The sequence below is a fragment of the Varroa destructor genome, unplaced genomic scaffold (genome assembly GCF_002443255.2).
Source record: "Varroa destructor unplaced genomic scaffold, Vdes_3.0 BEIS01000002.1, whole genome shotgun sequence".
In the NCBI taxonomy this organism is placed as follows: domain Eukaryota; kingdom Metazoa; phylum Arthropoda; class Arachnida; order Mesostigmata; family Varroidae; genus Varroa; species Varroa destructor.
The window spans coordinates 30,804,090-30,876,178 of NW_019211455.1; the positions used below are offsets into that span (position 1 = coordinate 30,804,090).

The 72,089-nt window shown below is 39.0% G+C and overlaps 2 protein-coding genes and 2 long non-coding RNA genes across 6 annotated transcripts; 2 read left to right on the top strand and 2 right to left on the bottom strand.

Moving 5' to 3' along the window:
• Positions 1–7,749: 7,749 nt before the first annotated feature.
• On the bottom strand, positions 7,750–11,838 carry LOC111245605 (uncharacterized). Its single transcript, XM_022794182.2, has 4 exons — positions 11,208–11,838; positions 10,362–10,429; positions 9,668–9,820; positions 7,750–9,137 (listed from the first exon to the last, which is right to left on the bottom strand). The coding sequence occupies exons 1-4, from the start codon at positions 11,338–11,340 to the stop codon at positions 8,958–8,960; spliced, it is 534 nt and encodes a 177-aa protein (XP_022649917.1). The 5' UTR covers positions 11,341–11,838; the 3' UTR covers positions 7,750–8,957.
• Positions 11,839–23,560: 11,722 nt separating this feature from the next.
• Positions 23,561–32,023, top strand: LOC111244569 (EH domain-containing protein 1-like). 3 transcript variants are annotated; one of them, XM_022791797.2, is made up of 9 exons: positions 23,561–23,646; positions 26,831–27,038; positions 28,203–28,325; positions 28,449–28,638; positions 29,009–29,201; positions 29,484–29,765; positions 30,097–30,375; positions 31,104–31,347; positions 31,448–32,023. In XM_022791797.2, exons 1-9 carry the CDS (start codon positions 23,563–23,565, stop codon positions 31,576–31,578), a joined length of 1,734 nt encoding a protein of 577 aa, XP_022647532.2. In that variant the 5' UTR covers positions 23,561–23,562; the 3' UTR covers positions 31,579–32,023. The 3 variants fall into 3 exon arrangements, with proteins under 3 accessions (XP_022647532.2, XP_022647534.1, XP_022647533.1); XM_022791799.2 differs by lacking the exon at positions 23,561–23,646 and having other exon boundaries at positions 26,956–27,066; XM_022791798.2 differs by lacking the exons at positions 23,561–23,646; positions 26,831–27,038 and adding an exon at positions 27,954–28,053.
• A 6,635-nt stretch (positions 32,024–38,658) lies between these two features.
• On the top strand, positions 38,659–46,451 carry LOC111245080 (uncharacterized). The gene is made up of 3 exons (XR_002671211.2): positions 38,659–39,834; positions 44,639–44,749; positions 45,591–46,451. It is a non-coding gene; the product is annotated as an uncharacterized LOC111245080 (long non-coding RNA).
• A 9,749-nt stretch (positions 46,452–56,200) lies between these two features.
• LOC111245232 (uncharacterized) lies at positions 56,201–59,360 on the bottom strand. The gene is made up of 3 exons (XR_002671255.2): positions 59,176–59,360; positions 57,433–57,510; positions 56,201–56,765 (listed from the first exon to the last, which is right to left on the bottom strand). It is a non-coding gene; the product is annotated as an uncharacterized LOC111245232 (long non-coding RNA).
• Between the last annotated feature and the right edge of the window lie 12,729 nt (positions 59,361–72,089).

Consider the following 72,089-nt stretch of genomic DNA (forward strand, 5'->3'; position numbering starts at 1 on the left):
ATAAAACATCGAAACCCTGTTTGGGTGGATTTCTGATGACAACTGAGCTTCTCGAAATGATGAAGCTTTTTCTATGGCAGACAGAGATCTCTACTTTCACTGAGATCAAAAAAAAAAATACGACCTAGTCACTCTGCGGCCCTCATTAACGTGCGCAATGCAAGCGAGAGAAAGCAATTTTCAACTTAACGACATCTAAGTAATAATAATAATAGTCAGTTAACCTCTAGGCTAACCCTAATGCAAAAACAAAAATACATAAAGAATACTCTAATAACGATGCATAATAACAACAACATAGAAAATATGTTAAAACAAATCGGCATCCACAGGTTGTACAAAACGGATTTGAGTATTCTCCGCTCTAGTAAACCAGACTGCTAGAATTGTGGTGTCTCAAGAAAGGGTACGCTGAAGATCCGAAGGACGATCGGTGCGGTCGCTTCATCTTCGTAAAATTATGTCACGACTTTCACCTAACTACCTTACATTGCTGTAAGAAATACTGTGCATACGAAGACGTCACTTGCTTAAGGATTTAAATAGACACTCTACGACAGTACTAATTATATTATTTTTTATTAATTAAGTATTTACAGATTTTTAATGTTTAAACAATCATTGATGCATGTCATGTATTAATAAGGCAGGATTATTCATATTAATTGAATTCAACATTCTTAATATAATGTCAGTTAAGTGTCTCTTAGGTAACTTAGAGCTTTACTTTATCAAAAAATACTCGCATGAATTAACATGCCGAGTGAATCCCTCAATCTACGTATCTTTTACCTACCACGGTTGCTACTGGCGTTGTGCTTAAATATATAATTTATGGTACTCGATAAAACTTTCAAAGCTGTACTATTAGCGTAGGGAAATAGTGCCATTTTTCAGTCGGCTGGACGCTGCAATACATCAACAACCTTCGGACCGCCAATTAACATGAAATGTTAAATCAGCTAAATCTGCCCAAACCAAAGTACCGGCAAAATGCACTCGCAAGCTCTTGATAGGCCATGTTCCTTTGTACGCACTGGCGCAGTTGGCCCGACTGGTCGACGACGACGATACTTACTAGTATTGATCGCTTTTTTCTCTACTCTATCGCCAGGCGCTCCGTGGAGCCTACCCATGTTCAGGTCTGGCACTTGGAATAGCGGATGGCTAAAGTATTTCGGCTGTCTCTCCATTTAGCCGTTACGGTATTTCCGTAATCTGGTTTGCTATAACCAATGCGGCCAGTATGAACACGCTGTGCATTACACGTCCCAACGCGCGTGCCAGACATCAGCCACGACAAGAATATGGACTTTTTGTACGTCAACGTCTATCTGTTTGCTATTGACAGCGGTGCCCTTGTCCCTGCTCGTGTTACTCTCGTTGCAGTTGCAATTCTTACATCTGCTGCCCATTGTGTGGCTTTTTTTTTTCTGCAGATGGATAGATATTTTGTGTTTATCTTTTCTTCTGTGGTCCACTCGGTGCGGTGCTAGGTTGGTCTATGAGTGTCTACAACGAATAGAAACTGGCCACCTGCTGCGTCAGCCGTTCCCTGGGGCTGAGTTGGTCCGACGATCTTTGACCTTATCTTTGGGATTTTTTTTTGTCGTCTCCCAACCACCGTGAAGACAGTCGGTCATTAAAACGTTTGACGAAGAAAGCAGGGGTGAGAAGGGGACCCAGCAAACAATAGTGTTGTTCGTGTATTATCACAAAGCAACCAGAGACGTCATAAACAGTTCGTAAGGTTAACTTCGTGACGTTAACAATGACAAAACTTAGTATGCTGGGCAAAGTAAAAATGAAAAGACATCAACCTCGTAGGCAACAAACTCTGCAGGACAATGGGCAAGCCTATGCCATACCTGAACAGAACATATTTAGCAAAACAGCTGTTCAGTGTGAAGGATAGCTAAGTGTTTATAATCGAAAACAAAAAAAAAGACACTCCGTTGAATCGAATAAGGTTTTTAGTCTGAAGATATTTTTGATTTATCGAGGAAAGAATGTTCGAAAAATGCAAAAAAAAATATTTTACAGTAGATATAAGGGTTTGAAAGCTTTTAGGGTTTAAATTTATACAAATATATTAACGAACGAAAGGAACCTTTTTTTACCTTACTATCTTTTTACCACCATTAAAAGGTATCTAAAGCTTAGTACTCGGCGTTTTGCTTCGACTTAATTTGCCACTTGCCATGATAGGGCAAGAGAGTAACGAATAACAATAGCACTAAATTATTAATCGCTTCAACTACTCAATTGGATAATTGTCAACCTTGCTAATGATTTACATTAACAACTACGGTAGCCATTCTTGAAGACTGCTGCTCGCCCCTGTCTCCTCTCGGCGTGTTTTTCTTGCAAAAGAAAGCGTATTGTTTGAATCGTTCAGGAGTTACCTTAAGGTTACTGAGTGCCTGTTGTTAACGAAGTGGGTTATCCAGTGCAGTCGACGCACTCTTTGTTTTCAGCTGGAACAAAGACCGAACAAGCGACCGACTCTATTTAGGGGAAAAGGAAAACGCTCCAAAGCCGAAGACTTCTGCAATGCGCTCGCAGCTACTCAGCCAAGTTAGGGCAGGAACGTAAACCGTTAGTTACTTCGGCTGTAGGACAGTTCAGCCGCTATTCTTTAAAGATGCAAGTCTCTTTTAGAGGCTGCTCTTTATCTTAGTTTAATTACCTACTAGGCCGGTCAAGGACCTTGAATTGAGAAGGCTTTGTTTACGAGAAAGGCTTCAACAATGTTTTGATTCAAAATATGGCAATCTGTTTTGTTAAAATGAAACTATCATTGCACGTGTACGAATATTCCGCCAGCTAAACGTTATAATTATATCCCATTAAGCAATAAATCAGTTTGTCAAAAGACAGTCGCAGTATGTTTATAGCTATTGTCGTTTCATTTTCTGCTAGAGGAAACAAACAAGTAGAGAGCGGTTAGCAGACATTTTTGAAATTTGAGTGTGTATAGTAGTAGTTTAGCCTAGGTAACGCTGTCTCTAATTCGAGTTTTCCGATGCATATGGATGCACTTGTGTTTCAATATTCGACCGATGTGAAAGAGCGCGATATCTCTCTCTCAATTTACGAAGGACTTCTAAAAACGAAAAATAGTTTTCTTTTTTTTGGAGAGTGAAATAGCTTTGGGTATTTTTTGTTTGAATGATCACGAAATATAGTATTAGGATATACTTTGTGAAGTTTTGCAACCACGAATTTAGCATATTTGTCTATGAACTTACTTTTGCGAAACAGCGAATGAACGCGAAGCTTGACTACTCTAGTAGTTAGTAGATAATTTTTAAAAACCAATAGGAACAAACGACCGGCTGTAGGTGCAGGCTACCCCTGCGATAGTGCAGTGGTATCTTCATATCTACTAACCTGAGAAGCATGAACGAAGCTTTTTAAGTACAAGTCTCGGAGCAGGCTCTATCGTACCAAACCGTATTATAGGAAAAGCCATTAATATATAATAGTAACTTTCCGTCTTACTTGGTCTTTGGTACTTACAATTGTGTTAAGCCCCTTTTCAGATAAGTATTTGAAGCAGCTCTGTGCAGAAATACCGGGTCTGAGCTCGTAGCAAGAGAACTAAGGGCCGATTATAAACAATTTCTTGTAAATTCAAGCTTTCGAGCTTTTAGGGTGCGATCAACGTCACCGCACCCAGAAAGTCGTAGTGTTCATCAATAGTATTGACTTTATAAATTAAAACCTCTACAGATATTTCTTTCCTTTGAGTGTATACGCTAGGGCTCTTATGAAAAAATGTACATAAACTGAAGTATTGACATTAGAAGTAAACGAGTTCATACAGAGGTAATTTTTCGGAAATTTCTGAAATGGTTACGCTTTCGGAGCCTGTTTTTAACTTCCAAATTTTCATTTTTTTTTTTTAACGAAGTACAGCTGAAGATTTTTGGTGTTCTAATCAAATAGACAATCCGGAATGACATGAAATAAACCAAATAGACAGGCCTGGACCGTACGTTTGTTCCATATCATGCAGAAGGGTACAGATCAGAATACCACATTTATCGAAAATCTAGGTAAATTTGATGCGTGTGAGCAAATAGTAGTCGTTCATTAATGTTTCTGTCACTATCGCATTTATCACGCTGTTACAAGCGAATCCGGTGGACTTTAAAATGTTGTAATTTTTAAGCTACGAAGTTTGGCTGAAAAATACTGGTCTTTTAAAAATCGGTTGAATTTACTACAGGACAAATAAGGTTCGTGAGAAAAAACATTTTTTAGTTTTAAGAATCAACGTTTAGTGGTCAAGTTTTTATTCCTCGAAGGCCACAGCGCTGTGGTCGTTCGTCGAAGATTAATGGACATTAGGCAAGAACGTCTTAAGCAAAAGCGTCGTACATGAATAGTGCAAACTTTTCAAAACGAAAATTGGAGTGTCGAGGTCTAGCGACGCTGTGACTAGATGTTGAGACTCGATGTATTTTTTTTACTTTAATTAAGAGGGCTTTTTACAAAAGTAGGACTTGGAGTCTTAGGGCCCTGTGGATCAAAGCTGGCTTTTTACGTGTAACACACATACTTCAATCATAATTTAGATACTAAAAATACGAAAATTGGGTAAAAAACGGATAGCCCGTGAATCGACTTTAGGCCAGTTGGAAATTTGTACAATGTATCGCACGTGCAACTTTCGAAACCTTAGTCGACAAAAAACCCGTAAGAGTAAACGGTCGCTATCAATAAGGCCTAATTCAGGCCCTACCGCCAACCGAAAAGGAACCAGGCAAGTGAATCACATGCGACCATACTGCACAAAGAGAAGATAATTCCACTCTTTATGACGAAGTCTAGACTAACGCGATGATACTATGTGTTTAATGGGATTGGAGGGGAATAATGCATGATGAATTGTTGCCCCTTAGTAAAACAACTTATCCGAACCTCCCCTAATCAACAAGATTACAACAAGCCATTGAACCATATCGATCGGAACAGAAGCGACGTTGTCTCCCATTATAACAATGACAGATTACAAACATTTTTAGCAACTTTGAAAAATTAGAGCAACATGTATAACAATTTTAGCGTATACGCCGTACAGCCCGAGTACTCTTTTAATCGTGTCCATTTAGCTTAACTGAAAAGAATGCAAAAATCACTTGTCACGATATTTCGTTGAAAAATTATGAAAACAAAAGAAGGAAGTGATGGATTCTAGTGTTGTCAGAAACACAGTAGAAGGCCGTCAGTCAGACTGGCGCCTATTTAGTCCAGTAATATTGCTTAAAAACATAACAAAATCTTTCCTTCAATTTTCGTTTACAGACCGTCAACATTTTCTCAGCAACCCAACATGTACCGAACGGAATATATAAGCCCGGATCTTCTAAAAGTATATTTAAGCAAACACGATTCTTTTAACAATATCTTTTTACATGCGCCAGAAGTGCCTCCCTATCCTCCTTCTGTTACATCTTCGATTTGGAGCCCAAACCGTTGTATGCTATTTCTTCTAATAAGCTTTCCTTTACCCCGCAAATAAGTTTCCATTAGCAACCATGTGTCAAGTAATATTAATAGTTATAAATTTGTTTAAATGCCATTCAAATAGTGTACGCGCAAAAATTTCCATCGATTTTGAATCCATCGAGTCTGGGCTGACAGTAAGTTGGAGGTGCCAACAATGCTGGGGCTCAAATCGGCCAATAATTGCAAAAAAAAATTCTATCTAGGAAAATCCAGGTTATCACAAATAATTTTGATTAATTTTCGAGTCCTCGAATCTAAATTTTATGGAGGCTCCTCTGGTTTGCGTTATAGAAACTTTTTTTTCGATATTTTAGAAGCCACATAAAAAGTGGCAATAACGAAAACTGTCGATTTTGGCTAGAAAAGAAAGCTCATAGAAAATCCGGCGTAAATACACTAGGTAATAAAAACAAGTTGACTCCCGAGAATAACGTACTATCAGGAATAGTTAATGAGCTTAAGTCCGCTAGAACAAGTTGTTCTCCTAAGTAAGCCGCCTAATGTTCGATTTTTATATCCTGCACTATATGTATGTATATATATATATATATATATAATGTCGTACATATATACCCTGTATATAAGTTGTGTGAAGATATTGCTCTCTGCTTGTTCTGTGTTTGCGATTAAGATTTACGAAAAATTTCTCCTGTTGTTCCGGCTCGCTAGAAACTGTTTGTATACTAATACAAGGGCCAGTCTTGTTTAACAAATGAATGCTGCTAATTATTAAATGTTGATTTTATTATGAGCTTTGTCGAATCATAACTGAAGCAACATAAGCACAGCTGCTGTAGTCCTTTTTTCTATTTTCACCTACCATCAGTATGCTTCAGTAGGACATTGATTTGATAGACAAACTACTAGCAGAGTAGGGTATCTGATTGCGGTTCCAAGAGTCGTTCATTGGTGCCGTGTTAAAAAATTTTAATACTTTGAATGTTTATAGGTGTCAGCAAATATTGAAGATTTGCGTGCGCTATTCTCAAACTTAGTAGTTAGTATAGTTATGGCAGCGAAAACATCCGATTTCCGTTTAGAGTCATAAGGTAGTCGTATGCGCTTCTCAAGATTAGAATTGTCAGAGATGGCACCGACTGTGAAGAAGATGAGGTGCAGTACGAACACGTTAATAGTCTGCTAGTGAATCTGCGACTACTAAAAGTTGGGATCTAGGGTGGAAGTGAATCACCACGAACGTGAAAGCAGCATCAGAAACCTAGGGTAGCGCTCAGCTTTGTCTTCTCTTACTTTCTGCAAGCGTTCGGTTCCTGTATGTTTTCACAACGACTACAATTGGCGCTAGGGCCACCGCTACCCTCCTTTGTACTCGGGGGAACAAATAACAACACGAACGAGGCGAGCGAACTGCTGAGGCCTTGCGTTTTGCACCCCCACCCTACGTCCCCACGGGTTGTGTGTTGTAGCTTTAGTTAGCGGAGTTGCCGTTACTGGCAATGGCGACCTTGCCAGCTTTGTCTCTGAATGGAGTAAGCTGTCTTTGGTCAGAACCGGTTCACTCCCGGCTAACAAATTGGCCTCGGCAAAACAAGAATAAACACAGAAGGACTCGCCGAGGGCGAAAGAGATCCAACCGTGATAAAGCCTTTGTTGCGCAGGATTGCGGACAGGTAACGGAGAACACATGCGCCTTACTTTTCCGACCACCACAGCCTTCAGAACCCTTCCGCTGATCGGAAAAAGCTACTTAATTGTTAGCCAGCCTTTTTCATACCAACAGTGAAAGAAGTGGCTTAGACACTTAAAACAGAGTGGCTTACTATTGTCTTGTATGTTCTTTTTATGTTAGGACATAGCGCAGAAGGCTTTCGACGCAGTCACACACATTAAATGGTCTTCGTGCAGAACCGTCGAACCGGTACTGCTATTTAGTCGAACGAATATATAATCCATAACAATCATTCCGTTGAACCGGTCGGTGGCGCGCAAGTCTGTCAGTGTGACGTCTTGTATTCCGAGGTACTATAATCTGAGCAACTATACTGAAAGCGCAATCCGCTTTGACTTGCTCAATTTAACGAGCTTTGGCATTTGATAGGCTTATATTACATGATTTAAGTGCTTATATATTGGCAATCCATCCTCAAAGATTTGGCCTCTTTTGAAGAATACTCCGGCCGTATCCAAATACTAAGGGGCTTGGCTGTCGCTTTGTCGTCGTAACGGAAATTCGCCAAAGCTAACAAGTGTTAGGAAATAGTTGAAGAAACGTCGAGTGAAACATTCTCTCTTCAAACTTTATTTCTTTGATACACAAGAAACAACATATATGCACCGCATTAAATAGACGTAATACGTTCTCATGAAATGATTTGGTAATAAAGGAGAAATAGAAATGGATAGCACTCTTGGTTTTGGAAGTGCTTATTAAAGTGCATTAAACGGGCAATCTATCTATAACAATGACAGGCATTGACTGTTCAACACTTTCCATCATCACTCCACAACAGCCAAGGCACGATGCGATCCTTTACAAACTGAAGAAAGCACTTTTAAAGATGGTGTTATGATAAAGCTAAAATAGCCATACATTTATTGCTTAACTAGTAACTACGCTACTCAATACCGTAACTGTGACTAGATACAACTGTGATTCGGAATCATTGTACTAATATGCACATACACAGAAAAAGAAACAATGGGCCGAAAGTACGACAGTTCTAATGACGATAGCGTGAAACTGACTGCTGATTCCATGGGTATCCTTTACCCTGTCTACGCCAAGCTGATTGAAAGCGTTCCGCACGTTTTCAATGATAAAAGTCAGAGCCAACCTCAGTCAATCTTACTCTTTACGTTTCGAATTTTTATTTCTGGTATTGTCATTCCATCTGGCCATTACATTAACCAGCTGGCTCGCAGTCGTCACGAAACGACCCGTTTGTCTACCTCCGGATTCGTACCTAGACCACAATATGACCCTAAGATACGTTATCCACTAAGCTATCACGGACACTTGACGTTACTCAAATAGGGCTAACTCGCTTACGAGAATGTATGGTGTCAATGCAGAAGCCGGTTTCTCTATTTAGTCAACAAATCGAGATTTTCTTGACTTATCATCTAAACAAAAAACATAATTTAAAATTTTCATGTTGTACAAAGATTTTCCAATACTGATGCTCACAAGATGATACATACGTTACTAATAATAGCAGACAAAATAAAAAACTTACAGCCGGCTGTTAATAACGTTGACTGCTCATATTAAGGCCCACGACTGCTTCTAAATCTATATAGGTGTACAGGTTAAGGTTTTCTAGTATGATTTGCTTTCCGTGCCAGCACGGATATGCTCATTTAGGGATTCACCTGATAAAGCTATGTCTAGCCAATCAATGGAATCCTTCAAAGGATTGTAAAGACATGTTCTCACCGGCTGCGCTTACTTTCTACACTCGTTTGCCACTTAGCGTTTCTTAGAACAGATTGGTTGGGAAATGCCACTGGCCTTCCTTCATGCCGCAGAGTGCTACTAGGGTTGGGTCAAGCGGAGTACTAAAGCGAGTTTTCCGTCTAGACTGGCTCCTATCTGACGATGCAGGACGGACTTCATTGAACACCTCGTTGCTGCCATGAGTCAGGGTTGCGAGGCAAGCCTGAAAATTAGCAGAGAAACATGCTTTAGTACGTTCCTACCTAATCCTTAATCTCCAGTGTCGCGTAGCCTCTTTCTTTGAAATATACGATGCGTGGGTCAGGCCTCGTAGCCATCCGCAAAAACGACACATGATATAGAGCACCTAACGATAAGATGTGCTATGTTATTATTGACAAGCCTAAGCTGACTCGAATGTATAAATAATACCTAAACTTAATATTAATTATAGGATTAGAAACGAATTGGTCGCTTAAATCAGATAAGCTCTTCGTTAATTAATATAAATACGCTATAATAACTAACTAATCACAATTGAAAGCAGCACGACTCTGCCAATAACGTCATCAAATAACTTAATATCAGCGTTACCGTATCAAGATTTATGTTGCGATGCCTTTGAGTATGACGAGGCCCAGAGGTATTTCGTTTTTAGAGATACTCAGTCATTAAAGAGATAAGTGATCAATGAGACAGGTATTGTTCATCACAGTAAAAAGATGGAATCTATGTTTAAGACGATGCACGTACGAAGAATTCGGAGTTTGCCTCACGAACTTCGCCAAAATCTATGGGATCGATCTCATGCCGGGCCTTCATGTAAAGGTCGATATGCGAAAAATAGTAGGCGCACGCGAACGTATTGGAGACAAAATTTGGTTCAATGCCAAATTTGATCAGCATCTGCAATTGGAAACAGCCGGAGTAAAAAGCGGACAATCAGAGATAGGATGGTGCGATCAGTGCTCGACTTTGTCTATAATAATTTCCCTCAAGATACGGGCCTGCAAAAGTGTTAGGCTGGCGGCCGGCCTTACTACTTAATTTTCACTGTCTTCTATGTAAATTGGGATAGCACAGCATATTTACATGAAATGCTAAGTGAAAACGATTTCATGTGTTCGGCAAAAGTTTCTATACGTTAAGGACAATTCGTGTTAGTCCAGCATCGAGTGAGAAATGGCCGATAAAGGTCGAGTGCCGGGCGAACGCGGTCGTGACAACCGCAGTCGCGAAAGCGTATCTATGACAAACGTATGAGAGTTTATGAAGTACTTGAATTCCACTAGGGCCCCTTCATCGAGTCTAGATTTCGGTTGATGATGACGTAAAGAAGCATGTCGAACGAACAATCATACGACTACTACATAATATCGAACGAATATTTTTAATCCTTCAAACGTTATTTTACGTATACCTTACACTGTTATTATTATTCTCGTACCTCTCCGATGATACCATTTGCTTGTTTTTTCGAAACGGTACTGTTGAATAATGGATTCTCGCATATCTCTGTAATCGTACATAATGAATTTTATTATTGGTAAAAGCGGTAACAATCAGTCGGCGATTTCTTATCTTGACCTATGCAAAATGTACTAAGTTAATAAGTTCGGTGTGGTAATATTGCACCGATCCGGCTCGAGTGACGAGAATAGATCTAAATAGATTGAAGCGTTTCTTGTAGTAACAGTGTTAATTTTCTAATCATTTTGCAAAAGACACACTTTATTTCATCTTCTCCTGTTAGGCATCCAAGTCAATATAGCTGATACATCATATTGAAACTGTGAAAGAGCAATCAGACCTGAGCCCATGTAAATTTCGATCTTGCTACCATCAAATTATACACGATCTCGGTCGCACCGCTCACTAAACTGTTTTCGTCTTAAAATATGACAATAGCCTCCATTTTGCGGTTAATGATAATAGCTTTATACATAGTCATTACTTCTAACTTTACCGCTACATTCACTTTCGTAAAATGTGATTTTAACTTATGTTATTAGCTAAATTTGCAGAGGGTTCGGTTGAGCTTTGTTTTGAAGTTACATTTTCGGCGCTTAATATATACGTAATTTGCTAACAGCTTATGAATGACACGTCAGAAGATACACAGCCTCGTGTATCATTTGGTGCTAACTTAACTTAGCTAACTCAACATAGTGTTACTTATGGAATAATTGATTCTTTCCCATGTGCTGTATTACCTAGATTACCTCAAAGGAAACGGCTCCGCAATTAGAAAATAAGTGTCCTCTTCAGCAGATACAGTCGTCTAACAACTTACCTTCCACCGAAGGTGGCGTTACGGCTGAAGTGAAGTCAACCAAAGCTATAGCAACCCACAGAATCATAATGTTTCGCAAGTGGCAGGTCAATAACTTAGTACACACATAATCGCGATCATATCCAAGTGGCATGTTGTACTTATTTGAGTTTGCAATATGTCACGTTGGATCTGACTAAAACTAGGCAGGATATTATTGAAACATGAATGCTCCAAGCAGGCGCATACGACGGACGATTCTTTCGTGTTCACTTCTACCGCTTCGACACAAGCCGCTTATCGTAAGGCAATTGGGCCTGCCTTTACTATGGTGTGCTCGCTGCTACATGTATTAGAACTATTGTTCCTGCAATCTTGTAAACACGGGCACAGCTAACCACTACAAGCGCCACTCCGATCAATGAGATCTAATCCCGACCTGGCTGTACAACTGTAGATTTAAGCGATGTCCCATGCACCTGCGGTGACGCTGCTGGACGAAGCTCGCAATAGACCGAAAAATGGGAAAGGAGCAACAAACACCCGCTTACTACTATACTTGATTGGATTTGCTATTATTCCTGCGTGAGGCAACAGTTGCCGACACCGTTACCCGCTTCATTGCCTCCGGTTGTTTGGCAACAACTATAATGCAATCGAATGGCAACTATCACGGCGTCGACTGTGACGAAGTACGAAACGACGGCACTTCACGTTTTCATACTGCCACTGCAACTGATAATGGCGTTGATGGAAGAACGAGGCGCTAGGACAGGCTTTACCCTTCTACAATTATTACATATTTTAATATGTTTCGGCTGGTAAAATTACTATTACGTAATAATGTTATAATTATTCTGACGGATATAAGGAGATGTTACCTACTGTCATGTAGCATGAAACAAGAAACTGAAGCTGAGGCAAATAGTTTGCTTGAAATGACGCCATAGTCACATATCAATGTCTATATACAAAGTTGGAATTTTTCGAAATTCAACACATCTATGTTCAGCTATTGCTGACGAACGTTGTTTCTATATAGGCTTTATTCATCTAGCTACCTTAAGAAAGATTATAATTGATACGGATTGTCTATATTCGTCGTATGGCGGAGCTAGAACAGACGGCGCGCAAATGCATAGATATCTCAATTGCTCTTGTTATTGTCTGAGTCACCCGAACAGACGTCGTTCTATTTTACTGCCGTAAACCCGTATTTTGTTTCTTTTATGAAAGTGTGCCTCGAGCGTCGACGGCGAAGGCAACGAGCTTCCAAACAACTCTGTACGCTCATTAAAATATGCGCGGACGCTTGCAGTTAGACCACGTCGTAATCAGCGTTGCCTATCCAAGGACGCTTTAGGGAATAGCCTGATCTTTTCAGCGTTGAAGCCGCAGATCCAGACTTATACTTGCATCTTAGCAGTGCATCCGCCGATGCAATTACGTTACAGCAGTCGAGTGCAATGTGTCGCCCTATGGAATCACTACGATGTCCTACCCTGCAAAGTCTTCCATCTATTTCGACAAACTAAAAATATATAACTCTGTACAAAACGCATTTATGGATAGCATCTATATACGTTATTTCGTTTTATCGAAATAGTCCGTCTTTGAAGTTTTTTGCCGCAGGTTCATACATTTTACCTGCAGCAGTTTGCTCCTCGTGAATATTTCAACACCCGGTTCAAATATCCATATACCTGTCTGAATTTTTGTGTAGCAAACGCCTTACGACGAAGATAATGCTTTTCGAAAAAAAAAATTTATATTTCATAGGAGTTAACAATATAAAGTCAATTCAGTATTCCAAAATTAGCGTTGCCTTCCTGTCAATTTATTCTCAATTCGATAAAAACTGGAACATGTGCGGTTAAATATTCGGTATTTTTAGGATACGTGAGTTATTTTGTCGCAAAAATAGATATTGGGCCACGCGTCTGACAACAATACGAACGCCGATCCAATGGGAGCATCGTCCGCTCTATTGAAAAGTTTATCTAATCGGCAATCGCGCTTATATAAAAAAAGAAAAAAGGAAAACGTAAAAATAGCGAGCAAGCCTTGAATGACAACACACAACACTATATATATATATAGTTTTCTAGTAGTTATATATGTATAGTTCTCGATCGTAGCCGCTGCTTTTTGGTTTTCCACATTTACTTAAGAAAAAAAATGCTAGTCAAATAATGTTAGCCATGATGATTGATATTCCCAGAGCACTTGCCTTCGATTTGTACTTACTTCGAAACCTTCGTCTAGCACTGCCGAAAGTTGAAGCGGCCGGCCTTCTACTTCGGTAGTGTATCAAGCTTCTGCTTGTCTTAAATTGCTGAATAATTAACCGCAGCAACAGGAAGGCTTGCCTTATATTGGACGCAACAATTTGCTTTCGATCGCGATATTGATGGCTCAAAGCCTTTGCCTTGTCTTTTGCCCTTTCCCATGCAATTTGGTTTGTATACCACGCTAAACAAGAAAAACCAAGGGTAAGTGCGACAACTAGCTAACATATGTATGTACTATATTTCTGTATAGATATTCCAGAAAATAGAGTACGCAAATGTTAGCATCGATTTTTTGTCAATAGCGGGTATTTTGATACACATTAAAAACATAATAAACGCATAGGGAAAAATGTTTTCGTCTAGTTGAACGAAATCATTCATATGTATAGTCGTATTGTGTAAGGATTGCTTTAGCAAAAATAAAGCTTTCATTTTAATCAACCGGTTGCTATTTTACCGTTCAGGCAAACATGGCTGAAATAACGATAATAGTCGCAAACCGTTGCAAGACATCGTCTATATACAGGGTAAGCTATTTGGCGAGTCTTTGTCATAGTATGCATTGATTAGCTATTCTTGGTGTTAGTGGACAGCCAAATTTTTCTAGAACAAACAACAAATATATCGCGGCGGAAAGCAGTGCGTCATTTTCGCAAAGATCAGGACAAAATACATCTTTTTTTGGGTTACCATGAATTAACAAATAACGTATCGCCAGTACATCTAGGGCTGTGTGATGAATGGCACAGTGGAACATCCATAACCGAGAAAAAACCGGTGAGAGTTAAACGATGCCGCCCAAAACATCGATACGTCTAGCATTTCGTCTATTTTTGTTGTAACAAGAAAGAAAATACCATTTTAGGTGGGTCACCGTATATACACACATAAGATGTATGTATACATATATTTACACTAACTATTTTATCTACATGAGTAAATAGAGCGTTAGATAGATGTTTGTATTGTAAATAGACAAATCTAACTTTAATTCGATGAATTTTTAATACTGCAACTCAGTCTTCCTATAAAAAAACATTAGAATTGAAAAGCGTCTACCGCAAACAGTCAAACGAAAATATCGCTGATGACAAAAAGCAAGAAAAACATCAATTTCGCGAATATTATGGATTCAAGTAGGTAAATATTAACTTGTGTTCAGTTCTGCGATATGCGGAAATGTTGGTAACGCTGAGTCCAGCTGGCAATAACGAATGAATAAATTATGAACTTAGAATAATCTAATAACATATGTCTCAAGTTTTTTCAATTGATTTTACGGAGCGCTCCGTAACTTGACAGTCCATTGTACTTGTGTGAATAAAAAAAAGTAGACAAGCTCGTTGATAGACTCCAGCAGATATGTTATATACGACAGGTAAGTAACGATTGCAGAAGTATCATCTATACACGAAAGCTTCAAAGAACCGTGTTCACGAGGTACTTCATAGGCTTCGTTCTACGTACTGTCTTACCGTCCCACCATGACCTCTATCGGCTTTTATCAGTAAAGCTATCAATGCAATTCCTGACAATTCACACAATTTGGAAACCGCAGAGAAGCCTATCATCCGATTAGACTGTGTACCTTTTCTGGTATAGAGGTCATAGCGTTATCTACATATTGTTGCATATCACTCTGCCCTCATTAGCCTTCTGCGAATGAAATAGCGTCTTAAGGTCCCACTGGTTTAAGCCTTGTACTTACGAAAGTGTGTGAACAAGAAAAACAATGATTCTCATAATCAAGGTAATAACTTTTTCAAGGATCGGTGATTTGACACGTTAGTCATAGATGTACAAGGCATTCTATTGGAATATTTTTTTGTACAACTGTAAAAAATTAATGTTAACCTTAATAAAAGTAGCTCTAGCAGCACCTGAACTATCAAAACGAGTCATATTCCTAGTAAAAGCGTCTCGGCAGGATATTTACAAAATTTATCTATATGCATCACTAGTTAATCGGACTTCCAGTCACCGTAGGTCGTTAATTTTATAGCTACGAGAGATATTGGCTTGAAATATAGTAAAGTATGCTCTTGGCTTGAACAACTGTATGCCGGGATAATAACTACCTGTATAAAATGCTCCGTACTTTTGATAATTGTAATAAATGCGAGTGTGCATTACATTAACGTAAAAACCATGTTGTGACATTCGTAACAAATATTAAAAAGGAAAAAAAAGCTTTTTTTAGTATCGTTTGAACTGTTTTAACACTAAAACAGCTGTGCCCATTTATTTCGCCAACAATGTCGTTCTTTTTTATTAGGAACTGAGCATCGAAGCAAATTTCCAAAGGCAGTACTAGCGGCGATATTTTTGTTCGTCTCGGCGAGATGCGGGCCGCAGTAGAACAGCTGTCATGTTCTTGTGGACAGGCACCTATCGACGCTGGCCGGTGTTCTACGAGCCTATAAAGGCTCAAACTGTCAAGTCACCCACGACGCGTTCAGTCCTGGCCTCTGTTTTGAAACCCTCTAGCTCTAGCGTCTTCTAAAGACCTACCTCCACTGAAGTTGGCAAAGAGTCTCAACGAGATCAAGATAGACTTTACCCATGGGATCGACCCAGCGCCTTGGACTCGTTCGAGTCAGAGCGGCGAAAGGAGCCTCGGTGCGGGAACGATTAACGCCAAGCCCCAAACGGTTCTCCTTTAGCTTGTCCTCGTTCAATCTGTCCAACGAAGTCGTCGTGTATGGATTTAAATTACTTAGGTAGAGGACCAGCTACTGATAACATTCGATAGCCTGAGAAGTAGCTTTTCTACAGTTTATTGCAAAAATTATTGGCGTAATATTCTCTATACGTAAGGTGAAGAACATTCACTTTGTGAATACTTTATCTAGTCGGCGTATGCCCGTGCAGTGACCTTCCTACAGAATCACTTTAAAGCAAAGTCTACAATTGTTTATTTGAAACGACGTCATTCGTAGGTTGATAGTTCCTAATAGAAATATATTCGTTTTTAAAAAATCGTGTTGTTCTTCTCAGTGTTCGTGAACAAATCACCAAATCAAAGGTGAAGGTAGCTTCACATCGATATGTGCCACTTTGATCTCTGAAAATACAAGTCTACATTGTTATAGATTTGGCCATGTTAATCGGCAAGTACTAACTCATCATTCAGTTAATACCAACAGCTGTACAAAGTAGAGTTGGGGACGAATTTTCGTAACAGACTTTAGTAATAGATTAATGGGTACGATAACCACATCGGCCCATTCCATACGGCCAAGCTCCTGTCGCTGTCTGTGGCCATTTTGCTGGAAACTAGTAAAGGCTAAATCGTATAGCCCGAAATATTGTTACGGTACATTACAACTTCTCGTTCTTTTGCCAGTTCTCTATGAGGCATAAACATCGTCAAAGGAAGTGTCTAATAGCTCCTTGTTAAGCTAGTTAGGGTTTCGCAGCGTTGTATGGATGTATCGAACCGATAAAAAATACTTCATCACATAATGATGTTGTTTCAGCCTTGACGAATGAATTTAGGTTTTTTAATTGAGAAATGGCGACGTGTCTGTTGTTGATATCCGTTTATCTCTTAGGTATATCCTTGCGTTTAACGAACAAAGAACATTTGGATTGAAACATTTGCTTCTATTGTGGAAATATTACTTGGTTAGTTACTATATAACGGCCATTACATTGGTGAGCTTAGAATTGAACAAAACACGGAAAACTCTGCTGCAGGGCGAAGCGAAAAGGGGAGCTTCTTATCTTTACCAGCCATGGAGTCGCGGCAGATTTGTTCCACTTCAGTGGACATTAACTCACAAAAGGGACAAGACTCGGGCAAACATCTTTATCTCAAAGGAGAATACGGCTACGTAACTTTAAATTGCTCATAACTTCCGTAAGAACACTCACTTTACTCATAATAGTGTACATACGGTAAACATGTGTTCTTCTAATATTGGCTTCGATTAATCTATATCATCCTCTTAAGCCAATCTTCGTTAGGTAGTACGTGCTTCTGAACGGTTGCGAGACATGTGCAATTACCTATCTGCGACCTACCCCATTTCCTCCTTCACTCGAGGTTGGTCTTGCCTATATATAACTAGCTAGGTGGCTTTACCATTTCTTCAGTGGAGATATTAGGCATCAAACGACCAGGTCGAGCTGGGCGTACGAGTTTTCACTTACAGCCTCAGTCACCGTCGCCTGGCCGAGAGCACTGAGCAAAAGTCCACTTTAGACCTGTAAAAATCTTTAAGGAAAAGAAAGCCTTAGAGAGTACAACAAAAGTCTGAAGAAAAGGAAGAACACACGGACAACGGGATGAAACGAGCAGATAAATTAGAATCTTTCGCCTCCTGTGCAGACCATGTCTTACCCTATTTCTTTGTTTGGCTTAGCTGAAAAATTTACAAATATTCCTGCCTGCCGCTGTAAAATGAACAAATTGCAAAAAGCAGCACAAATACATGATAGCGTCAAGTGATTTCAGCCTCCCTACCTCATTACAGATGCCGAAGTTACTTTTTATTGACAGAAGTTCACTATTATTATTTTCAACGACAAGCTTGCCACTGGTTGAACTATCATTACTTCATAGCCAACGAACTGCTGTTAATAAACTTCCAACAGAATCACTAACAATGCCAGACTCTACGATACTGCTCTTCAATGAGTGTGTGTATTTCACGTTATGCTTTCGGCATCTGCGGTATATGACAACGCATCAAAATTTTAGTACATTACATTTACATAGAGTAGACACCCTGTAGAACGTGCCTTTGCTACTGATAGATTTGATCATTGCAGGTTAAGTGAAGTCAAATACTTCATATTGGCACTGCCCTTTTTCACTTTAGAGTTGGCATAGTGCTTGATTTGAGACCCTAAAAAAAAGTCCTTCAATTGCAAACAACCTATTTCATTGTTAACAACTGGATTCTAGCTCTATGGACAGACCAATGATGCAGTAACGTCGAAATTCGTTAATTTTTGTCATTTTTTTATAGCTTCTCATGAGAACTTCAGTGCAATATCTCGTGTGATTATGACTTACCGCATGATATCCTATTCCTTCATCTTCACATTAATAGCTTTCAATCAATAGTACGTTTGTAAGAAAAACATAAACATACAACGGAGCAGACGAAATGGCTTTGTTCCCTTTAGTTTTTTTTCGATAATCTTTGCTTTGAGGACGATATGGTCAAAGTCGCCCCACTGCCTAACTTTATCATCAACAATATTTGATAACCATATATTCCTGCCTGGACGGGCAACCTAAATGCGTACATAGGCTGAACTTCTCAAAAAATGTTTATAGTTAGAATTATTACAGTCATTCTATATAATATTATTATATTAAGTTCAAGTAGTGAAAGATCACAAAATGACTGAGGGTAAGGCACTCTTATATCTGCAAAGTGGGGTTAAGGAGTCTACTCAAATAACAAAAACTTTTCTAGCCCATCATACTTACGCATATTTTCTTTTTGTGATTCGGAAGGCTCGTTGAAGTAATCTAGCCATGCTGTTATGCTGTTCATTCGGACCAGTCCAACGAACAGAACCCTCCTTAGCAATGGGGTTCATTTCCAATCCTGTAGCAGACTTCCATCTTCATAAACTCCACCCGTAGCGGAGCCACTGTCGAAATAATCAGCAACCTCAACAAGCGGAGAAATGAGCGTCTCTGTCATTGCCTTTCTGAAAAATATCTCAGTTTTTTCCGAGAGGCTTGCGTACGGATCACCACAAATCTCATACAAACGAACTGGCCCTCTGCCCGATGTTGAACTAAAAAAAAAACTACGAATAGTTGAAAAACATGGCACTAGAGTTTAATGTTAGTTACCACGTACGTAAATATCCTCTGGCTTGACAAATGAGACATTTCAAAAAATTGATAACATCAAGGAACCAAAATGTATTCAAATCCTGGGATGACTGCGTGCAACAATCCGTAAGAAATTACTAGCCCAAATTGATTAAAGTATCGAAATTTTTCGACATGGAATTTGAAAGCCTTAAGGCATATCAATTAATAAACGTGTAAGACTAATTTAATGGTTCTACTATGCATCTCTTCCTTCTTGATAAGCAACAGTTCGTTAATCTTCTCTCCGATCAAAGAAGAATATCAAATCGCATAATTTATGCCTGCTGGTATACCCTTGTCTTTCTGGTTTCACCATTACTATTTTTATCAAACATGATTAGCACCTTTGCTTGGTTGTGATTAGCGGATGGAAAATTCCCTTGCTACAAAAATCTTTATATTTTAAAGTAACGAATATTATTATTATTCAAGTGTTTAATATCTTAATATAGTATGTAAACGAAGCATGGACATCACCTAGCTTCTTTGTGTTAGCCAGCCTCCTTTACCCCACCCCGGTATATATATATATTAGGCTATTACAAAACAATCTAGTAGACTTCGAAATTGAACTAGCTATTTTTAACGCGTTTATTCCAGTGCTGTGGCAGCTTCTGGGCAGTCAAGTACCTATCATTCGCGTTCTCATACAATGATTTCTTTATCTGTGGCTTTTCGACGTAAATCGATAGTGGGGCATGCTTGTCCGCTAGCTATCCTTTTTAGAGCATGGAAAGCCTCGTAATCACACGACCCTAAATCGGGAAAATAAACTGAATATTAATCTATCCAATTCAAACGTAATTGAAGCATGGCAATGAGATCTAGCGTTTTTGTCAGGTAACAATACTGCTTGTTTCTGATTTCCGTCCATGAGTCCTTTAAAAAAATAACGCGGGTTGCATACAGCGTTTCATTTTCGGCGAGTATCTCATAGTAGCAGGTGCCCCTGATGTCTACCGTGAGTGGTACCATCACCTTACATTCAAACTTACTTAGTACTATTTCTCTCCCTGTTCTCTTGCCTGGCCCTTCGCCAGTTGGTGATGAAGATTGAACTACCCCTGTCTATGTCGTGACCGTATGCTACAAACGGGTTTTTTTGTTAGTTCAAATTCTACAAATTGCACGTGGAATACATACAACTAACTAACTTGGAATCAATTTACGGCAAATTTTTGTATTCAGACATTCTGTATTCAGTTTTCAGTATTTCGGTCACGATTCTATAACACGTTATACGTTATGTTGCGTCAGTTTTGACTGACAGAGCTCTTAGACTTCAAGTTCTCGTTCTGCGAAAAGCCTCCATGATTGCTAATTTAACTTCAGGTCCCTTAGATTTCGTCGTGTGGTCACCTCCTGGCTGGTCTTCAACACTTTAATCTCCGTTCTTGATACCTGTGCATCATTCATTTACTGTGCTTTCGTTTAGAACCTCCTTGCCTAATATCTTTACCCATCCTCGATGAATTTCGAGTGCGGTGAGGCCTCTGAGGAACAAAAGATTCCCCATTGAGCCTTCATTGTTGAGACTAAAAGACATTTTCCTTCTGAGCTCATCCCCTTGAAGTCAACTTGCAAGTTTCTAAATGACGCAACTATATACCAGCCACATTTCATCTGTCAGAGGCACATAATTCAAAATCATTTAATTTTAAAGTCTGCCGGATTTGCTTGTAGCAGCATAATTATCTATATACAAAATTTGTATGTAACGAACCGCAGAAGGAGTTTACAAACGCGTTTGTACAGCATTTCGTATTTCTGATCAGTATAAAAGCCTCAAAGTCACGATAAAGCATTAAGCATATAAAACTTTAGTACATAGAAAATTTGGAATAAATAGCATATAATTCACGTCAGTCCGATTACCTTGTAGATATATAAGTTATTGATTTAGTTGATCTAACATGAAAATCTAAGTTATAGTTACTTTTATTAATTGATAGAAGGCATGCATGGATGTAAAGTTCAGGTGAAATGTATACTATCTTTTGAGATCAGATAACTTACGTATAATTCTAATAAGCAATTACGAATTACGCATGACTAGGATTCGCTTAAGAACGGGAAGCACAGATAAATTTTTAACAAAAAGTGTAATGCTACTTTTTTCCTTCTGTTTTTGTTTGGTTCGGTTTTACAACAATCGGCTCAGGGGCAAAATGACGTCAAGGAATCAAACAAACAAACAATAACGTACATAGTAAAGCTGTCACGTAGCTTTGAAGTATTACTTTCTACTCTTCTTAGACATTGTTGTGCAGAAGCAGCCTATAGGGCAGGTGTACGCAAAACCACTATGGGTGAGCCCGATTGTCTTCATTTATGCTTTTCTGGGTCGAACAGTCACTCCCCAGAACGTAAGCCCTATTTTCCTCCGTCATACCTCCGCTCAATATCCAAATAATTGCTGCGATTATTATAATAAGCAAAATCACGTACCGCTTCTTTGGCCAGCTGTTAATAGCGAGTTGGCGGTCAATCCTACCACCCGACAACTGTGAAAGGTTCATCAGGATGGATCATGACATCATCGAGAAACCCCGCCGAGAATCTGTCTTTCTCGTCTTGGATAAAGAATAACAGCTATCGAATGAACCTGAAACGCCTTTGTCAGAAATTGGACATTCGTTGGATGCTATACTTAAATGTCAGGCAAAGCACGAGTCGAAATATGCTCCTGCCGAACGCATTATATGGGGCAAATTGACTAATGGATATAACTTGGAGGAATGTGTTGATGGAGAAGATGAAATTGCGTTTACCGAAAAGCAGGCTTTTGATATTTATAAGACAATAATATAGTTGTAGTATTTTACGTAAGGATAAAGTTATAAGCCTACTCAAAAAATGATGTTCCTAAAAATTAAAAACAGCGCTAACGATATGAAGGTATGAAACATTTTAATAGCACACGATATACTTTTCAGTTTACTTTCAGATGCAGTCAAGCAAAAATCAAATGATGAACTTTCCATAAGGCGACGAAATCCACCGAATTATCATGAGTAATATTTAAAGCGGATACTAGTAATACTTCCGCTTGCTCATTTATTGAGATATGTTTTTTCTTGGGAAGTGTGACCTTGATATTAGTTGTGTGGCTTTCTGTTCCTAGGCTTCTTCGGTAATAAGTGTCAAGTCAGTCTAACGTTGTACAGTATAAGAACGGACATTTTTATGAGAATTTATTTAATTTCCATGAATCAAGCCGTTTAAACTGGAAAAACTCATGTTATTGAATCATATTTGAGGACCAACTTCATTACGCCTGTTTTGAACATTCGTTTTATAACAGTAATTAGAGTATGCCTACATAATATATAAATAACACACTGAACATAACCCTATAAGTTACACGGTGCGATGTATGGGATCAGCATCTAATGGTATACAAGGCGCGCGTAGGCCCACTTCAAAATCGACGATGCATCCTTTGGCAATGATTAAACACATTTTCGCGAAGAACATAATTTCATAATAATAATAATAATAACGCAATAATTTTTCGATAAATGCTATGCATCGCTTTCCGTCTAAAGAAATTTTAATAGCTTCGTTGCTTTCTAGGGTGTGCTTCATTGACGTTTTTATCGTAAATTAAGTTATGCTGTCGCTAGAAAAGCTTCCTCCGTGTCCTTCCGTTACTTTGCATACTCAGAAAGCCCTCAGTTTCTTAAGCGCATTAAAATGCGGTATGACCGTCCAGTGCTTTAAATTTAAGGGTAAAAAGTACTTTCATATCCTATGTAGGTATGCACGCACGCAGATGGACAGCGATAGTGAACCGAGCAGATGCGATTTTGGGTTAGATAATATCTTTGTAGTCTATGATGTACCGATGCAAAGCATGCAAGATCACCTCAAAGCAGTTGTTTGAGGTATGTTTTTGTTACATTAAGCAAAGCCTAGGTTTATTTCGACTGATGGAATCTTTATTTACATATACATTGAGGCGGTGATACGAACTGTGAGATTCTGGATCCAACTCCCTACTACTGCTTCTACGAGCTCCGGAGTTGTCTACAGAAAATTATTAGCGATTTGCTTAAAAATACTCGACAACTGGAACATAAGCTATCATACGTTAGTACGCAAATTAACGTTGACCCTGTACTACGCACTGATCCAATCTAGATCTCATAATCGTTGTTAGTTACCTAATGCAATTATTCAGAAATCTTTATAAAGATATATTTACGTACATATAACTCGTGTGTTCATTTAGGTAAAGATGACGAAGCGGATGGATCAAGCAATGAGCGCGGCAAAGGCCCAATTAAGGAAAGCTAATATTTCACTTCATGCTCTCCTAAAGGTACGGTACTAAAATTCTAATTCGTGTTGTCCTTTTTACCCTGACACAAAATTCACCCGTGAAAATTAGTCATCTAAGCAACAAGTTTGATTCTTGTCGACAAAAGAAACCGGCCATCTTCTAGACATAGGCATACTACATACAGATAGATTAGCATTTATATGTAGTTCTTCTACTATAAACAAGTTCTCTAATGAAAGGAAGGGGGTAATTAGAATAAATGCGGCACACACTGATTTTCGACCTCTGGTTGGATTATAGACCTGTGTAAATACTGTGCGAACAGCGTAGCGTGTCAGCACTGCGCTTCCTTTACATATGGGCCCACATAGCAATATGGTCAACGGCGCCAGTTCTAAAACTAAGTTCTAAAAGAAGAACGTTCGCTCGGGTCACAGTAGCAGTATTTTTGGAAAAACGAAACTACTCGCATCGTGAGGCCGATGTTTGCCCCCTTGGTGTTTCTAGCGTGTCTATTAGTATTCTATTACCCTTTCACAGCCTTCCTCGTATGTTCGGATCCCACTAAGGATGGTCGTATTAGGGATTAGTAAGATTCTAGAGACGTAGCGGGCATACTGCGTGAAGAGATCCACTGCCGCGGTGGAATAAGGTGTATCTGCTCTCTATCTTGTAGTGTATTAAGAGCTTTTCGAAATTTAACGAAAGACATTTAACAAAAACCACTTCGATTTCATAGAATAGAAATCAATGTCTACTCACAATTAGAGCGGACATTGATTGATTGAGACAATTGAGAGAGTGTCAGTCATACAACGAAGCTAGGGGTAATCGCCTCTTTCTGTCATTAGATAAATGCAAACTTTTTGTCTGCATTCATCTATCTAATGTCTCTTCAGATGGATTTCTCTCTCTCTCTCTCTCTCTCTCTCTCTCTCTCGAGAGAGAGAGAGAGAGAGAGAGAGAGAGAGAGATTTTAGCCGAATGAGATTTAATTCACATGGGATTAAACGCTTCTGAGATTGAGTAGTATTCAAATTCAGACGTCTGTTCGTATTTTCGAAAAAGCTTATAAAAATAAGTCATAAAATGACTTCACCGTACGCTTCGTTCGAGTCTTTTATACGGGATTTGCACGACAATGACCAGCAGATTCATTATTAATATCTACCATATGCACACCTTGTTTGGCGCATCCGACCATTCGCACGAGTTTAAGACGCCCCAAGGTATCCCTAACCGATATCGACCCTGATCCAACTGATTCAAAAGGGTTTAAATGACCTCTTCGTCACCAAATATTATTAGAGTTTGTCTGGGCTACATCAATGAGCTACTATGAATACACTAACGATCATGTCTATCCAATATAAGCATTAACTAGCTTGGACCTTGGACCGTTCAGTAGTTGATTTAACAATTAATCCTTTATAATCCGCAAATAACCTGTTTTTTGTGTATTTTTGGTGTTGATCTGTTGCAAATGTACGAGTGTATTCCAGTATTACATTTTGGCATGATGCCAGATTAAAAAATAAAAATATGGGAGCTAAAACGTTCGAGGAGCCCGAAAGGGACGAACGCTGGAGCTTAACTGAATGATCAAATGGGCAATTTGATTTCTCCTGTCCAAAACGGCTTGAAACGTAATTTCGTTTCAGAGATTAAGCCATATTGAGTACTTCCGGCATGCCTTATAAAAATCTTTCTCGGATCTTCTAAAGACCACAGGAAACCGGCAACGGCAAGGACCAAAAGTGATTAATATATACCTGATCCTGGGTAAAATTGTGAAAACGACGGTGTCTCTCTACCATGATCAGTTCATCTTCTTTTGGTTTTCTGATACTGAGAATGGCAATTGGTCCTATTCCTGCTATGACGAACAACCCCTTAAAGTCTGCCTGACCATATATATACTCTAGATCGGATGGTAAAAATACAGGATGATTATTTTATCATTTTATCATGTGAACGTCAGATGGAAATCTGGTGTTCAATTGGAAAATGTGAAGCTCGACAGATTTAGTTTAGCAGAACCTTCAGTAAGGACTTGCCAAACGAAGGAATTGTCCTATGTATACCCATCTATATAGGCGCTGACCGACCCCTTTAGGTAGTAAAATTTTTCGGTACGTCTGCGTGGCGGTAAACATGACAATCGACTCTGGCTAAAATCACGTCTAAGTGTTTCGCGAACCCTGCGCCGCCGCCGCCGCCGCTAGCAAAAAACGTGCCGGCGAACACCGCCGATTTTAAATACATGCCTATCTCATTGGTTTTCGATATCCTTTAATGATTTCGTGCTGGTGTTTCACTACATGATGCGTTTGACATAATTAGCTCGAAAACCGATAGCAGTTAGACTTTGTTGTTGAAAATGCGTCTGACATTAGCCGATCGGTTTTAGCGGACAGCGTTAAATACTGTCTTCATTTCGACCGGATACACAATTGTACTAGCAAGCTTTTGTACGAGAAACCAGCGAGAACGAGATAACTAAAAAGCGCAAAATCTAGCGTCGAGTTGAAAGCGATTGACTTTAGCCAGCGATATCGGAAAGCATCAACACGTTCGTATATAAATAAATGATTACCATTTTACGTTATCCTGACACACCAGAGCTACGCGGAACTCATAAAAAGAAGGGGCAGAATGACCAAGTCCACAGACGTCCACTACAGCTGCTACTACTATTACTACTACTACTACTACTTCAAACTACTCATTCACATGGGATTAAGTCATTCTGGCGTCCATCTATGAGGATAGATTTACTATCATCTTTGCGCAGGAGTTGACGCATTATCTGAGAAGCACGTAATTCTACGAAACCAACCAATTTACTTTACAGTTTTATTCTAAGATTTATATGCTGATTGCATCTGGCATTGATTGCAATTGGTGAGCTGAAGATTATTTATCTTCGAAAATTGTACGTAATGTAAAAAACGTCGTCGATTAAATGGTACTCTTTAGCAACTTAATGAGCGTCCGGAACGGTACCCGACTGACATTAGAATTTCAGGGTATTATGATTAATTCCCTGAAATTCTACGAAAAACATGGTGACGGTTGAATTTTAGAACGCAAGCAAGTTAATTTTATTATTAGCCGTTGGCTAGTTCATATGCATGCGCCTCAACTTCATTCAACATGTAGCACAGAAGGCCAAAGCATGAAGCATCTTCTCACTGCGAATCTGTAATAATTCGTCGTGCAGGCAAGAGAGACGACGTTCGATAGTCCGCGGGAGTTGGATGCACGTGCATTCTGTTCGCTGGAAGAAGGGCTCACGACCTTGTATGAAGAGCGACTTCTTCCACTGGAACAAGAGACCCAATTTCAGCATTTCTCATCCCATTCTCGACTCCTCGAGGCCGACTTCTATGCAAAGCCTATCGTGCTCATCATAGGACCTTATTCCGTCGGTGCGACACCCGCTCGTCTTCTTTCACTGTAAATTAATAGTTGTTAATAGGTCTTATAATATTATAAGACCTATTAACCTCTTCTTTATTATATGTATAGTTTATATCAATTTATATATATAAATACTAACTTAACTAGAAAATATTCAATTTCTATGTTTGTTATAAATTAATATGCTGCTTTGAGATCCACAGATAATATTAATATGTAATCAGTGGACGTACAATTCAGGATGACTCGATGCAATAGTAAGAGTAGCGGCTGTGCTGTGGTCACTAAAAGCGATCATGGCAGCAATTAGTAGTAGAATGTACCTGCATACATAACTACTCGTTGCATATGTTTCCGTGATTACAGAAAAGTTCTCCTTGGATTAGGTTTTCCCTCAGGAGATGTAATTCACATGTAGTCTCTTTTTTTTTTTTTTTTTTGTTTAATTTCCTGCACTTTCCTAGGTATATCAGCTATTCTGCGGTCTTGAACCTAATTACGGCTACCCCTTCGAGTTTTATCACAAGCTTTTTTTTTTTTGGTAAAAACTATTGTGATATGCCTAGAAACGATTTGTTCACACGAACTAGAGAAGAAAAGTGTAACCCCTAGGTTGCTCCGATATTTGGCAAGTCAAATTACCTCAAAGCGCGTACCTCTTGGCCCGAATGCGCCTCTATTTCGTATTTGGAAAGAATGAGTTATTTAGTTGTGGACGAAACCATTCATTATAACACATTGACTCAGCTGACCATGTACGTGTTCCAGCTATCTCGTTGTGAGGTAATAATCCATTGTTAGCATCACAAACAATTGTCATCGACAGTGCTCTAAGGTAAATGTCCAGCATAGCGCAGCCGTACTACTACGCTAAATCTATGTCTAAACAGATCTATTTTTCCTTTTTTGAGCCTTAGAATTTTCGCCTTAGAGCCTTAGACTGAATCGTTGCTACTGCATGTTGTTCGTGTAATTTTTGTCTGAGCAACACTCGTATGGTGACGATCGAAAATGGAAGTTATAGTGAGTGAATATTGCAATTTAACGATTTCTACGGTGCATATACTTAACTACAATAATGATACGTCGACAGTTGGAAAAAAAACTACCATTTTAATATAGTGCATTGCCTCCAAATACCGTCAAAGTTTACAATGTCCCTTAACACACAGGAAAGACGTCACTAGTGGAACGCCTTCTAGGCCGGTCCTATCCAGGAATGAGGGTTGGGCCAGAACCAACAACCGATCGGTTCGTTGTTATTGGCTATTCTTCAACAGATATCACCACACCAGGTAGGATCTTCGCAAGTTGTCATCACAAAACGTTGCCAGGCTACGTAAACATAATGTAAAATTGGTATATTTTATAGAATAAAGGCCGTATTCAGGACGATTTCGTGTCTGTGTGTGCGCTAGGAGGAGCACTGATTCTGCCATCCAATCGCGAGGAAACTGGATCCAGAGGCCGCGGAGAATTTCCCAAGACTGGTCTAGAGAGGTTCGGGGCTGCTTTCCTTGACCGTTTAATTGGTGCATCACTTAACGCCCAAATCCTCCAACAGATTACGCTTATCGATACGCCCGGCGTTATCTCAGGAACAAGAAAGTAAGGACGATGGTCATCAAACTCATTGATCCGCGTATATTAGACAATTTACTAGTAGTTAGCCGTATAGACAGAAAATATAGTCGGCAAAAATGTGTATGCAAATTACTAATTCAAAGCTTGAATTATAAGTCTCATTTGCTTAGGCTAGATAAATATTTTTCTATTCTATTTAGTGGGTGAGAGTCCCACAGTACCAGACCCACAATTCAGTGATGTCTGGTCTACATAATGCATTTGCTTTCAACCTCCAAAAAAACATTTTTTCTATTCTAGCGAAAGTTTTGATTTGCAGTTAAGTTCAGATTCCCTGCGCGATGGATATAGTTTTTGCAAATAGTAAACTATTGCTTCGTCGACTTGCTTTTAGCTATGATTATGTTGGCGCAATGGAATGGTTCGGGGAAAAGAGTGACCAAATTGTGGTCATGATGGATGCACTTAAGCCCGAAATATCGGACGAGCTCAAAACAGTATTAGAGTCACTGAAAAGATATGCACATAAAATGCGGTTCATTATTAACAAGGCTGACGAGATAACATCAGACGAGGAACTTATGAAGGTAATGTTGAAGGCTATATATATATATATATATATATACAAACGAAGTTACAATCGTGGTCATCAAAGTAAAATCTGCTTTCTAGCAGCATTTTGAGCCCACTGATATGCGAATAAAGTCGCCTAGGTAGAACGAAACCTCGAAGAATTTTTGTCTCATAGAAATATATAAAATACTGCTTAGCTAGTTGCACGGTCTTTCCAACGGTCTAACTTATGTATTAATGACGAATATATTGCGAGAATCAGCATGCGACGGTATTTTGTTCTTGCTGTTGCGCAGGTATACGGAGCTATTCTTTGGTCTCTGGGACAAGTACTCGGTACACCAGAGGTTCCTGACATCCTACTGGGATCATTCTGGAGCCGGGGCGCTCGGGCAGATTCAAAAAACTCTGAAATGTTCATGGCAAACCTGAAACGACTCGACGCAGAGATAGCTGAACTTCCGTGCAATTCTGCTTTGCGTAAATTGGATCAAATCCTTCGAAGAGCTCGCCAAGTACGCGCACATGGTCTTCTGATTAACTTTTTAAAGGAACATTATCCCACAGTTCTCAAAAAGGTAAATACTAGGCTCATAAAAGGTTTAAAATTAAAGGTTTAAATGAAAGAATGCAATTCATTGCATTTTGCTGTTTGTTACAATATTAGGTTGGAACACGAAGTGTGTACTTTTTATTTATTATTATACTATTGAGTACTATTTTATTTGTATGTATACAACACACATGTGTATACAGTAGTTGGAACGCTAAAACAAGCGTTCCAACGCTGATCTGTGGAAGACATGTGTAAAACACTTGAGGGCGTTTTGCTGCAAGATAATTCTTACATCATTTCTAATGCTAGAACTTGCATTGTCTTGCATGAAACTGCGATTGCGTCTCGCGTAGGGAGCTTCTTCCCGCCTTTCCACAACGGAACTGTCAGAGATCTTTGAACAACTGGTATCTAAGTACAAGATCTCTATGGGTGACTTACCAAAGGCCTCGGCGATGCGTAAGAAGCTTCGGTGGTCATCGGATCTACACAACTGCTCAGCAGAGAAAATACTATCGTTGTTGGATGAAGTCAACCATTTTATTGATGTAGACATTCCAGCTCTTCTAGATATGTCTCAAAGGAAAGAGCCGCTACATGTCAAAGCAATCTTTGGCCAGCAAATGCGACAGGTACGTTTCGATGGTGAACAATGAGAAACCCCGGATAAGGGTGAGGCGATGCATGAAAATTGTAAGTTGAAAAAACCAAAATCGCCCGCTGGGTCTATGCGCGATATATATTACGCCTACTCCTTTAGATAAAAAAAAAAATTGCAATTTACAAAGCGGGTCGCCCCTGGGGGCGTACTCTGGGAGGTATGTGTTTATCCAACTACGTCGGTCCTTTGCACCAATGCTCAGTACTGTTATACGATCGACAATGTTGCTGGCCGTCGCCATCATATTGCTAAACCGTTGTTGAGGGCTCTGAAACAAAAAGAAATGATACCATACGTACCAACAGTGGAAAAAGGTCAGACAGGCCACCTACAACCTGAGGCCTGCACACCGCGTTCACTACAGCGCATTATTTTTCCTTCAGCGTTCATGGTCATCTTAATTTAGTTGACATCACATCAGAGCTTTACTGGAGCACTAATTGGTGCTATTATATACAATTATGCAATGATAAGCCTGTAGGAGTATATATAACAGTTCATCTCGTCGAATCGCGAGATAGAACGACATTATCAATGTAGACCGTCGTCTGAAAGAAGGCCGGCGACGATGGATCGGGGGAAGCTGAGCCGATTTTTGCACTCGAAGACACCCAAAAAGGCGAAAATCAAAAATGCATCCCAGTGGCATACGAAATATATTTGGTGTTTATGTGTATATAATAATTTATTTCGTTGCAGGTGGTTGCTGAGCACATTTCCGCTCAACAACATGCCAAATATGAAGAGATGTTTAATCGTATGTCCAGCCGTGTACAAGCGATGAACGGTGTGGAAATACGTGCAGCCTTACAAGAAGAAAACGTATCGCTCGATACTGCCACATTTACTATGCTTTGGAATTTCGTAAATATTGAAAAGCAGGAGCAACTGGACAAGAAGCTTTTTGCAGTCTTCATGCACCTCGTTGATCACTGGCGTCACGGTACGTCTATCACTGCTAATATCTAATTTCATGTATGTACACATCTTGAGTATTCGTTTGGGGACTAATTGATACACATTGGTTTTTGCTTTTCTTATAGATGAGAAATCGTCCTGTATTTCTCTTGTCGAGCGACTTATGGAGAGTGATGCCGTTACTTCGTTGCCTTCAAATGGTGTGAAGCTAGTTGTTCGGGATGATGTCAAATCGCATCGTTGCGGAGATGCTTGATTTTGCGTAACGGTCGTTTACTATCAGTAACCGTAACTATATGTCCGCGTCGGATGAAGCGAATATGATAACGGCTAATTAGATTTATAATCGAATGGTTTAATTAGCAATCATGTAGGACGTCTAGGGAATGAAGCTATAAGGCCTCATGCAATTTCCTATTATTTTCATCTCTTTCATTTATTCAATACAATAGTGGAAAAAGTGCACCAAGCCCATGGACTTCAAGTTACACGTAATAGACCGTAAATCTATTTCAATAATACGTTCAACTTCCTATGCGTGGAGCCCGTTCCTTCATACAATTGTTGAATAAACAGAGAAATACGTTTTGGCTTTGTGGTTAAGCCAAGCCACGGTGTGATACGATGCCGTATGGTTTAAGGAACAATTCAGCAACATAAATATATGCACACTTTTCTTAATAAAGGGTAATTATATAATATACGTTGTTTCTTTTAAGGACGATCGTTTTAGACAGACGTGAGACACTGATTCGACTACTCAGTGGGCTAACGCTCTTTCAGTCTCTAGCCTTTCAGATATCTTGCAATAGATGTCACTAATATTGTGAAGATACAATGATTCCCCCCCGAAAATTACAATCTGAATTCAGTGTAACTAAATTACTTGCAGTTTCAGTGAAGTACAATTAACGTTTTTTCAAGCTTCAGGTTCAGGGCTGAGTTTTTATTAGCATTGTATCAAGATTATATATTTATATTGCGCGTACTCATACCAGGATGTACGGGCAACATATGTTGATACCTTCCATAGCACAATTACTTGAGTAAAATTGTACGATTTTACGATTCAGCGTTCTCTGTAAGTACTAGGGAGAAGAACTACCTTCCTGGCCGAATAGGGATGGTAATGCCTTCCTCCTGTGGGTGGTATACGGGTTTCAACTGGACAAGCTGTAGCTAAGTTTCGGACATCTGTTTCGGATACTTAGCATCGCTACGCGGTTCCTTTTCACCACCGACAGGTGAATATGATGAGTTTCTTCATGTCAAAAACCTTTTCTTCGTAGTCGGACGATCTTCACAAAAAGACCACCAGCGGAGTCAGTCCAATTTTCGTCTGAGTGTCTTCTTTCGCAAGACGAACAAGCGATTTAATGTCATGCCTTCTTGATGCCGGCACTAGATGATGATGGCGGCGATGGTTTACGACAGGTCTGTCTATTGTTTGTCGGGTCGTAACTGTTGACAACGAACGTATTTAACAGCAGCAGCAGCAACAACAACAACAAGTCTTCTTTCAGTATGCGGGACAGATTTCAATACGTATACGGGACGCTGGCTCCAGCGGAGTTTTGTCACGGCAATGGTTTTATTGAGCAATAATAACGCTTGATAAATGGTGTCGCCTTTGAGACCCAGTCGCATTTTTGATAAACACATGTTAATAATTCAAACGAAATGCTCAAGCGTTTAAGTACGCGTTATTCGTTCTTCGAGCGAGGAGATGTCAAAGTGGGCTCCAATCTATTTTTTCGACAGTTGATGAGTAAGAAATGTTTACTGACTGTAATTCTTCGTCAATGCCCCCACTACAGTTCTACATCAACAATTCTGCTGGGATTAAGCATAGCGGATATAATGCAATATTAGCTCATCACAACTAACAGGCAGAAGGTAATCCAAACGATGTTCGTTCGTCTAGCAATGAGACGCTCGATACAATTTACGGAATTAACGCTGGTTTCTTGACTTGAATAGTCAACCTGGAGCCTACCTAAATACCGTATTATAGGGTAACCCTGCAACGTTTTTCAGTGCTTTCAATATGTACCGTAATCTTTGTTTGAGCATATACCCCAGGTGCTTGAAGCGTATACTTTACAATATACAGTACAGTTTACTTTAGCACACTGATATTTGTAAGTCCCCAAAACAATCCTCCCCATGTGTGTATATAAATTGTTCTATGTGAAGTTTTCAGGTCGTACTAAACAGAGCCGTGAATAAAAATCCATGTTATAGAGATGTAGGGCGCAAGAACAAATTGCGTCAATACCGTTAAAAAAAAAACTTCGTGTCGTTCGTTTCAACACTCATGCAACCCAACCACGCATTTTTCTTGCTTTTTTTTTGCCAAATTCTATGAAAGCCACTTAGTAAGGCGAAAAGGTGTGTGAAAAACGTATCGATGGGGCACAGAGCTTTTCTCAGTTACAGGTAGGCCCCTCGCAGGGTGCCGTATTTGCCGGCCTGTCCATTGTCTCAAAGCGGATCAAATTTTAGTACATGCGAATGTGTCTCAGCTTTACAGTCAATCGGAAGTCTACATGATAAACAAATAGGAACCTTTTATGTTTAATATGCCTCCGTAATAACCTTTATTTTTAATAGGCAACATGCTCAGACAATACAAATGCTTTTTTTAGTAACCTCACAATTGCCGAGTATTTGTTTTAATTTTACATAGCGGTGTTTCAGGGACATTGCTTAGTCCAAAGGCCGTCTATAGTGGAATCTAGAAAATCCGGTATGCGTACATATTTTATCCTCATAGATAGTCATAATCTTGACGCCTGGGAATCATTTGTAACTGGCGATCGAGTGCAAAAAACGTAAGGTAGCTTAGCAATGCCTGTCAATTTTACTTCCATCAACAAAATACCCGTAGCTTATCCATATTTAAATTGGAAAAGTTATGTACAACTACAGAGTAAAGTATATGTAAGAATATTACATGTACTTTACGCTACGTAAAATAGTCTCACGGGATTTGAAATATCCCGCGAATCTCGTCGATATACCAATCGATTGGTGGCGTCGCACATTGGTGGTCTCTCTACATACAGCGTGTACTCTCCCTTCTGTTTGACGGCAGTGATTTGTTACTACATACGGAAACTATGCCGTAGCTATATGTGCTTAACAATTCGAGAATGTGAGGTAGGAACCTGTCTATTGTACTGTATACAGTAAACCTCACGTTGTGATACGCCGTAATGGGAATTCGTATAGCTGAACCGTTTGGGTGAGCCCATAGCTTGCTTGTGTGACATCACCTATGTGCAGATCATTCTTATATAGATAAGCGCAATCCGCGTTAAGTCATACCTGAAGCCCCCTCAATGAGACGCTGCTTATCAGTTCGTCTATAATCATTTTTAAAGCATTCAAGCTACCCTGTCAGCTATGTTTGCTATCTGTTACTACTTCTATCTGATATGACGAGATCGCGGGTGGTCCCGCAAACCCCTGAATGAGTGGATAGTGAACGCAAATCAAGATGGGGTCGTTGGTTTAAAAATTAAGGGTCGTTCTGTCGATAGCAATCTAAAGAAGGCGAAAGATCTAGACAGATCTAACATTACTGTCAATACAGGTTTTCACTAGGATTACAAACACACAGAAACACAAACACAGAGACAGACAGACAGACAGAGACACACACGCATACGCATACACGTACATACACATACACACGGCCAGAGACACAAACAGACGTTGACAGACGTACATACACACAGATGTAGACAGACGCAATACACATGCATACACACAGATGTAGACAGACGCAATACACATGCATACACACAGACGTAGACAGACGTACATACACACGCATGCACAAGCACACACGTTTAGAGACACAGACAGAGGTAGATGCAAATATAGAAACGCTAATTACATAACTAGCTGTTAGTCGTTCTGAAAATTGTTCTATCTATCGCCAGCATCTTTTAAGGTTCCTATAACTGTTTTGTCTGTTTTGTTGTCAGTCAGCTTTCGTTGCTAGCAATTGACAGAGATAACTAGTTATTGACATTACATCATATAGGATTCAATTCAAGGAAAAGGTAGCACAGATCTACCATTTTAGAAAACTGTTGTTTGTTCACTAAATTAACAGATAAAACATTACATTTTTTTCATTAGTTCTCATAGTAATTGTATTATGCTCGTCAGCGTGTTGTGTGTACGTCAATTGAAAGTGTGGTAAGCACAACTTCCGAGACGACGGCCTTTGTTTTCTCGACATTCGACTGAGTAGGCTCGTAATGTCTGCTCGCTGACGATGAAGGTACATCGAATGATCTGTTTAATGGCTTATCTAAAAAAGAAACCCGAAGAGCTGCAAATAGGTTATAATACAGCATACTATTGCTTAGTAAAGGCAGAATCAGGTTCAAACTGTTTCAAATGTAAACCTGACATAGGTTATAGTAACAGGACGGAAGTTAAGAAAGCTTCTGAACGACTCATTATGCAAACGTTAATTATGATACAATAAAATACAGCTTTTTAGAACACGTCGAACTATCTACGAAACAACCCTTTTCCTCAGCTGGATTTCTATTACAATAGTGTCTATTTTTATATATATATATATATAACGTATATTTACATACACTAATGTGGACATTCTACCGCTCCTGTCAAGACGCCCTACCTAAGACGATCGAGCAAGTTGTCTAATTTTATTTATTTTTTTAGCTGACGTGTCTGCCGGCGTCAATTACGGGAATCAGTGAAATTTCTTGTGTGCCGCTTGTTCTACCAAACATCCACAAGAACTCAAAATTAGTCTTCACAAGGAAAGTATCTGAGGGACGTAAATAACTCGCTCAACATGACAACTAAAAAGAACGAATGTACAGTGTGATGACTAACGTCGTGAACTTACTATTATATATCAAAATTGAAACGAGACGATTCCATAGTCACGTTGTTGGCTATGTCATCTATTTGTATGTATATATCGTTGTATTCCATGGCCTTCTGCCAATAAGATCCAGGCCTAATTAAGGTAAACTTGCGAGCTTCCACGTCCCAATGCGGTTCGTGCTTAAGTTCCGCCAAAACAATATCAACTCAGAATGTTAGACCCCGTACACTTTGACGTAACGTATGCATACGATGTATATACCACAGTTCAGTCACACGGATATCGTTCAGCCTCTTTTTTTTTCATGATCCTTACTTCGCTGGGCGGGCTCTGCCAACTGTCAACCCGGCTGCTTGGTCTAAGACGAAATGGACGTTAGATAGTAACCATTTGAGTCGATTCTTCATCACGACAACCTTCATCTATTCATGTTGATTCGTAGCTTGTCCCTTCCTGTTGCGCACGTAAATGTATGTACGTGTTTACTTTCATTCGGCAGCTCGTACTTCGTTGTTTTCTCTTCGCCCACCGATGTTCTGTCGGTCCTGTGATCCAGAGACTTTAAAGAACGCTTGACGTGATAGCAGACTCACACGTACAGGGCCGACGTAGAACCAAAGGTTGCGTCGTTCCATCTCCATTGCCCTCTTTTCAGTTGTTTGTTATTTAACGAAAATACGTGAGATAAGACACGGGCCAGCAGACAGAAAATATGGCGACACAGCCAAGAACCGAATGAGCGAAAACAGACACAAGGCAACTCGACCCTCTATTGAAGGGGAGGTTGGCGCCGAAAAACTGTTCGTAGAGAAGAACCTAATCCCAGTTTCAGGTGTCTGAAGCAATGCTTAACGCCGGAAGGAAACATTTTTGTACATACGAGCTTTACATCGCGTTAGAAGATATTGTTCGATGCAGAAGAAGGCTTCTTTCAAAAATACAGGAAAGAAAGAACTCCTAGCTTATCTAATAACAATTAAAAGAAAGCCTTAATATAAATAGTATTTGTTTTAGAAGGGATAGTTGATCAATTAACAACGTATCACGTTAGACAAAGATTGAATAGCAGCGCTTTGCAGGTGCTCAAAGTATACGCTGGTGAGAAACGTGCACATACAAGGATTTCGCTTTGAAGGCATATTACACAATCGTAGTTTTTGTTCTCGCACCTGAGACATGATGCAAATGTGCCTTAATATCCATAATTATAGCTTAAGGGCTTCTCGATCTGCAATATAGAGAAACTACCGCATGGGGGATAGAATGGCAAGTTCTAATATTGCATTTTCGATCAGAATACGCCGTTGCTACTTACCTCTCCCCTCCATTTTTCCGTGAGCTAATTTACCCTTTAAACATATGTTTGTCGAAACAATAATCTACCATAACACTAAAATCTTTGAGAACCTATAGAGCCTGCACTATTCGAAAAGTTGTGTTTCAAAAAATTTCAACAGTAGTCGTGGGAAGTACCATTAATGTTATGAAGTTTGCTTTTTGATCTGTGCCAACTTGAAGTTACATCGTCTGTCTTTGTGCACTAACGTTATAGGAAGCTCTGTACGTTGCGCTGAAACCAATCAAATCTCATACTTTATTTTCCTGGAGCATTCGCATGTACGCTCAGATTTACATCGAGACCCATGTGAGCGATTCGCGTACACGTCTCAGTTCAAATACGTGAAGTCCTCTGTGACTTGTCTAAATTCGAAAAACTATATAAGCGCTTTGAAAGAAAAGACTTAACGTCCCGTTTTTAAAGTGATATTATATAATCCTGCTGTCGATCAGGGTGTCATGTCATATTAACAGCAGATGTATGTGATCGAAGCGTAAACATTTTACATGTAGGTTTTCGTGTTACGGGCTATCGATAAAGAAAGACGTGCTCTTTAACTACTTTCATGATGACGGCGCTATACTGTTGGCTTGACGTTAAAGTTACGTGATACATATATCCGCATGGCAAACAGATATTAAGCTCGTTGCAGAGCTTGATCTATTATAATTTCACACACTGTACGGTAAGGAGCGGCTGCGGCTTTCTTGTTATTATTGTGCATGTTTCAAAATTTTTTGCTATCGAAATATCTTAGCAAACTTACAAAAACGTAAATAATGTTTGTTTTCATTATCAGGCTCAGAGCGACCTGTACAAAAAAGCATTATGTACATTCTGCGAGATCTATGGCTGTTCTTTGAATTTGTTTAGACGACTCTCTCTGGTAAGCCGTTAGACGTAACGGCCAAAATCTAGGGTAGCACCAGCGCCATAGGCAAGAAGCGGACAAGCTTGACTGGTTACCGCAAAGGGCTCAAAGTCGTTCCCAGTTTTCTATTGCTGTTCGGGTCAGCAATGCAACATCTTATCAGAAAGCTAACTATTTTCTGTCGACCGCCTAGGTAGCTCATAGGAACCCGTACATAGTGCATTTGGAGAAAGGAGCTTCAAATCATCACTAATTTGTTCCCTATGCGACTGTGAACTACTCTCTATTAGCGGTAGCATTAGATAGGGCGCGTGCAAATAGTGAATGACGTAGAAGCCTATACATTGGGTCGACGTTCGGCGCGAACTCTAACCCTGTTAACGCGGCGAAAAAAGTATGAACGTGTCGGACGTCACGGGATTAGGTTAACGTGTGTCTGTACGCTGGTGTAGCACGGCGCGTTTACATGCGGGCAGATTCTAGTCTTAATACATTGCTTCCCAGATGCCAACCTGCTCAGCAAGCCAGGTTAAGGTCAGTCTCCGTTATAAGAATTGCTTGCACGTGATACGTTTAATGCTGCTCAATAAAGCCGCCCACGACAAACGAACGCTCTGCAAGCATTCGAACGATACCACGAGAGTATGGTAAAAGATAATCTAATCTTTGAAATCCTATCGAGTTCCAAAGCTTCGGCGAAACGCTTCTCTTCTTATCAATCGGTCATAAGTGCGGCGAGCATACGTGCGTCTTTTTGGTTTAGGCCAAGAGCTCTGCAGGTATGTTTAGGTGCGCCGACCACCACGTCGTGTGGAAGCGACATATGTGCCTAGAAAAAAAAAAACGCATACTTTTTAACTCGCGAAATTAGTGTAGCCATTTGTTATAGTTGTAATTTTCCAACCTTCGATAGTTGTTCTATTTCGTGTCCATGCTACGCTCAACAGGGTGAATCCGTAGATTAGCGCAGCTCATCGCACCGATACTGTGTCATTCCTAGTTCAACGTATTTATTAGGGAGCCCTTCGTCAAGTTTGAACGAAAATTTTCCACAAGCAACGACCGAAACGTTCCGATTAGACGCTTTGTTAAAACTGCCCGGTACTTTTGAAAAATTAAATTCTTCTGTACTTTCGATTGTACATCCTGATGAGCGTCATTGTACGCATAACGTCATAGCATCACAAGTCGCAGAAGATCCCATGTACGGATTTTTTCAGTATTCGCTGTGTACGTTAAATGTAGACGTGAGTAACTCTGTGTGTTTACGGAAGAACGCCTTATTCAACAACACGACGTTTACGCAATGGTCACTTTCTTTCTTCAGAAGTCATGCAAAGCCAAGTCGATCTAACGTTTCTGACGTTATGCGCGGTGAACGTCACTAATTTCGAATTGTTAGCGTAAACAAAGTTTTCGAGTACGTATTGTTTATAAGACTTTGTATAAGTAGAGTTGCTAATTTATACATAACCATTATTCAACGAATAGCCAATACCATTACAGTGTTTTAGACATTTAATACAATTATCGTTGTGCAAAAAAGCAAATTTCCTTAAGAGTTTGATAACGGGAGAGCGTCAAAACAGTCCCGTTAGAAAGACAGACGTTTAAAGTACGTTCGGTAAATTCTTTTCAAACAGAAAGCCTTTCGAACGAGGAACAGAAACATGGTCCGCCTTTATTTTTCTTTTTTATGCCATAGAAAGTTTAAAGACGCGCCTACAGGCGAAAATGCGATCCCCTTGTATAGTTGACGGTGCAATACAAATAGTGACTGGTGTGCCAAAAGAGCACGTACATGATGGGATACTTTTGAAAAAATTAGATATACAATTAGGGTGAACTAGACGGTTCAATGTGGGTCTAGGATCGAAGCATAGGTGGTATATTAACAGAGGTTTACACGCAAAAAAGATAACACGTACGTGTTACGATGACTACGTCATAGCAGTCGCTGCTTATTGTCGTTCTCTAATATCCTTCACATTTCGATATTGTTTTTTTTTTTATGTATATTCTAATTTCGCAAACATTGTTTTATATGTCATAAGATGTAGGAGCTAAGTCAATCTTAAAATTGTATAGAGCCAAACAAAGGCGTGCGACACAGACACGTGGATAATATATTGCTATGATGAACCGATTTATGCTAGCAAGTATTGCGTTCTCTTGATATCATATCTTTTTCGGGTCGATAAAACTACTCGAAGTGGTTCCGATTCAAATGGAATCTTAGAAAATGTGTCTCACCCCACTGCGCCGTTTAACGTCGAAGGTCTTATAGATTGGAAAACACTTGAGAGGAACAAGAAGAATCCATGCGTGGCTACCTTCGTCGAGAGAACAAGGCTGATCAACAGAAAATACCCGATATACCCGAAGGAAAGTAATTTTTCTCTATGACGATGCTAGGTCGCACATAGTAAAACTGTAGAAGTCGTCGTGCAAGTGCTTAAATGAAAACTTTTCTGCGCCAACCGTATTTTCTAGATCCCGCTCCTATGGATTATAATTTTTTCATGTCATTTGTAAGTAAAGTTTGTTGTTGTACATCATGTTTGACGGCCTAGATGATCCCAGAGTCTGGCTTGTAGAGAGGTCTTTAACATCCGCGCTGACCGCTTTTGACCAAAAAGACTGAATAAATTGATTGAATGAATGAATGAATGAATGATGGGAAAAGGTGGTGGGGAGTGAGGAAGAATGCATAATAAATCGATTCGTCGCTAGAATCTATTTTTTGATCGATAAAAGATAGGAACTATTTGTGTTTTAATTTAGCAAGCCGGTTCTCCCGAGCTTGGCCTGCCTTTTCAATTACGAATGAGTGCGTCAGCGTAACGTTGTCAATATAAGTTTCCAACCATTACAGTGTACATAAGGCATCTTTTCGCGCACCGACAACAATCACCGTTTCTGATGCGACGAAGCGGAAGAATCAGCGTGATTACAACTACATATTAATCCAAGCTGACAAATATCTCAAAGTTTCATCTTTTGGCTCAAAATCAGCGTTCCCTATTACGTAGTAGCAGGGGAAACGCGATGCTCGTATCATTGTTTGTCAAATACTTATTATATGCGGACCACGTCGAAAGGTCGACGGTAGCAGCAAGAAACCCTGCACCAATCACAGACCATTGAACACCGGTTACACAACAATGAATAGCGAGTGCCATCATTGTTAATAATAATAAATATATTCATAATTATTATAGTACAATTCCGTTTTTTCGCACGCTAAGCCATTAACATTGCTATCCCTACTCCGACGGTGAGTCTACTTTACTTCGTATATATCCTTTATATATCGGAGCTCGACAACTCTGACTACAGAACAAATAAAAATATATTAACAATACGAAGCACAATATTTTATGAAGGGTAAATGTTTAGGTTTCAAGAGATCGATACTAACTACTAGTTCTATTGAGTAAATTAGGTTTTTTTTTCCTTTTTAAATCTATTACACTTACAAGTTTGAGAAAGAAATTGCCATCGTTTAACAGCGGAAACAGATGTCGATAGTGTCGCTTGAACTTTTACACTGTAACGAAGTTCAACATCGATCCTCGTTTAACGTTCGAGAGAACAAACAGTCAGCAAACAGACATTTATAAATCGTTAATTGTTTGAGAGATATTACCTGACCATTTTGCCAGGTACTAATGTTGCTCTCCGAAAAAATGTGTAGCCAAGCCGTCTTTTTCAGCGCTTACCTTAGATCTGGTAACGTATTGCATAAAACGTGTGTTTGAATAGAAACGGTGATAAAAAAACGTTAGCACCAAAAAGGGAGATTCACAAAGGAAAACTGTATCAGCTACCTATTTTCAAGTCAAATTTCTGAAGTCTCATTGAAGTATTAGAAAATAGAATTCGCTGAAACGTCGACATTGATTAGAGGGCTTCTATATTCATTGATGTCAAAATTAAATAAAAAGAGACCAAACATACTTAGTGACACGCCGTACTATATAGTATATTCTGGTGCTCGCCTATGCATTAATCTAAGCGGGCTAAATACGAAAACGTCAATTAAACGATAATCGTTCAGCAGAGTTGCTTTTTATTGGAAATACTTGCGTCTGCTTGTATACATAAATGAACATGAGAACAACGTCTATCGGCCCGGGGGCTTAACAGGCGTAACGAATCGTTAGTTCCGGTTAGCGCGAAGTTGGAGACCTACCGCGTGATTGATACGGCGGCCCACGATTTTGTAACGAAAGATTTTTGAGAAGCATATTGTGCTGATTATCAATATCAGTTTCTACTGTGTTCTCTATTCGATTTTATGGTCTTGTTCCACTTCTGTAGTTAAATCTTCTGTCCCTTACAATACCAGCAGGCTAGCGTGGTTATGGCATTTGTATGTTTATATTCATCAATACCTTTGCTGCTACTTCCGCTTCTAATAAAACAAGTGTTTTCCTCACTATTGGGACAGCGTAAAACGAAGACACGTATTATTTGACCTGTTTGTAATCGTTTAGTCTTCCGGAGGGCGATCGGCTGGTCGGCCCATGTATGCCGTAAAGTTCGGGGCATGAATACGACTATCGTGGCATTTTTCAAATAAACAAAGTTTGCCTTAGCGTTTTAGTTGAACCTTTCCGACTAATTAAGGCCCATCATCTACTGCTATTAAATTATATATATATTTTTTTTGTTTTTCTCGTAGTAAACAGTATTGCAAGATTCAAATCAAATAACCCAGAGTGCCTGATCGGATCATTACAATGCATACAGGTAATAATGCATAGTCTGCCTGGTGCCGTTAGGAGATTGAGTGATGTTACGATGTTATGGAATTCACAAGTATACGTGTGTATAATATAATCGAGCGAAGAAAGGTACCATTTTTCTTTTTATTAAACATGCTTCACGGTTAGCCCTTGTCTTTGGTCTCGTTTATCATTTTTTTTACTTCTTCTAGATGTTGCTGCTGTTGTTGTATTAAAGTGAGGCTCGTTCACCCTCCGAGTGAGCATAAATACCGTGTAGCTTTGGACCTTTGCTGTCCGTACGCACGACGGCGCATGGTCCATTTGGTAAAGCCTAATTTTGCTACCATTTTTAATCGGTGTATAGGTAATGATGCGGGCAAATACTGGTAGCGTATTTCGATCGGCTCCCCCGTAAGCTTAAATACACAATAGGCTTATATACATAGACGGAGACGCTAACAGTAGAAGCCATGGATAGACGTATACTTCGAAATGTTCGCAGTGAAAAATTCTACAGAAGATACTACTTGTAAGTGTCTAATAAATATTATTAAAGAATGCTGCCCATCGTGCCAGCGAATATCTTGCCACTAAATGGCAACGTATAACAATAACCAAAGAGCCTTAATGTGGCAAAGGTTCAGCTATACCAACGCAAAGCTTATAAATTAGCAGAAAAAGAACGTTTGAAGGAATGAAAAAAATGCAACCCCGTGCATCGAATTGGTAAAGGTTTGTGAAGCTTTAAAGTGTACCAAATTAATTGACGACCCCTATTCGAGTCGTATTAATATGAAATTAAGAAACGCGGAAATTGATGCACTCACTTGACCATTATGGCGTTACCACCAACAATTAATTTTGGCGTCAAATCTGTTTACTCATATACGTATATATAGCATGTATCATTAATGCCATCAACGCCAACAGGCCGGGTAAGGGCGTCGGACACGTTGTCTGCCGCGCAGACATGTCCTTAAGCTTTAAAGGCTTTTTCTTGAATAACACTGTCGCACACATTGATGCTTATAATCAACGTGCGACCTTCAATTTTGCAGTAGAAATTACATTAGCACAGCTCTTTGCTTAGTAATCATGGGGTATTGGGTGTTTTTTACGTAGGTTAGTACCAGTAATTTTATACAAGTTAAATCATTCAGCTTTTTGAATAAAATAAGCAAACCGAAAAACGTTATAAACAACGTATTGTGTGTTAAAACTTTCGTATTACATACTACTAGTCGCCTTACGTTTACACTTACGTCTATCAGTAACAGTGAATTTCGCGCGAAAACGGCTGGTCAAAAGCAAGTTACAGCGTCTTTCATGGATTATCGACTATCTTTGAAAAATGCTAGGTATATAATCAGAGCTCGTTTACATTTGTTCAAAAGCTCAAAAGCTGCTGTTAGAAAGAACATACGTTGCACAACCTCCAGTAAAGATATCTTTAAACGTGTTTTTTTTTTATTATGCTGTATATTGTTTCAGTCTTGGCAACGGTAGTGGTTAGTATTTACCTAGTATTGCATCGTTGGTCAACCAATTGGCGCAGACTCCTCATATTTCTTAGAGCCGTTTCAGGTAACTTGTTTCCACAAGGTAAGTTAGCCAAGGGCTTCCTGCCTTGCAGTTTTTGTTTGCCAGTTTCTTATTAATGCCCAATCTGTATTGTACCGAATGTGTACTAAACTTGACGATCGTTTGTTTATAGAGTCTACATTAAAGAATGTTTATGTGCTGCTTACGTTTAAGACAACGTTGAATGAATGTGTGTTTACGCAGTATACTCGTATATGTCGAATGCGTTTCAACGGTGTATTATGTTACATGCATTATGAAAAAGATTTTTAAACTTAAAAAACTTAATCATACGGTTATTTTTGATTGGAAGACCTTCGGCCATTCGTGCTTTCGGTGTTATCGTCTAGTGCTTTAAAGTAACTACCTTCCTATAAGATAAAATTACTGTTCCCGCGTGTTCTTTCTACAATAATATTACTCGAATACTTCAGCAGACATCATAACTTTAGTGGTAGTAACCCTCAATAGGGAGATTCTCAAAATGCGTATCTACAAATGCATCCTGGCAGGCATATTGTCCAGGTTTCTCTCTACCCAGGTAGAAAAAAATTACAAACCATCGTACCTAATAGTTCGATTGTTACAAACAGGGCTTTGTTGATCGAGGCAAAAGTGCCTTACGTTTTGAGGAGTAAATTCAGACGCAATTTCAGCCTGTACAATTTTATTTGTTCATCTAACGTTGGGTTCATTCAGACTTGTTGATCAGGCCATAGGCCACAAATGCCATCTATTATGTAGCACGATTGGCACTTTATTGATAATGAAACGATATGCGTAGAATCGCTTAATGATTAAGACGCGTTAGAATAATATGAATTACTGCTGTTTGTTCCGTGGTTGTTGTTGACTACCGCAGAAATCCACCCTGGCTCTTCAGCACAGATGTCTGCCGGCGGTTAGTGGCAAAAGAAATGCTCGTGTTAATTACGCCCACCTCTATACATCGCCTCCCCTGTGCTAGCAATAATGGTCGCCATCGTACTCGAAAAGACAAAGAAATGCCGTGTGTTTATGTGGCTGTAACATTGTTGCTACAGCCAGAATTCACTGTACAATGGACAACGAATTAAATTGCATCATAAAACTACAAAGCACATTAAGGAGTGTACGTAACTGTTCCTGGCTGTTACTATAACGTAACTCGACCCCGTAAAAGTGTGTTTATGAACCCGTTCTTGAATTTTTTGCCATAGCTTTTCAGGGAAATTAATTTTTTTTTGCTTAGTTCGCCGGTAGTGTTCGAATGGTGCCAAGAATGACCCCACCTCCCCCAACATAGATTCCCATGTAGAAAAAGAAAACACATATGGTTAGGGAGACAAATCGTACACAAAACTGTTCCACAAGATTTGACGTACAATAGTTCCAGTAACTTGCACACACGCTCTCACTTTTGATAAATAGCAAATAAAAAATCCCTAAAAAGGGCCAAATCAACGATCTGTAATAATAGCAAATCTAGCTGTTAAATTAGTATACGAACATGATCTAACGTTCAGTGAGCATTATAGTTGCATGCGACGTTAAAAAACCGCTTTGCAAAAGATCCGACTAATGCTACGCGACGCGCCCAACAACGCACACGGCACGGGTAACGTTAATCTCCCGAGCGACAGGTTCGAATTTACCGGTAGACTTTGGAGTGGACGCACCCGTACATCTGAGCCATTGTTTACCACAATGTCCAATCAATAAAACAATAAAAATTATGACTAATGTCCCCATACGCACCTATTCTCGTTTATTTAGCTACTATTATTACAGTATCATTAATATTACCATAATATTTGAACTGTTCTCCACTATGATGGATGATGATGGAAATAAGACAGCAATCTCAGGAAGTTCGCATGAAAACCCTAAGCTTTTTTTGCGCTCAACTCTACAACGGTCCACACGTAACTGACATACTAACTAACTGAAGTTATCACTCGTCTTATTGGCTCGTACTTGGACCGCACTACAGAGAGCAAAAGCAGCTCCACTTAAAAAATCCACAATCAGAATAACAATAGATAAGTAACCTGAATGGCAGGCTCAAGGATGGTTGGAAGAGGATTGTTAGGTAGGCACACACATCGAGAAACTCGCTTATCTTCGTCTCGTTCAGCCCTTTCGACCGTTTCACCGTCCGTTCTATTTAGCCATGATTGGTACAAGTAGAAACAATCGGTATTAGGATGCAAGAGAGACGTAATTGCTCCAGAGTCCGTCTGATATACGCAGCTGCTTTGTTGTGCCTTCGCGGATAGAAGCAATTGTTGCTGGAATCATATTATTTGTTCGATATAATATTATACAACAAGTGTCTTTCTCAGTACGCCAATGAAAATCCTATCTTCCCTATAACTTCGATCATTTTGTTGTTCTCGTAAAACTTTTCCCTACCCTTAAAAACGTCGTACTATATTGTAGTTCTATCGGGAACTGTATTAATATGAAAGCTCTACTAAAAAAAAGGATTTACTGATGAAAATTACCATTAGAGTAATTAGGAAAAGATTCTTTATCGTTGAGAAGGCGGAGTCATAATAACAATCTACTTACTGCTATGACAACACAAGCTGGCTGTTTGCAACAGCTTGACGGGTAGACTACCGACCGGTAGCTATAGGAGATAGCTACCAGTCGGTGGTCCACGGGCTCAGGCTCTGAGAAAGCACATCGTGAAAATGTAAGCTTAAAGGAAACTAGCATAAACGCAGCTAAAGCACAAATCATCTTCGCTGAATCAGAAGACATAACTAGCAGTGTATAGGTTTATTTCGCTTGGAATATAAGTAGGCATACGTAAGTTGTATACGTCTCGATACCACTCATTGTTCACCTATATGTGCACTTGCTGACCTATATTTGGAAATACGGCATATAGGAAAACGGCAGTCATAATAAAGTTTTCCCGTATTGTATATGTATGGGCATGTTACGTTCTAAATTTTGTGAGAACTAAGCTGCCATATTCGAAAAGTTGCAGTGTTGCTGAATATGTAATTGCATTGTGTTTATACAATGAGTGAATACAATGACTGATCTTAATAATCGTTGCCTGAATTGAATCACATTGTCGATTTGGTGTGAACGTCATTACTTATGCACGCAGTCAACTTCCGTAACATTTCACACCGAGCGTACTATTTGGGGGCTAGTTGTGCTCGGTGTACTTGATCGAATGTCTAATGCGTGCACGTGTTGTTTCCTACCTCTGCATGTACTAGATAATTATTACTGTTAGTCACTTTGTTATCGTTATTATTACCTGTAGTAGTGCTCACCTCTTATTAATCTATTTCATCTTATTAATTAATAACTCGCGTTCTTTCTCAATCTAACTACAAAGTGCGATTTGTTTACATAGCAAAAACGCTGCACGTTGAGGTTTGGCTGATGGCAGCAGAACGGGAAAGCAATTAGGGATGAGGGGACGACGCTGTTTGTCTTAACTTCCGTTATGAGCAGATGACGCCAATGGTGGCTCCAGGCAATTTAGCAAGCAATTGTCGAAGGACACACGGGCTAGCCTCGGTTGTTAATAATGAGTACTCGGTCAGATACTGGCAAGTAGCCGATGTGACCCTCGTTCGTATTGTTAGTCGGATTTGAATAGTACATTACGCAACGCTGTATTATCACAGTGGACTACTAAGGATGTAAAACCTTAACATCCCTCAAAGACAAAAAAAGGATTGATTAACAAATAAGCTATCAAGCGTAATCGTATATATACGGTGCTATTGCTTTGTATTATACTCAAACGTTAAAACAGCTGTCCTAATGTAATGGATGCGCTATGGCGCGAGAGCAACCGAAAAGGCGGCGAGGCCGATATTATACATCAGCTGGGCATAAGTTGTACCTTCGTGTGTTGTGAACATTGGCAGGTTTTTTTTTTTCCACAAAAACGGGAGTCTATCCACGATGAGGATTTCTTGTTAAAATTATAAATTTATTGAAAATTAGCGAGAAAATATGAAAGCATGAGAGCAACGTGAAGCGCACTGAAGGTGCAGGCGCGAATGATACAGAAAGCTTGAGACATAGGGTCGTTATAGGCCTGATTAAGAAAAAAGAGATGTCCCCTTTGAGAAAAAACGCCAACTATGCTATATGACAAATGTTGAGGGTACGCGGCTACAAGGTGTAGCGCGCACACCTCATGACTTCCAGAGCAATGCGATAAAAGTTTAACTAACTGGAAGTTGCAAGGCAGTTGAAGATATGTGAACTTCCTCTACTGTTTTATGCTTGAGAGATCTTGCTTGGGTTAACCCCTTTCAAAAAATTTTAACCTGCCCCTTAGAACTCATTTTGTGACCTCGAAAAATAACAGGGGACATACAACACATGGTATGTGGTGATTACTTTTATCTTATAAGTAATGCAGTAGCAGCAGCAGCAGCAATAGTCCCACAACGAGGAACTCGTAGGAAACACAGTCTAGTATAGAGACAGCCTATTCTGAAAGGGACTCAATTTCACAGAAATAGTACTCCCTATATTGATTCAAGACCGTTTCGCATTATGCTTACCTAGTTTATGCTTAAAATTACGATGTCTCGAGGTAAAAGCTTTTGACAATTCAAATGTAACTTTCTAAGCATCACCTTGAACGTCTCTAGAAGCTGTTGGCTTACCTTAAAAACGATAAACACTGACTGTTCCACTCATCCGTATTCAAATGAATTAAATTTTTATAGCTCACGGGGCCTTATTATGGGCATAATACTTGTACTATCATTAGATCGCAAGCATTTTCGAAAATTGGTTAAGCTCATTATCATTCAATGCATGTTTAATAAAGGAAATAGAGATAAGTTAAAAAAAAAAAAAAATTATTTCCTTACATTGAACGACTCCGTTTTATAGACTCCCTAAATCAATGCCCTAAATTTAACTATGAATATATATATGCTAGCCGTGTTCAGATTTGGGCCAGGCTGCATAAGCTCAATCCGTATCCACAAAAAGTACGCAATGGTTGTATACAATATGCCTATAGCTGTTTTCCGTAGAATGTTTTTGTTATGTCACTAATGCTCTATTGGAGCAGAAAAACTTGTTTCGTTGCATGAGGAGCCTTGTCAAGCTCCGTAGGAAAATTCCGTATTACTTCCGTGCAGGCGGGATACATTGTTACTTACTACATAGCGGTGCTATGTCATGACGAAACTGCAGTGATTAGTACGGACTTACACACAGATGGCCAAACAGAAATCGTACTCCACCACTCAACAGGGGGCACATGTTGCGCTGATGCAGTTCTCTGGTCTTATGTCATCAAGGAAACGTATTCTACACTTAATTGTAATGTAACTTACGCATACATTCTTGTTTTTTTGCTACTATATTACATTTATGAAAATAGAAGAGACAATATGATTGTATTAAACACCGTCCAAGACGGAAAAAGAATTATGAAGCAGTGAATCATTGGGGGCTCCCAAGTAGATGTATTACCTCATAATATAGACGACCTTGGACACATATCGCTAAATACCATTTTTCCGGCAATATTTGATTTTTTTGATCTTGGACATATCTACTTTCGAAACATCATTGCAACTTAACCTATCTATCTATGTTTGACACGAATGTAAAAACTTACTCCTTTGAATTTATCCGAGCCAAAAATGTGGGCTTTTATGTTCTATTCTCCTTAAAGAATTAGCACTCCATTGTTATTTCCTAAGTGTACATCACTTGCTAGCACTCCAATAGGAGATGCATTCTTGTTCTATACACCCTAGTTACTACTACTTATAGGAAATAAGGTTACAAAGCGCCTTGACCATATTTGTTGAAGTTCATTGAGTGTCCTATTTTGTTGGTGCGCAGATTTGGCAAGGATCACGTGAAAATATGTGCGTATTATACAAATGCCTGTAGTAGGCCAAAAAGATGCGTGCTGTCTCTACTGGACAGGCCAGCAATAAGGGATTGATCTTGTGAAAAAAAACGAGAGACCTGTACGGCGAGACGAGATCTCGTTGTCGGTTAGTATCAGTTTGGGTCTCTAGAACAAAAGTGAAACGAAGAGCGCCATAGCGATAGTGAAGTGGAGTGTGATGGTAAGTACCCTTCTTTGATTGACAATTTGCAGAGTATTAAATCTGACGTTCAAGTTTCAATATTTCTGTTTTCATCAAACACTGATGAGAGTTAGGAATAGAAAAGTATACTTTTAGGGGAATTATTTATCAGTTATAGTTCTTCAGGAATATTTTTGTACGTTTCATTTAATTGGGTAAAATTAATAATAGGTTGGATAATAGACAATTGGCGGGAATGTGCTTTTCTATTGAGCTGAAGGGCATGACATCGTTTGTGGCTCAGAGTTGTTGCTATGCTTTAGTAATTTCTCGTAATGAAACATCTCTTATTATATATAAAAATTGATATTCTGGTACACACGAAGTGATTTCAAATTGTACAATCCTAACCCAACTGATTTATAGTTTCTGAGAAAAAGTATACATTTTTGCGGAAATTATATCTCGTATTCTGTACTGCCCATTGTTCAGGGATTCACAAATTTCCCTTAAATTATTTTGGCATAAAGAGGGGCACTGGATGCCGCCGTCGTGGATTCCTAAGCATAGAAAGGTTTGAGACATACCGCGAGGAGAGAATTCAAACACGAATATAAATACATGCAAAAGTTATGACATACATGCTGATAAATATCGTTTCAGCCAAAGCGTAATACCGATATTTACTATCTACGGTAGTAGTTGTGAGAGAGAAGCATGCACGGGCGGAAGAAAACCATATGAGTAGAAGACCAGTACCGAACATCAAGGCTATATCTTTGAAACGTTGGTTACCAAAAAGTGGCGGCGGCGGCAGCGGCTGTACATACATATGGATTTATCATTAGACATACAAAGTCGAGTTTGTAGTGTAGCAGAGGAGTGTTGAAAAGGCACCGTCATAAAAAGCGGTAGCCAGAGTAACCTGGGCGTAGATGAATCCGGGTAAACTAAATTTGTGAAGTCGTTAGGTGTAAGTGTATCCAAAATGGTGTAAAGAGGATACTTCGTTTTTAATTTGGCAAATGCATATTATGGCTAGATAGGCGCCTGAATTTGTCTAAATCTCCAAAAGTGCAAGGGGCGTTGAATTGGGTCGCTATATGCTGTTCCGTGCTCGTGTTCTAAGCTCTAGCAGACCACCAGTATAGAACGGGCTCCAGAACTACCAATCAAGTTCCAAAAAAATAATAACATATATAATGTTTTTTAGTGTTTAGAAATATCTAAGCCGAAATTATATTTGAGCTTAACAATCAGGTGAGCGCATACTGTTTTTAATGTTATCATTACTTTGTGCTTGATGGCCGGATAGTCTTCTCAACACTCAGCTAAGCAGTGTCTAGTTACTCTATTATTACTACACGTTTTGGTATAACGGTAACATAAAAAATTCGTTCGGTGCCATTTTCGACACCAGGGTAGTGTCGGGCATCATCTCATTAATCATTATGTGTGGAAAACGATATAAAGTGTCGTTTTTATCATCGGCATCTATAACGTATGCTAAAGTTAGCAGCGTATTTGACCCCAGTGTGAACGAGACACGATTGCACCGAACGAAACGATTGAAATTCCTGGAGTTATTGAACGGATTTGGAAAATTTCAGTCACATTAGAACCCTAATAAAGCAACACTATTTGATACATGTTAGATGGTCATACGTTGAAGCCTGCGCTCTAAGGGCTTGTCGACAGCTCTGTACTTATGGTCTGCATTATTATGGCCTATCTCGTCAATCATAAATGGTTTAAAAGAATAGGCAGTTAATACGCTAGGCCACCTATCGTCGCCTTAAAGTTATGGGGGCAGTAGAAACAATACAAACAGCCTGTGAGGGCTGAAACCATTGTTTTCTTTTATCCAGGCTATGATGACGTCACGCATTTGGTATTATTTACCGTTGTCCTTTCAGGCAACTTCTTGCATCAACAAGTACTTTTGTATGTGTTTCGAACATTCGGCGCTGAAACTTTTGTTCTGCTTGTCGAAATTCATTCGTCCGATACTTCTTGGGTTGGACGAGATCTCGATTTCGCCTATGACGGTTTGTTTGCCTCCGGCCTTCGTATTCGAAGAAATTGCGTGATTTGTCTTTAGATCACGGTGCATTTGTTTTCACCTATCCTAAACTCAAGTTTTTTCTTTTTGTTCATTTTTCTTCGATTCTGTGTTTTCGTTAACACAAGCTCTAAGGAATCCTATATTGAGTGCACTATTCTCGCCTGACTTTGCCTGTTAAGATCTTCACGAAGTGAATCCACGACAAAGATATACGCTTCTTCGTTCTTCTGTTTAATGTTTCGAGATGTAGCCATTCCTAATTTTCAACCTTCAAAATTCTTCTGTTAACAATTAAAGTAATGAACCGTCTCGCTGAATAGCTCTTTTTTACCAGTCTTTTTTTTGGATTACACTAGCCGTCTTACTTTTAATAAACAAAATTCACTTTAAGTACTAATTGATACGTTCGCCTTCACACGATCTTTCTGATAGTACTCAGTATATGCTTAGCCGTGAGTAGCTAGAGACTTCGGTGAAGCCTTTAGTTCAATCTAGTCTCGTGTTCTACTTTTAAATTCGTTTCCAAATGGCGTTTATAAATACCTCTGGACAAAAAAAAAACAGTCAATCAACCGGCGTTTAGGAAGTATTACAGCCAGTTAGGATCTGGTTACCAGAAGAACCTCATACAAATTATAGTATGTACATTCTCAACTACAAATATTCATTTATTTTGGCCTATTTTATCCACGATTTGGTTTTTCGTTTATGCTATGAGTACACTTTGCGTGTGTGTAAAAAACATTCTATCCATACTTGCTGCTCATTGAAAGCGTTTTCTGCATTTACGAGAGGGCATTCCTAACATTTTTTTCTCAAAGGCCAGTATCTTTGCTTTCTACGAATTCAAACCAATTTAGGAAAGTGAAATAATCAATAGCTGCAACTTCTGATGGTTGAAGTAGATTTTCCTGACTTAGCTGTGAGTGTATCCACCTGGTTGTAAAGTTCCGCCGTATTGATCACCGAACTGACCCTGTAATTTTTTAAATAAGTTAATTCCTTTTCGATTGCCTTACGGGAGCATGCGTGGCAGTGATCTTTCTTATCTTTCCGATATGGCATACAATAACATATTATAATATTCGTGTAATATTATCGTAACAGTAAGTATTATTATTAACAGGCTGTGCACACACTTTTTTTATTTGGAAGGGAATTTCCTTGGCAACTAAGAGACATTTTGGATGGATGACTTATTTGCAGGGATGTATCTTTCAACCGAACGAATCGTTTAACATGGCAATGAAGTCTCGCTGATGTTACTTTGGGCTTTTGGTGTATGCATTTTATTTTTATAGCAGTCTGGCTATTTGGTCAGGCCACGAATTGGTATATTTAAATTTTTTAGCAGTCATTTTGCTAATAGCCACCTTAACTTACGGATGCACTTATAAAACGTCATTTCAGAGTCGTTGTTTGAAGTTATTGCCTTGAACATAGCGACAAGTTATATCCATATCGGCTCTTTAGATGTTGAACGGTTTTAACAAAGCTGAGTTGATGCAATACTTTCATATGTGGATACGATCGGAAGAGCAAGTTTTTTTTTCGGATAATGAAACGCGTTTCTTTTTCGGCCGTTGTATCCTGGTTATTCTCTGTATGACGTTTGAATTGTGAGTCTACCAAGTTTTAAGAACGAAGCGTATCTGGAAATGAGAACGCTTTGGATAGTCCAGTCCCCGCATGGCTGCTATGGTCGACTAAAGTAGAATTTATTCCAACGTTCGTACGATTTTTGTACTTTGATCCTCCAGAATACAGGTCATCGTTGCCGTTTGATCCAGATTCAGTCCTCGCTGCCAGTTATTTTATAGTCGAAGGCTTTGGATAGCGCTTCATTGTAGTTACATGTCACATACTAAGCTGCGTAAACAACAGAGGCTATCAGATCTACAGCAGAGCAACGGAAGGACCTTTTGGCGACGTTGTCCGTCTTTATGCGGCATGTAGAATAGACACGACAAATATGAGCCATGGTTATTTTCACGGCGTTCTCTAAAGACGTCGCCTGCCACCTTAGGTAGAATTAATTGTTTACAATAACGTAGATTGTGCCGCCGTCCCCGTGATGGCCTAGTGGGTCACGTACGTGTGTTAGTCCTTCGGCCACTACGTTTCGTCCGAAAATCTACTACCAGCGGTGCCAGACGTAACATTCGAAACATCTTCATCATACCGCGCACGTCTCAAAACGAACAGTTAGACATTGCCATCAGTGATTTATGATTGATGAAGGGACTAACTAGATTAGCCGATTAAGCCAAATACTTTAGCTAATTGTGATAAGTGCAGATTTATTAACATAGAGATAACAAAAGCGCTATTTACAGCCAACATTATTACAGAGTAAACAAACAGAGGGGTGAGGGGTGACGTCACGTAAATATGAACACAGCTTATCAGTGATCGAACGCATATTATCTCACAGGCGTTTGCCACTGGCGACAGCTAGCTCCCAGGACGGAACGAAGCAGGTTCCGAAATTGCCACCGCACCATTATGGAGACCTATCTAGTCAGAGAGCGACAACAGCTCAAAAAAATGGAAATATAATAAATACCTACTAAATAATATAGATAAATATGATGGCATGCGAAGATAGTTGATCTTCGTTTCTACACGCAGTCCGGTTCTATTATGTGAGCTGGGTTGTCAGCACTGGAATTAGAGCGATTACGCCACTAACGGGTGACCTTGTGAAGCAAGACGAATGACCCCAGACCCAAGAATCTTTGGAGTTTTTTTTTGGGTTTAACTAGTGAAAGCGGCCCATTATGTCTCTCTCCGAAAATTTCATACGCGATTCCTGATTCTATAAAATGAGACAGCTGTCTCACTCCAGATATACTGATAGTCAGAATACAATCGTTACCTATTTTCGTTAAAAAAATTATTGACATAAAACCTTCAATAGCGTTGATATGTTATGTGCTTAAGGGTGAATTTATTAGAAATAATTTATTAGAAATATATATATATATAAAGTATTCTAGATGAATCGTGTATAATCGTAGAGGAGTTCCTCTTAAGGATTCCGTAAGTAGAGACTGATCTTAGCGTTAAGGCATTGTTTAGGCATATGTCACACCTTGTCAAAGGTCGTTAAGTTTTCCAGAAACTGCCATTCGAAAGACTAACTAAACTAAGATCCTTCTAAATGGTTTACGTTGGAACATTGCCGAAATTCGTTTATCCTATTGTTATGTAAACGACCAAAAACCTGTCGAAAAATCAGCTTTCAATCGATGTTAGTCACAGAATATAGTACCGATATAATTATGCCCCACTGATTGATTGTAGTTTTTGATTAGCCCGTATGTATGAACGTGCATGCAAACTAAATATCTGTTTATATTTCCCGGGTGGACATAAAAAATACAGTATGCTTTATTAATTTGAAGCTCAAATAACCCAAATAAACTGAGTAATTATATGATACATTAATATACAACATTTCAACGCTTGCTTTTATGTGAACACAATGTGAATTTTTTTCGTATAGCTTAAGCTTTGAAACATTTTGGCCTGTTTCATATATTTGATAATTTTAAATACATCCGCTTGTAGTTTTTAAACATAAGCTAGTTATGGAAAAAAAATTGGTCACAAACAATCGTAAACCAATTACACGCGTAATAAAGCAGCGAGGCAAGATTTTGTTTCATGGCGATGGATGACAGGGAACGACTGAAAAATGTGCATGTACTCAGTTAAAGCTAGCCCTCTTTAATCCTGGCTTTGCTCAAGTATTCCCTATCCAAAAGTAAAACAGAGAATTTTTAACAATGGTCGTCTTTTTGATCATTTGAACTCGATGCGAGTTATTTGTGCGCCCCTCTGAAATATCCTCTGACCATCTATTGAAAATTATCCGATCGTCTTTGGCAGTTCGGTTCCACCACGGTCGGCGACTGCAAATTACAGGTAGAATATCCTGTAAAGCCATACACACAATTAGATGATCCTGAAGAACCAGACATAACAGGAAATATTCGAAGAAGAATAACCGTAGATTTAAAAAAAAAATACCTTATTATAACCTAAAGTTGAATAAGCTACATCTGTTATATGAGATAGCTAAAATTCAATCAACCTAATTACTCCCCAACTTCAAAATTGTTATGCAGTATCAAAGTATCCGGCATTTCCTAGTAAGAACTTACAAAGTTTAAATTGCGTATTTTGTAGATTACAGCGCTACAAACTAAAAGCAAGACATTGATTTATTATGAAATCATCTCGTTTCATGTAACTAGCATGTGGTACTTGTTCCATATTCCCATGAAGAGGCCGTTTTAAAAATCGGTTTGATTTCTTCTAGCTACCATCTACGTCTAAGGGCATCACTCTTGTGGCTGTTCATTTCGTGCAATGAAATATTTTACACAAACCCATACAGCCACTGTACAAGCCTAGCATACGTGCTTTTACCTACTCTAACCTTCTAACAGAATATCAGACAAATGATGAACTCTTCAAGTTAACGTAACTTTTAAATAGTGCTCATAGAGGTAGGGTTTCTCTTGGGTTTTTTTTTTTTTGGAGGTTTTTTGATTTCGCCAGGAAACATTTTCGGAAATTCGTTAACAAATCACACGTACCGCGTTAGTTCAGGCCGGCTCGACTGGAACAAGGCGACGACCACAAAGAAAGCCCTCTCATGATATTTAATTATTTACCTGTCGGAAAGAAGGCTTCCTGAAGTTCTCTAAGTAGATACTCAGAAAGATTCACTGAACAAGTATAACGAAAGCAGAAGATCCGCCAACGATTAATTTCGTTACGAACGAATGAGACATTTGTAGCAAGTGTGCTTGATCGTATATCGCTGGCGTCTTCCCGATAGAAGTTACTAGCAAATCTATTGAATATCGATATGTTCATATCCTCTACTTGATTGAGTCGACACGATTATTTGTTGCGTAGATTGTCTCTGAACGAGAGAACGGATTTCATAAAAGCTTTATTATATTATATAAAACGATTTATTGTAACTACAAAAAAAAAAAATCATCCATACACATCGAGTTCAATTAAATTGTTCATATTTAACGAAAAACGGTGGTGTATTTTTCGATCGCATTTTCTGGAGTTTTTGAGTTGAAACGAGATGCTGACTAGACTGCTTTAATCCGAATTGTAATATGTTAATTGAGCAATTGAAACAGTGGAAAAAAAAAAAAAAAAAAAAAAAAAAAAAAAAACATTGCCTAAGATGATCGTAGGTCTCGTTCACGCTTGTGTATCCAAATCATAGTTACCCACTGTTTCATTCAACATTATTTACTCCATTGAAGTAACGCTCCAGTCTAGCCAGATATAAGCAACCTTATTATAGTTAACGAATCAATTGGAACTATTTTGCAAAAACAGATAAGCACAAGGAAAGCGCACTGTTTTAGGTTAGGCTGTCGATGTGCCGGATTCCTACAAATATTCGTCTACAGGCTATCCTTGAATACCCTTATTATGTCCAGTAACAAACGTATCTATAGTATAATATGCTTTCGCTGACAAGCAACGCTTGCTATTTTCTTTCAGTAAAAAAATGATAAAAACAGTAGCAGCATGGCCGGAAATAAACACTTATCGACCTCTTCCAGTTTCCCTGCCCGAACGTTTATGCAAAGCTATACTGGATAAACAGAGCATACTTTAGATTGCCGGCCATGTCTAAAGCTGAAATCGTCAAGCAAAACGTTGATAGAGGCAAACGAAAAGCGACGGTCAATCAACAAACAATGACAAAAAAGGTTCCTCAAAGGCCGCCGAAGTAAAAGTGGAAGTTCTAAGGGGGTTACTAAAAAACAGTTTAGAATACGGGAAGGCAAGAGCGAAGTCCTAACGAAAATCTAAGCACCACATTACAGGCTCTGGCTTTCTCGCTAAACTTTTTGCGCTGGGCTCTTTAAGTGGATCCGATATATATATATATATATATATCTATCTTGCGAACGATAAGAATCACGAACTGGTGTTAAAATGACAGGAAGGGTTGAGTGAGATATTAGTCATAGTAATATTAGCTTCGTAAGTGACAAAAAATTTCGATAGGCGTCGATCTTGAATTGGATTAACTCCATTTTGGAAAATCGTTAACGAAGCTAAATATCATCTATAAGTCAACTTTTATCGTACCAGCTATCATACCCAGTTCGCTTCTGATAGTAGTTCTAGAAAGGTCAAAACGCCCATAAGCACGACTAGATTTTCAAGTACGACTATACACGCACATATCTGCATCATTATAAAATTCTCTGATAGGTAAGTTGTTGCCCATCTTGCCGTCTCATGCTGAATAATTTGTATTGTACACACTTATGTGCCGTTCCAAGCAAACTCACCATATAGCCTTATAGCAGTACGTACGTTTTGAGAATTTTTGATGTTAAATATGATTATGTTAAATATAAGGCACCGACGCGCAACACCTCGGTTTCTCTATTGGTAAACAAACACGACCTCGACCCCATATGATAGTTGTCTATACGTATTTTGCAATGTAAGAAAGAAACAATGTCAACCACGTGAAGCATGCGCATGGTGTCTCTAATGCGGTCAACGCAAGCAAGTGTCTCTAGGCGTCCTTTTGTCGCCATGCGCGGTTAACATCGTTATTCCCTGCTAACTACAATATTGTAATTTGTGCTTTGCGTTTCCACATGTCCATGCTATTATGCGACGAATACATATTGAGCACTGTCATTTTGAGATCATACGCGAGAAACAGATGATAATCGACTGGTCACAGATATCAACATCCCGACCAGGTTGACCACGGGAAAATGCCTCGACCCCCAGAAGCTCACCGATATTCATTTTTTGAGAAGAAAAAAAGGGAACGGGAATGATTATATGGTCTTTTTCAAACGACCGATATATTCGGTGGTGTTAAACAAAAGGCCATCGAAGTATAATTATGTGTCCTACAGAAACGGTAGACGTTGAACACGAAATAAGGACAAACATTGGAAATAAAACCTATCTGAGGCCAAGTGCAAGTCGCTGGATAGGTAGGCTTCACTTTAATCAAAACCCTCATCATGTTCAGTATCGAAACCTGGACTGACTTACTCTGTACAACGCGTTAAAGATCAAGGGATATATAATCTAACATCATTCGATCGTTTTTGTGAAGGGCCCACTGTTGAACTGTGCTAATAAACTGTTCGTGTTCTAGTGAGCCCGCGTTATACTAGAAGAAGTTAAATATATAATCAGAAGTACCTTTCTAAGTAATAAATAAACGATTGACTGCGCCACTGTACAATTGCTAACATTCGATTAATCGTATGTAAAAAGATGTAACGAGAGATTGAGTAAAGTGAAGCATTGTTTATAAAATATAGGAGATTAAAAGCTTGAAATTAAACTACTCGTATTAAGCAATTGCTTAACTTTCAAAGTTTGTTCGCCATGAATCTGTCGATAAGACTCCGAAAAGAAGTACAAGTTCTCAATTTAAATTGCTTTCTTGAAGTACTTTCAAAAACTTCATAGCTTCCCATTCTCTTCAACCATTCCTTATTAGCGTCTCCAAAAGTGACAGAAATTAACATTTTATATAGGTTCTTATATTATTTTCACCCTTATGCTTGCCCTTCTTGGTTCCAGGAGCGATAAATAGGATGTGGGTTATTTTTTTACGGTTACTTTCAATTGAGTGAGGTATTTTACGACTTTTCAACAAAAAGGGGCAAGCGCTGCAATTTTGCATTTGAGTAGAGTTGAAGACGCCCTAACATATACAAAACGGAATGGGTGGCACATATAAGAAGCATTATGTAGTATGATTTATATACAATTAATCGGGTAGATGAGGCAAACGCTTTAGACATCTACTGGTTAGGCTATGCATCACACTACATTGACGAAGCTGTTGCATATATATGTACAACAAAGAAGAATACAAAGCTGTACACTAATCGTAGAGTCGTTTGGTCATGTTAAATACTTTTCGAATCATCTTATTAGTATTATCATTGTTTATGTAGTCGGCGTTCACGAGTGCCTTCAGAATGAATGCTTTATGACCTAATCAGTAGCCGTTCAACGTAAATGTTCAAACGAGGTACACTTGGGGGTAACTCACGAAGCGATATTTGCTCTAGCGCTATCGGAGGGAGCGATAAGCTTTAGATATATGAAAACGTGCCACTTACAATAACTACACTTTTTTTTGCATACTTAACAAATATAAATAAAATAAACATGTATACAAATAAGTTACGTAGACATAAAATTCGTTACTAAGCTTTAAATGACGTTTATTTAGATATAGTTAATGCTTGGTCTGGGGCACCGTTCGTCACGACTGAATTCATGTATCTCATATGATTTGTCACTGTCTGAACTCACTATACGACAACAAAAATGTTACGTTAGTATGAGATACCCATTAGCAATGAATTACTTGTTACAATAAGTCAGTAAATGTTCGGGTTTGTTGCTAGTAAGTGGTCAAACTTTAAAGTATTAACTTGATGTGATTAGAGTCGGCATCGTAGATCTCTTCGCCTAACTTTTTGAGCTCCAAACTCTCCTCGTTCGCGACTAATTCGGCGTATACAATACAAAATAAATATTAATTCGCCAAGAGTAAAAAGACGACGACTTCAACATTGATATTCTGTAGCTTCACAGAAAAACCAAATACACTGAATTGAGCTCGCTGAAGTTGAAACCATTTGCGCATCTATAATAGTGCGCTAATACAAATGCTACGTGTTACATGAGGCCGAACGATCAGAATACAATGAGATAAGGTCTCTTGTTATGGCACACATACAAACTCTAAACGTATCATGAGTTTGAAAAAAATAAGATCCTTTCTTACCCAATACCGGAAAACGTCTCTATATATTATTACTATTTACTCAAAAGCGTCACCTGACAGAGTTGATCATGACTTTTATTTACGTAGAAGATTTTATTGGCAACAATTTTAGCCAGTCTTCCCCTGCCCCATCCTGTTTAGAGAGATCCGTATCGCGTCAACGTCACTTTTTAACAAAGCACTATTTTCTTTTTGTTAGGCATTGATGAAACATGTTTAATAAATATGGGTTGCTTTGATTTTAAGTTTTGCAAATAAATAGAAAGAAATGTGGGGTTTGCTGAAATATTGCGCTGAAAAGGACTGTTTGAATAGAATTAATCGGCAACATTTTAGCCTGGCTTTCGCATCCCAAAAACATATTACCAGAATCAGTAAATTGGACTTGATCAACAATGCTCCCATTTATTATGGAAACTCTCGCGCTTTAAACGTTCAACAAGAGTGTTCTAAATTCTCGTGTTCTTAATAGTTTAAGTGAAAGAGCTAACGTTATTCATAGTCTTAAGCACTGCCATTGTTATCTTAAAAACATTTTATTGTTTACCTTACAAACACGAAACTATTACTATATAAAAAAAAAAAAAAAAAAAAAAGCAATAACCATAATCGTGATACACTTATATAACTCGGTATCTATATTGTTTATGGTTAGAAAACATCGAGCTTTCGTGTCGATTTGTTTGCGAAAATGAGGCGTAAAATACACCAGTTTCAAAGGAGTGCTACAAGGGTAATACCCTTACCAACGAAATCTATGGCACTATTACCAGTGGCGTGTGTCTTTAGTTGGCAACTAAAAGCCTGGCATTATCTTTATAGATACTGCCTGTGGAAGAAGCTTCTATGTCATTGTAAATCGGCGTGGCACATACTCCATTAAGCAAAGATTTCATCTGTGGCTGATAGGGTCCTATTGGGGAAAATGCTATTATCTCTATCTGTAATATGTAATATTTACACACTATTAATAGATAATACTAAATGCCTATTTGTTATCTTCTAGATAAAAAAAGAAAACCCTTTGAAGAACCTTTTCGTGCGTAAGGAATGTACCTTTTGCGATTCAGAAATCTGTGAACTGTACCTATATTCGCCAATATCGTGTGTGAAGAATCTCGTCAATTAAAAGTCAGCGCTATAAACGCTGCGGCATCTTCACCTATAATTCTGGCCGTTTACTGCGTTCGGTCCTGATTGGCTTTTTCGGGCGTACCACGATCATTATGTGAAAACAATCGCAAATGCACTGAGTATTAATGCTTCACTAAGTTGGGTTGCTCGGTTTTTAGAAAAAGCTTTGCCTTCTCCAGTTTCTCTCCAGCACTCCGCGTAAATGGGTCGCGCTCTTCACTCGTTGGGGTAATCGAAGCCACGGAATTGCCGTCTTGATGCTGTTACCTCTTAAAGGAAACTAAAACGCTAAAGGAAACTCTTCAAAATTTAAGATGTTTGCATTTTCGATGTTGTCGTTCTTAATAAAAATACATTCTCTAGATAGCCGTCTACAACAGCGAGCAGACTTTTCCGCCAGGAACTCTTCACACTGACACGGCGTTACTGTTCAAAGCTCTCTAACGAGTGCTCGAGGGAGTGTTAGGAGATATTTATCACAAACAAGGTTTACCGGTTATGTGAAGATTTGATATATTGCATGATGCATTATTTAGTTAACCGCGAAGCGTCTGAAGGTGTAACGAGTGGAACAATTAAGATTCATTCATTTGCACCTATTAGAGTTTGTGTTGTAGAATTTGCCAACGATGTCAGCGGATTTTGTGTGCTTACTGGTCGACACTCTGATTGAGGGCCGCATTACACTACCCGTTGAAATGCCAGCTAAAATTCTATGATAAAAACAATATGTGAACGCGAAAATTCCGTATGAGCCCGTTGTGTGCCTAGTTACGTACCATACAAATGTTGAGCCATTGTTTAGTTCAGAAACACAGCCTGCGTCAGGTTTGGCAGCTAGATTTTTCCGCGGTTACGGTGACGATCTCTAAGTCGGAACAGAGGCACAGTTGTTAATATGGAAAAGCGCTGCGAGTTCCTCATCTTAGCTCCATCGTGCTACAAAAATCTATGCCTGTGCTATACAACAAGCAGTGTGTAAATAAATATAGGTCTTTGATTCAATTAAATTTTGTTGATTACGATTGTAGATATATTAATGAATAGACATGGGAGTTTCTCAACACGAACCGAAAGAAAAAGAGGTGCTCTTTGATCTCTACTCTCTGAATTTCGTTCCTTGGGTCTTAATAAGATTGATCGTTAGATCGACACAAAAACATCTACGTCCAGTCTTGTGAGGGTCTGTTGAACTCGAAGCTGGATGGATTTGCAAGCAACTGGATTCTTGCTTGCTGAAAACCTTAACGAAATCCTTAGGCTCTAGAATCATTTAAGGTACATCTTTAAACAGCACCGAAAAATACGAGAAGGATTAGCACCTTGTGCCACCCCCGGGTGTGCTAAATAACCGAGGGTGTTCCGAGACCCCGTTATCTATTACTGTCCGGTTCTTCTGAACTATCGTTGCCAAAAAAAAACTGTGTTCTCGATAAGAATATATGGGACTAACACATGTACGTGAATCGAAGATGTTTTTAGAATCCATAGGCACAGCGTACCTGACATAGCGTAGTGGTTTGCTCAGGGATTGTTTAACGTATTCAATGAAGATTCTACAGACTGTAGTTATTTATTAAAGAGTTATCTGTGAACCCAAGTCGTTCTTAACAAACGGTTGTCCCTTAGTTAAGAACTCGGTCAGCTATTCAGACGAGGCAAAGTTAGTTGCAAGCTCCCCTGTTCCCGTTCTCTCATTGAGAAGGGAACGTCCATTACCACGTGTAGGCCCAGTTGCCTTTTTGGAACATAAATCTTTAAAAGCCTGCATCACTTCGTATACACTGAAGTTTGCGCCTGGGAATGGGATCGCGCACTTCGTGTTGTGTATTTATTTGAGGTTATAGGAAAGAGTCTCTCGCGGGATAGTGTCATACCAAGACACGAATTCAAGTTTTGTGATGAAAACGTTTGCCACAATAAAAAGGGGCATTATTGCCTTTTTTGCTGAGTGTGCAGCGCTCATAGATGCCAAAGATTCTAATATAGATGAGAATCTGCAGTAGAAGTCCTTTTTTGTGCTTGATCATTGGGTTATATGATATAACCGTCAAAGTTTGCGCGCGGGTTGTTGCAAACATTTGATTCATTCCGCCCGAACGTCGCTCTAGGATTAAAAGTATTACGCTTCTATTAAGAACTAAAAAGTATATTCTTATACGTCGTCTTGTATACACTAATTACAATCATACTTTATATATGTCAGATAAAGGTTCGAGCAACCGCTAAGTGTTGCCACCACTAAGCAAATTTAATACGGCTAAGCTCATCTAATGTTTGAAGTGGCTCTCTGTTTGCCGTACTTCATTGATATCACTCTCGCTAATATAGACCGCTACTTATCACTTCAAAAAGTAGAGTGGCGGATTTGAGAGGATTATATCTTTAGTCATTCTAGCCATCATGTAGACAAAGTACCATCCAAAATTTACTTAGCGTCATCGTTGGAGCATATACGCTAAAGGCTATTCGATTATATGGCCCAACAAAAAAAATGGCTGACCTATTTTCGAGAAAATATCTATTGAAAATACCGGTGTCGTTGACTGCTAATTTCCTTGCAATAATTTAGTCGTCCAACAAAGCTAAAGAGAGATACTTTTCCTAGAAAGGGATGTGATTATGGGTAGAGGAGTCGATGGTTTTCAATCAGCTACAGTCAGGGCAGACAGGTCGGTTGCCGCGGGTCGATATGATATGATGCTGCGAGGTATGAAGCCAGGTTTTGAATGACCGAAATACTGTGACGCCCACGGGTTCCATTTTGTTTGAAAAATGAGGAGGAATCGTATTATAATAATGCGTTATGCAAAGCCAGCGGGACCACACTGCGTCTGCATAACGATCATTGTTATATATTATTCTTGTATAAGTAAATATCCATGACAAACTGAAAAGCCATACATAACACAAAAGCTAGATATCACACCACGTGTAATTAATACAAAAAAAATCGGACTGGTTTCAGTAACTGATGTAAGCTTTTTTGAGTTTTCTCTGAGCTTTAACTTATTTTTTTATCCATAAGACTTCCGAATGTGCCAGGGTAGAGCTTTTAGTATCCTGAATGCCTTATTCTCGAGGTACTAACTTGATATTTTATTTGATTAAGGAGTCAGATTCATCAAAAAAGAAAAACTCTTTCGATTATTATGAAAAGAAGCACAAATACACCAACTAATGATATCCCAATTAAAATGTCAGTTACCTGGGTAGCAATCAGCAGGATCGTGACATTCAAAATAACATGCGTTTATGCATAACACGCTTTTTCAAAAGTAATACTAGAAAACTCATTTGAAAACACATTTTTTACGAATATATAAGATATTTTTAACGACAACCATTCGTGCCACTCACTTCTTCACCCTCGTTCTACTGGACATATCTCCTATTTAGAGAAGTAAAGATTTCTTTAATCAGTGGGTCTTCTTGTTAGCATACTTCATTAGTGATGATATTTTTTACCCTAAGACTCTACTGGACGCACGAACCTGCGTCAACCTATTCTATTGCTATGACGCTTTACTGTATTCTAGACGAGAATTTTTGATGTAAAAATGATGGATTAGATATCATAGGAACACGACTCTAAATCGAACGTCGAACGAAAGCGTTGTGTATCTAGTAAAAAAAAACAAAAAAAAAAACGTTATGGATTAGAGGAGATAGAGGTGGCTAGAATTCTTAGCTTTGCACCAGCACAACCATGAACGCTAGCACATATACGCATAATCAATATTTAGCTGCATGGAAGATTTCAGATATGTTGTTTACGCATATAGCCAGTAAGATACGATGGTGTCCTACGACGGGTAATCTCATAGTGTTTTTATGGTTCTCATTTTAAACTAAATTTATTACGGTCGAAAACTGGTATTAATTAGTCAGTTGTTACCCATCGATGAAGCAGGTAAGTGTAAAAAGTTTGAGATTGACTTTTAGAGAAACAATCAGACAAGACTTATAGATAATTACCATACTTAAGAAACGTGAAGACAGGCCACTTAAAAATGATAATGAAATGATTAGTATTATTATCATAAAACCAGCCTTTTTTCAACTTATGTTAAGATAAAAACTGAGGTCGTTATGCGACAACTGTACCGATAAGGCATTCAAATCCATTTAGACTATTGCGAAATAGATTGATAGTGTATACCAACGCTATAAATGATTTGCACGTTCCCATTAGCGTTAAAGTGAAATTTCTCAAGTATCATTACTACCTACGCTGATTCATATGAGCCTCACTGGAGACGACCAAGGGAAACCATTGAGAGCGGCAAAAAAATGTTCCACCATGAACTCTTTCGGCGGCAGCACTGACGTCACGCATTATGCCGCTAGATTGGCTGATTAAATGCACCTTTGTTGTCGTTACCATGGTAACAATAAAGCATCATGTCGCATGTTCCCGGAGTCACCAGAATAATAGTTCCCATCATCTAACCGCTAACGCCATTAATAGTTAAAACCACTGAAGGACCTTGTCGATTATACTTGGGTATTTTGCTCAGTTCCATCTTTTAAGCTACCAACGTCAAAATTATAAAACTCGGCGAGCATTTTACTTTTTACTATTCACATATTGTTTTTGTTTTACTATAAATTCTAGATATTGCAGATTTAATCTTTTACCTGGGAGGATTTTCATAACTTTGTTTTAGAGATCAGAAGGGCTCCGAAATAGCCAGCCGTCAAGTAGCTCAAGCTCTACACGGTGACTATACACTGCGAGCAAAACTGCTTTACAGAACACTAAATGGCATTACTTTCGATTAGCAGACCTTTGTGAAGGCTAACATTGAATTGTATTGACGTAGATAGCTACAAGCACCTTCAATCAGATACAAGTTATCTGCACACACGAACAAACCGGCAGCTTGTATCTTCACTTTTTTCAATTTTCATTTTTGTAATCATCTACATGCATGCGGTTTTAAAAACATTTGCTATAACCCCCGCGATTCCATTAAAGCGTTGAAAAATACTATATTGTTAAGCGCTGCCTAAAATCATAACTGTACACTGGCAAAATTCTATTGTTCAAGGAGTTGTACATTCGGACATATTAAACTGATGAAATAATCTATTACTGACGGCGAATGAGTGACGCTCGTAGCCTTAATTACCTAATCTTTAGGCACGCATTAGAAAACGTTTCGTAGAGGAAACGCTACGCAGCAAAAAGTTACAATTACCTAATTAGACTCTGTCCAGGAAGGTCTATGCCGACGTAATACGCGGCCACCAATATGACCTAATGTGACGGCTTTTTCGAGCCAAACTGCTAAGCGAGCTTCAGCACGCATGGAACGCTCTTCGGTCGACGTATAGTCTTTTCTAATCAGTGGCCATCTGTTTTGCAATGGGTTTATCAGTTCAAATAGGTTTAAAAAGCTTTTCGTAAATCGTTTACGATAGTCCAATCGAGCGTGCTAATAAGAGCCAACACGAAATGAAATATTCCTCATATTAGATAGAGGAAAAGAATTCAATTTGTCTTGATTCAATATATATCGGCGAATCGCACCACTTTTTACTGCAGTTTTACCGATCCGATCTACCGGCAAATGAATAGGTTATTGGGTAGAGTATTCGATCCCGAATTCTACGGGCAGCAGGTTCGAATCCTTTCATAAACAGACTTCGTTTTGTGCTAGAAGCCAGCCAATTGACTAAATACCACGCGATACCCGACGTGAAAGGTCAAAACAATATAGGAAGGTGTCAAGTGCAGTGAAGCAGACTGCACAAGTTACTCTCGCTGAGGCCACCGTAGCTGCCCACGATAATACATACACATGGGGTAAATGGAAATGTCCTTAATGAGAGTGTAGAGTAAAGGAAGCCGGAAGGAGGTGGAGGTAGATGAAATTTGCGGCTGTTGCGACAAACGTGCTTAACATCCAGTTACTGACTAGCTGACTCTGGCGTCCATTGAATTTGGTATTGGGACCTACGGTGGGAGAGACAGAGGCCGCATAGGTGAACAACAGACGGCAAAAACGACGATAATTAGAACCGGTTGTTGGAGATACTGGTAGGAAGCATTGACGATTGCTCCAACCTAAGGTATCATCAGAACCACCAGAACGGTGCAACTGCTAGCGCTATAACATTTGGTCGTCGTTGCTCAATTGTTACTAGCTGCCTAATGTTGGAAGCGTTCATTTCCCCTTGGGATCTGTATAGTAGAAGCGGCATCAATGGAAGCAAATGCTGTGGTTGTAATGGCCGAGGCAATAGCCGGTGCGGTCCTTACATTAGCGCGAAAGGAATACCCGCCGAGCTGGAAACTGGCCGTACCTGTTTATTTACTATAGTCTCGTATAGAGAGACAAAGGGAGCAATGATCGCACGGCAATTGAAGTGCAAAGATTTATGGTTTATTACGACATGAGAAGGACGAGCGCGGCAGACGACAAAACCAGTGGGTCATTAGAAAGTCTATATACAGACAAGGGAAATTAGGACATGCTTGAGAGAAGCGTACATTTACATGTACGAACGAAAAAAAAAAACAAAACACTTCTGCTTGAGAAACACTTCTGTTTCGGATAGGAAATAATTGGCTGTGACCTACACGATTTTTCCACAAGTACCCGCCTACGCAGTGACTTCAAGCACTTAATAATGGTACATCTGATACACGCTTAAAAGCCTCTAACTATTGCGCGCTGACCTCCGCATTTACAGTAACTTGTCTAGAGAGTGTACCGTTTATTAAACATTCGTCTAGCTGCTTCATTTTTTGTTAATATTGAAAGTGTACTTTTTAAAGTATATGTTATTTACTATATATAGCTTTGTTGGTGTACACACAGATTGTATTAGACAACTCCTAGTCTTCGCCGAGCTTTATAGCTTTGAGACTTCAAAGCTTCTAGTAGCTTAGTAAATTCATGAGAATATAGGCACTCAGAAAGCTCCATCAGTTAGACTAATCAGCGCCGCTTGACACCCAAACCAGCTTTCCATTAAATGACTGAGTAAAAAATAGACACCGGTTAGAATTACCAAATAATATTTATCGTTTTCGTAATAATTAATAATAATAATAAATAATAATTCGTGCATATGCGTGACGGCCAGGAAGCTCACTTACAGATAACAGAGGTTAATAGCTGTATAGACCTTGAAAGGACAAGTCGTATATGATGAAGTACCTTCCGTTCATCATGGTTGTATTAAATAACGCCGTAATAAGCCGCAAGTTGTCCTACATTTCGGCATGTGAAAGAACAGTCCCCTATGGCAGACTCGATTAATATGGCATAAGGCAAAAGTGGTAAAGGGGAAATACTGTATTCCCTACCTGGAAACACTGGCAGATGCTTCAGTTTGCAATCGAAGTACGTACAACAACTGAAAATGGCAGCGATCGCATGGTACGGTATAAAATGATGTTGTGAAAACTTTGCTCGTATAGATGAAGCCCTACTGTGCTATAGTCTGTCAACTTTTTTGAGTGCGATCGATTCTAGTAAACAGTATTGCCCTCAATGGGACCGTAGATAGTCGACATAACTTCATACAGCTAAGTTAAAAAAAAAAAACAACTAATATACACAATTTCAACATGGAAAAGCTGGGCGACTGTAACGTCATTGTGGGTGGCCTGTAATCGTGTGGGAATTGGTGCCTTGATTGGCAAAGTAACATACGTGCGCGAATAAGAAAGTATTCTTTCGTTTAGTATCGTTTAGTATTAAATAGACTGAATAAAAATAGCTAGTAGGCAATATAAAGTAATGAATACTTTGAATTGATCATGTTTTCTTTTCAGGCTTAAAACAGCGTCGTCTGAAAACCTTCAATTATGGTCGGACAGATAAAATGCTCGTTGTTTGGATATAGCCTCGATGGAGCTCGCGTAAGCAAGGCTAGAAAAAAGCTGCGAGCTTTTTTTTTAAAAACAAACTTTTTTTATACATTTTAGCAGGAAGATCTGGTGATGGTACAATAGCCGCCTGAAATACCGATGAAAAAATAGCGGTTTGTTTTTTTAAAGGCTGAACTTTTTTAAGAATATTTTCACTATCGGGTATATTATATCTTAGGTCTACCGAAAGTTGGGCTATAAAGCTAGCTCATTCGTCATACTTCACCGTTGTTCCGCTTGCCTATTCATAGGCGATGTAGAGATCATCTAACTAGCCTTAAAAGGCCCATGGCCTGACCATTGCATTTACCCGATTTAACGAGTTCTGGTTACGCACAAACGAAGAGTTTCGTCTACAGAACCTCTTTTAACTTCTCCGCATTTCCGTTGGGAAAAATTCCCCATGCGCGTGATTTTTTACTAGCCGGAAATGCTTAATGTTTACGAAAATATTACATTTCCATTATCATAACCAAGTCCACGTTAGAGTTCAGAGTTGTTATTTCAAACGCTTGTTGTGATGTTACCAGACAACTTAATTTGAAAAAAAAAATATAGCTACGTCAAGAAGGTTGCCCAATCGAAAAAAAACGATACGTCATAGGCTTCCCCAACATTGGAATTAGTAACCCAAAAACGCCGATTTGCTTTACTAAGTGCGGCCTCTTTCTAGACATTTCTAGAAAAATATTCTTCTAGATAATACCTGCCACGACGCTCTTTTTTCATAAACTTTAATATTCAGCTTAAAAATTCATGTTTTCGTTAAGAAAAATTCTTGAGTTACTAAGCTGCATCAATTCGTAAAATATTTACCTACGAATTCTGGGTATCCTGTACACACTTTATGTTACACACTTGAGCAAAACGTATCATGACAGTCAAAACATCTACCTTTACATCTTATAGCAGATCAGGTCGATAGACTTTTATACGACTAATAAGCTTCGCTGAGATCCAGTCAACTTGTACAAAACTTCCCAGAGATGGGACGAACGAGTTCGTATACTGGAATAGGGACAAAAAGATATCTAGGGCAAATGATAGCCGAATGTCTGTGTTCTAAACTTTCAAATACATTAATCTTGGACTAAGTCGGCACATCTATTTTGTGCTAAAGGTCAGCGGACTAAACTGCTCTAAGCACAAACAGTGTTAAATACATGTGTGATATACATTCGAAATCACCAAAGGTCATCGCATCAATAACAAGGTCGCAAGGAGTCTTAATGGTTGAACAGCTCAGAGAGTAACACATTGACTGTTTAATATTATCCCGTCATGAGTATAGGTATTATATCTTTTCTTCTATCTAGACTTTACATAATAATTTTGGCGTTATTATCACACCCACTTGGCTAAATAGAGATATATATTTGACTTGGCTCGAGGATAATATA

Bases quoted from the DNA above. Each gene is read 5' to 3' on its own strand.
- LOC111245605 (XM_022794182.2), bottom strand. From the start codon at position 11,340: ATGCCACTTGGATATGATCGCGATTATGTGTGTACTAAGTTATTGACC. The intron at 9,821-10,361 runs GTACGAGAATAA...TTCCAATTGCAG, and splicing joins CAAATGGTATCATCGGAGAG to ATGCTGATCAAATTTGGCAT. The intron at 9,138-9,667 runs GTACGTGCATCG...GCTAATTTTCAG, and splicing joins AGGCAAACTCCGAATTCTTC to GCTTGCCTCGCAACCCTGAC.
- LOC111244569 (XM_022791797.2), top strand. From the start codon at position 23,563: ATGACGAAGCGGATGGATCAAGCAATGAGCGCGGCAAAGGCCCAATTA. The intron at 29,766-30,096 runs GTAAATACTAGG...CGTCTCGCGTAG, and splicing joins ATCCCACAGTTCTCAAAAAG to GGAGCTTCTTCCCGCCTTTC. The intron at 30,376-31,103 runs GTACGTTTCGAT...ATTTCGTTGCAG, and splicing joins TTGGCCAGCAAATGCGACAG to GTGGTTGCTGAGCACATTTC.